Below are 71,223 nucleotides of genomic sequence, written 5' to 3' on the forward strand. Positions count from 1 at the left end.
TTGGTTTGCGGCTCACTCTCTTTTATTTTCATTTAAACTTTCGGTAGCATCATTGAGAGCCTTAAAATTCAAATTAAATTTGTACTTTCATTCCTTTATTTGTGTGTACAGTATTTCCCCTCCCTTAATTGCTAGGATTTTGCAACCTTGAAAGAGGGGTTTTTGTCTTGGGTTGTGGGGAATTTTTCTGCCAGGAAAATTTTGATGTTGCAACATGGAAAACACAAGGCTTTGAATGCTTGCCCTTTGTTAGAGAAAGAGCTCCTTTAAGGACTTGCATCTTTATTCTGTTTATTGATGTGGAAGCCTTTCTTCTGAAGGCTCCTCTCTTCTTTTTCCTTAAAGAAAGGGCAAGAACTCAAGTACTTGGGTTTTCCATGTTATAACATCTGTGTATTTAGTTAGGGCACAGAAGAAGGGCTCATAAAAGCCTGAGTGTTTCCTCATCATGGGTTTTCTTCTGAGGAAAGCTGTCATGCCAGAGGCAGTATGGCTGTATCTGAGAAGGAGCAGAAGCGTCAGAATGGCCAAGTGAAGAATCTGCCTTGCCTTGCGCACAACAAGGGCCCCTCGTACCTCTTCAGGGTGACTGGGGGTGTCAGAATACAGAATATGAGCTGAGTGATCCCAGTGCTCTGCACAGTGCCCAGAATACCAACTCCTCAGCTGAAGCCATTGGCTGATGGGGGTGCCCTCTCCCACCTTGATGGAAGGAAGACAGAGACTGTGGAGGTGGCTTTCTTCAGCCTGAGACTCTTCAGTCTGACTTGCCAATTCAAGTCAGATTCTCCCTTGAGCTTAGGTACAAAGCTGCAGGGCAGTGAAACCCAAAGGCTGAAGGACAGAAAATGGGTTAACCTGCCTGTCTCTGCGTCTTTGTCCCCTTAGATGCCATGGACAGTGGAGAAGCTCTCTTGAGGTGACCTGCACACCCAGCTGCCTAGCAATGTAACGATAGAGACGTAGGAGGAAATTTTGCCTAGGTATGGAAAGAGTGAGGAACTCACCTGCACAACCAGATCTGAGCTCCCTGAAGGCTGGGAAGGCTGTGTTTGAATCTGAATTGAATCCAGCCTAGGTTCCAGAAAAAGCAATGCCATGAGTTCATAGTATGTCTCTGCCCTTGGTTTAGATTTACATTCCTTTGTCTCTGGATGGGCACGCGGAGCACTGTTGGTTGCAGACACATTGCCACGTAATATACCTTGGAGCACCAAGAGCTTCTATTTTGGACCACAAATTTGTGTGAATTCCTGGGCTCCTGTGCCTGCTCAGAAGGGCTCTCTAGGCAGCTGCACTCTTGTATAACCATCAAGATTCACAGGAAAATGGTGTGTAGAGCTCTAAGGGGGCAGGAATTAATTAGCAAGGAGTTCATCGCAGCAGTTGGGGGTCACATCCACTGGAAAGTGGAAAAGGCCATCTCTTTGCTAAGCAACCTCTTTCCTGCAACACAGGAGACCTCCCTGCTGGGCGCTCACAACCTAATTGCTCTTAGTTTAGTCTCCTCCTGGTTTCATGATAACTGTAAATGGCTTTGCCCTGTTTGGATGTCTGTTCCTATAACAGACATAGCCCTTGGCTTCTCTCTCTCCTTCATCTTTACCCAAGTGCTTTCATTAATTCTCCTCCTTGCTGCTTCTTTGGTCAAGTTTGTAGGAACTCTACCAAGTTTTCTGTTGTAAGTCCCTGACCATGTGCTGTGCAGCCTACGAATCTGATTTCAGTTCTTAGAAGAATGAGGAAGGAGAAATCTACTGTGTTTTGCTCCAGCCTTGTTTCTACATTGCCAGTGAGGCAACTGCTGGTTTAAAGTGTACCATCTCACAGTTCTCTAGTCATGGTTATTTCTGTGTCTTCTGGCATCCTGTCCGAAGAATAAGGAAGTTTAAATGAAGGTGAATGCTGGCTAACATGCTAAACCTCTGCACCTCTTAGGGAAGCCAGTCACCTTCCCAGTTCTACCTTTCCGAGTTTTCTCCTTGCTACTTTCCAGTTTCTATAGGTAGGAGTCTCCTTGAAGCCTTTATGCCACCAGATTACACTACAAGCAAAGCCACTTACATTGGGCCCTTTTTCAGTGCTGTTGTGGTCCTGTTCTGCTTACAAAGGATCCAGATTGCATTCTCCTCTGTTTGCTGGGGAGTTGTCTTTATGAGGAGCACATTTAAAGTTAAAACAAGAGCCTCCTCTGGCCACCCACATGATGCTTAACTTTGCAGGAATAACCTGAGATTAACCTTAACCTTCCCTGCTCTGTGTCTTTTACTTGCACTTTCAAATTGCCATTTTAAATGCTGCCTGGACTTGCTCACCTTTCTACCAAAGCTGCAAGTGAATTCCCTTTAAATAGCAGCTGCTGACACAGCAGCTCTGCCTGTGATTCGTGTGATGCCGTGGCCAAGATCCAGGTGATGTGGGAGCAACTGAGCAGAGCCCTGTGCAGTCCCTTGGCTATCCCCATGGCTCCCACCAGGGCTTGCCCCCTCTCTAAGGGGATGCAGAGCTTTGGAGGGGCAGCAAGATGCAGCAAGGGGATGGGTTGACACTCCTCTTGTGTTTCATGGGAGGTTTGCAAATGTCCCCAGAGCAAGTGGAAGTCTCCAAGCAAATTACCATGCAGGGTACAGCACATCCATCTCCACCTTGCTACCCACAGCTTGTGCTCGGGCAGCTGCCCTGTCTCAGGGGGAGGAAGGGCAGGAAGGGCCAGCTCCTGGTAAGAAGCTATCCTACTCCACCACAAATTGGGTATGTGTATTGGAGAGGGGAAAGGAGTGTGTCTGTGTGTGTGTGTGTGGTGGTGGTTAGCTCTCAGCCCTGCCCTGACATTGCATTTAGCTGGTGCAGGAGTCAGATGAGGGCAGCCCAGCCTCTCCATACAGGTTGGGCAAGTAGGAAGGATTAATTTCCTCTTCCATCCTAGCTACACAGTCCTGGCCTTATTCCATGGTAGCAATTCTGCCCAGGGCATAGAAATTCACCAGCACATGCAGTCTCTTTGGGTTGCTTTTCTCTTCTGTTTTTCTTCTTTCTTTTGTAGAGTTCTTAAGAATAGCCTGGATACCTTTGAGCTGAGACACTTGTTTCCTAGATTGAGGGGAGAAGCAGGATAAAAGGCTATGAAGAGACACAGGTGACTTTTCAGCAAGCTTGGCAATCAAGCCTAAATCTCAGGGTCTCTGCAAGGGCCTAAAGCTCTTTTTACATTAACACTCATGGAAAGAGACATTCAAGACCAGTTAAGGCAGGCAAACAAATGAAGCTGAAGGGTTTAAAGGGCTCACCATCACCTTCCTTAGGTTGCCAGGTCTTCCAGCATAGCTGCCTTTCCTCCAGACATGCAGTGAGGGGGTGTGGGCTGGCTCATGGGGTGCGGTGTGATGTACAGCATGTCCGACTGTGGCCCCTGTGCTGATTCAGCAAAGTGGTCTTTACTGTGGCCCCATCTGGAAATCTGGGGTAAGCCTGAGTGCTTAGCCCTACAGGGAACATCTTGCTGGGACTATGTGCCTGTTCAAACTAGAAAAACCTGTATCAAGCCCTGCTGCTCTGTCAGCAGTACGCTCCTGCCACAGTCTCTGCCACTGGTGCTCTGGGCTTTCCCCATCACCTCTGTGCAGCAGATGCGTATGCTGTGCCTGTACAGCAGAGGCAAAACAGTTTTCCCACCTAGTCCAGTCTACTGGAGTGTGAAGCTGTTCCCAGTCACCATGAAGGTCCTACATTTGCCTCTGGGATGCAAAGATGCATTAGGACTATTAGTTCTGAGGAGCTGATGCACTTTGAGCTCACATCGTGTCTGTACTGGCATAGCATAAACTCCTCTTGTACCCTCCTCCTCCCAGCCAAATCCTGACCATGTACAGGAATTAACACTGAGATGTGTTCAGTATGTGGTGTTTACCCAGGGGGCTGGTGTAGTTTGCTCTACATGATGTAGCTGATGGGACCCCCTGCAAGACAGTGGTAGAGAACCAGTGAGTTATGGTTCTATTAGAGGAGGTTAATCTGGTGGGGAACAGCATCTGGATTGCTGTCACAACTGAGGTGTTTTAGGGGATTTGAGCATAGATTTATTCACAGAAACATGATCACTGTATAGGATATCCAAGGCACTTAGAGCTTTTCCACCTGTTTTAGTTAACTCCTTAGCTCCTCAGCACACCACTTGGGACTAACTGTTTAAGGGGAGTTCCCCAGGGCTGCACCATCTTGCTCTGAGAGCACATAATTGTGTAGAAATAACACCCAGGTGTTGAGAAGAGGAAAGTGCTTGTAGCTATTACTCTGGGTTGTCTTCCAGCTCTGCTTCACTGTGCGGTTTGTAGGTTGTCCCTGACATTTAAACTTGCTTTTAATAATCTTCCAATGTTGGATTTTTCTATGCTGGGAGAGGGAAATGTTTGAGGGCTGTGAAATACCTTGAGCCACATCTTGCCAGAGGAGCAACTCCCCAAACTCAGTGGTCAGCATTCGGTACTGGAAAAGGAAAATTAAATCTACATAGTCATCTTCCCCTGCATCCACTTCCAACTTAGGCACACGGGAATGAGTGGGGTCTGGAACTGGATTTTGTTTTTTTAACCAGAAACCGCTTCGTCTGTCCAACTTGATTTCATCAAATCCTACAGCCTGTGAGAGGACCCCAAGCCCAGCAGAGGCAGAAAGGCCATAGGACACATAGTGGTGACAGCAGCTACAGTTCCTCGTGGTAACTAAAAACCCCTTTCTCTTCTGTCCTAGTTCTGGACACTGCGGGCCAGGAGGAGTTCAGTGCAATGCGGGAGCAGTACATGAGGACCGGGGATGGTTTCCTCATAGTCTACTCAGTGACAGACAAGGCGAGCTTCGAGCACGTGGACCGGTTCCACCAGCTGATCCTCCGTGTCAAGGACAGGTGGGTGCCCTAGAATCGCTGCCTGACGTGCCAGGCTCCCGTCCTGCAGACCATGCTTGGGGGTGCTTGCACATCTCACCCCAGCTTCTGCCTTCCGGGTGTCCTGAGAGAAATCCTTATGTGGAGGGTTGTGGACCTAAATGTGAGGAATAAGAAGTGTTTTACTTCTTCTATAATAAGCATGTAGTCCTATCAGCGTGGAAAGGTTCAGTGGTGTTACAATGGTTTGAAAATGGGTGTGGAAGAGAGAAAGTTCTGCCAGAATGGTCTGGCAGAGCCACATGAGAAAGGCAGAACAGACACCTCTGAAGGTAACCAGCTCAGCTCTGAAGAGGGAGGAAGGATGCTCTGTGCGCAGTGCAGACACTTTGGGAACACCAGCAGGGAGTCAGCAAACATTCAGCCCTAATTGTTTTGTGTGGCCTGGCAGCATCCTCCTTTTCCCTGGCTTCATCTTGTGCCAAACGAACCTTAGAAGGTCTTGCATAATTTGGTGATGTGAACAAGTGTCTTGAAGGGGAAAAGCCTCATGCTTCTCATGCTGGAAGGAACTGTATTTCTTACAAGGGTTGTAGTGCAGTTAATGCATCGTGTTCTGCAGCAACCATTTTCACAGAATAAAACATCTCTGTGTAACTGGGGAGAAAGCCAGAGAGGTCACCTGCTCCCCTCCCAAGTGCATGGGAGAGGGTAGCACTGAGTTTAATCGTGGCAAGTAAATGTGTCCTGGCAGAGCGAGGGGAAGCTGCCGGTTTATCTCAAAGATAACTCCCTCTTCCCACCCCAGTCCAAGAGGTGATGGATCAATCCTCATTGGGTGGGGTGTGAATTAAGCCCTTATATGTCTGCAGCTTTGAAACACTTAGTTTTTCCGTTCATAATGGCTTTTAATTATGGAAGTCATCAAGAAAAGTCACCAGAGGGTTCGGGCCTCATTGCTGGCTTCCTTTCACAGCTCTGAATAACTTCCCCACAGGAAGGGTGGACTCGTATCATGTGAGGTTCACAGCTGACAGCTCTTCCAGTAAAGCGTCCAAAGCATAGCCCACGAGAGTGAAAAGTAGAGGAAAAAACACCCTTTGATTTCATCTAAATGAAGAAAAATGTCAGCCCCTCAGATCACAGCAGTCTTTTCTTCACCGCTGGGGCTTAGCTTGGGGCAAAGTAAATCCGTTTTGAAAGCTGAAGAAGATGGGACAGAATTTCCTGTACCGTGCCCCAGTCCAATGCCGGTTTTATCTAAATTAACGTTGTGAAAATGTGGTATTCATTGTTTTGCTCTGCTCTGCACTGAAACTTCTACCCTCCACAGGCCGTGCAAACGCTGCAGCCGTGTGTGAGAGGCAGGAAGTGAAACAGGCTGGTGAGGTTGTTTGTGTTTCCCTGCTCAGCGCCGCTGAAACGCAGAGCGTGAGGAGCTTATTAATGCTTCATCCAAAACCTGAGCTTGGTCAGAAAATTGCAGCAGTGGGAACAGCGTGAGTTAAAAAACTGTCCTGCCAAACCTGGGAGCAGAGAGACACCCTGGTTTTCAAGCTAGCAGGCAGTTTTGGCAACACAAAATCCAAAAGAATTGCAGGCTGCTGTGTTAGCAGAGCCGTTCAAAGCCTGCCTCCCATTTCTTTCCACAACTTTCATTATAGTAAAATTTCCGACTATAGCAGCTTTGTCCAACTAGCAATTGTACAGCTCACAATAGGGAACAAAGTCCCCGTAGAGTTTCATGCCTGATGTAAACAACAAAAATGAGATACTGTCCATACATAATCCCTTTCTAATCAATGTGCTGCAAGCCAAAAAGGAATCAAATAGTCCAGACAAGCAAGTGTTTTGCTCCAGAATGATCAGAGTAAAAATTTGTCAGTGCTCAGGTATTAACATTAAATCACAGTCACATTATCAGAATGAATAACTCTAAGACTCAGTTAAAATGCAGAATGCAATACTGTATTTTTCCAGCCAGAGCAATGGGGCAACATGCCAGAGGAAGATGGAGGCCTTATCATCTTGATGAAAAATGACCAAGAAATGCTGTTTGAAAATCCAGAGTTACTCAGGGAAGTGTTTTATGCAAAAATGAGTGTAGCCAACTGCTTCTTACCCCCAAAAAATCATCTCTATTGCAGCAGAGAACACCAGGATAATTTAAGAGGGTTTAAAGTTAAATATAAAACAATACTGCTGTAACTGTCAGTGATCAGAAGGGACCTCCTCCCTCCCAGCAGTGTCTAAAAGGCCCTGCAGCAGTTCATTGCTCTGTGTCATGAAGCTCGAGGAGAGAGAGGCACTGCCAGCACCTTCCATGGCACGACCTGCCTTTGTTCTGTTTATCACTGAAGCTATGGAGATTTCTGCAGGGGGGGAGCCTTGCACAGGACATGCTGTGGATAGATGGATCTCTTCTCAGGTGGTGGCTGCAGGCAGTCACTTACATGCCTGGTAAAGTTAGAGAAATACTGAGTATTATTAGAGAGGTAGATGGTTTTGGTATTTTTTTCTGGAAACAGGAGATGGTAGGTAATGGCTTTGGAAGCTTAGCAATTCTCCTTGGTTCCCTCCAGCCTCCTTTGGGCTACCACTGCCAGTCTTTCAGTTTGCCTTGGGGTCATTTTCTCCCCCATTTGATGCCCCTCTAAGCACCACCTTCCAGAGTCCATCTTTTCTTCCCCCACAGTGGATGACCAGGACTCCGGTTCTTCCATCATCTCTCAAAGTCTTGCAATGATGAGCAGCTGCCAAGATACGCAGTTACTGAGATGCCTTAAGTGTTAGAAAAGAGTCCCAGTCTCCTGTCCCAGATCTGTTTCTATGTCTCAGTTGACTTCCTGGCTAATTCTGTAGATCTTTGTTCACCTAGTTGGATCTTCAGGCTTAGCTATTATCAGGCATTGCAAAAACGATGACAGTAAGTTCCTGAAGTCCCTAGAAATAACAATGAATGTGTTCATGCATGCAACTTGTCAAGTAATTTTTTACAATATGAACATAGGTATAGCACAGTCTGGGGTTTTTTCTTTGTTCCTGTACATATATGTGATGTGTCTGTAGCTGAAAACATTAGATGTCAGCATTAGAAAGTGAAACATGCTCAGCATTTTTAATTGTAGCCTGATAATAATTGGGTGGTGGGTTTGATTTTTTCCAGAGAGTCCTTTCCAATGATTTTGGTGGCGAATAAGGTTGATCTAATGCATTTACGGAAAATTACAAGAGAACAGGGAAGAGAAATGGCAACAAAACATAACGTAAGTTTGTGGGATTATTTAATGGGTTATTGTAAGTCCTATTACAGACATTCAGCATCGAAATCTGTGCTCATTTGGAGCTGAATTAAAGCTTACAATTAAACATTTTCAATTGCATTTTTGACTACTACAGAGTAGCAGCTATGCAGTTTCCTTTCAGTAGGGCCAGTTCATCACTGGAACCAGAAGCTCTGCCGTGCACCAGGCTGTAGCAAAGCTGAGGCCATCACAAAGCCGCATGTACAAGGTGTCTGCAAGCAGTGAGGAATATGAAATGTTCAGAATGAGGGAAGAAAGTTCACTCTCCTGGAGTGAAAAGGCAGAGTCAGGCTTGACGAGGTATACCCAGGTGTCTGAAGGAAGTGAGCTTGTTAAAGATAATGAAGTTACAGGGTTGTTAAGGCTGTATAAATCTGGCCCACTATCTTAGCTCTGCATTATTCATGCTGTTAGTTTAGCCTGAGAAATTGGTCTTAGATGGGTGTAGATCACATGCTGCTCCACTAATCACCTCTAAATGCCAGCAGCCCTGAATACCCAGAGGGAGACGACAACTCCCTTAGGAGGAACAGAATGGAAAGGTTAAAGGCAAACAAGCCTGAGACCTCTTGGCAGCTTGCTGTGCCTAAACTGTGCAAGCTGTGTGTTGTTTCTGAGCGAGCCACGGTGGCAGTTTGGCAGGGCAGGTTCACTCCTTCCCATCCCCAAGGAAGTTGGTTTCTGTAGGAGCCAGGACACCTAAAGTGAAGCAGACCATGTTGCATCCATCTGTACATGCACACATCGGAAAAGACCAGGCACGAAAATACCTTATCAGAGGCAGTTTTATAAATCTGCCAGTGTGCTGGACAAGCACTCTAGGAGGCCCCATCTGGCTGTCAGACTTTGAAGGGGAAGATCATTTTACACTGGAGGGGAATTGTAGTCATGAAATATTCATGCAGTAGTCCTAATAAAATGTGGCAAGCAAGAATTTTTGGCAAGTGCTGGTCTTTCAACAACCTTCGGCTGTTTTCATGTCTGCGAGCACAGCTAAGGGGGAGAGAACATCTGACGACATGAAGTCTCTGATTATTGTTCCCCAAACCCAGAGCTCCGATAGCAGCTGGTTTGCCTGGTGCTTATTCCAGACCTTTTGTAAGCGCTCCCTGACCTTGCTGCAAGCGTGAAGGGTGTTGATAGTGGTGTCATGGCAACATTCTATTTACCTGCATTTCCCTGGTCTCTTAGGGACCCAATTTCTTCAGCCTTTAGGCCTTTCATTTTGAAACTGGTTTGCTACCAAGGTGTAGGCTGTCACTAATGTCTTTCATGATACTCTCCTCTCCTCCAGATTCCCTATATAGAAACTAGTGCCAAGGACCCACCTCTGAACGTTGACAAGGCCTTCCATGATCTCGTGAGAGTAATAAGGTAAGCTGCACACTCTTCACTTGGTTACTGCTCATGGGTTGGATCTGCAGGAGTCCTGGCTCAGAGAGCTTTTGGGGAGCAGCGGCTGGGCTTGCTTTCAGTGGGAGATTTCTGCAGTTTATTAAGTTTCTTGTCCTGTATCTGCATAGGTACGTTACTGGCAGTTACCCTTGCAGCACATCAGTGCCAGGCACATGAGGAACTAGCTGTGGCCATAATGAAAATATATTATTCAATGAACAGTGCAAAGCCCGCTCTAATGATGAGCTTTAAAAGGCCAGTGTTGAAAGCTCTGGACCAGTAATTTGGGTTTTCATAGTTTTCTCCTCTCAGGGTCTCATATTGCCAAAGGTTAAAAAGGGGTGGAAAAAAATTTACAAAATTCTAATGTTGTAGGTGACTTCTAACATTTTCTGCTCACTAAATGGAAAAAGTTAAGCCGCTTTGTATAAGAAACAGCATGACCTAATGGCTAAGCCACAGGTTTCCTCCTCAGACTGCAGAGGTTTGTTCCCAGTTTTGTCATGAGCTGCCTTTGCTCGTTTTGGCAAACGCCCGCTCTCCGGGCGAACCCCTGCTCCGGCTGCCAGCAGGGAGGGGCTGCCTTCCAAAATCCTGGCTCCCCTGCAGGAAAAGAGCTGCATGCACATCTCAGCGTCTCTCTCGACTGATAACCTCAATTCTCTTTGAGAAGATTTGTTTTTTTGGCACCAGTTGTCTGGCAGATTTTCTGGACCTTCATTTTTCATGTTTTGGGAGGGTGCTGAGCTGAAATCATGCTCCTCCCCGCTGTGCAGTCAAAGTGCCTCGCTCGGCAATTAAACCACAAGGCATTTATTCACAGCATATCTGTACTTGTGAATATCCTAGCACAGCCTCAAGTCAGCCTCCATCAAAAGCAGATGGTACTGCCCACTCTTCCCACATGTCTCTAAAGCAGGGGGCAGAAAGTCTTTGGAGAACTGAGTTGGAAATGTCCCAAGCTCTTTCCCAACTGTTCTGTAGCTCAGCATTAGCTGGCTAGATATTACTTTTGTGTTGCAGCAAGCTTTTACCACCATCTATTCTGCTCTGCGGGAAAGGAAAACAGAGCCAAAATAAGATGGGAAGGCTCTGTTTGCTTTCTCTCCCTAACACAACTCCAGACAGGCTGAAAGGAGAATTGTAATGAGGCATCACTAAATTCAAACCCTGAAAATGTACTCCATAACCTCAAAAATAGGTGGTATACCTCAGTTTCCTGAGTAGTCACCGTGAAAGTCATTGCCAACCAGATAAAACCCCCACACCCGTGACAACAAGGACACCAGAGATGTTCAGAAGAGCTGGAACTCACTCAGATTAAATCAGGAAGCAGGGAGATGTTGTGTGATCTGGCTGATCACTGGCCACACAGCAGCTTCTTGGTCTTTGGACATCACAGACTATCTGCGGTCATAGGATAGCATCATCCATCAAGTATTGCTTTTCTGGTTTTTAAGTCAGCTTTTTCAAATAAAATCTAAATTTCAGTACCCTGATAACTGTGTCGTTCCTGGAGTGCTTTGCAAATGAAAGGCCTCCTCAGAGTTCCCCTGAGTTCTCAGGGTGAGGATGCTCATTCAAGGCTGGCACTGTTTGTGCTCTTTGTACTTGGCTTGGTTTATTTAGCTTCATGCAAGAAACTTTTGTCTGGAAGTAATCCAAAAAGGAATGGGGTGATTGAGTCCACCCAATAGATCTTTCCAATTTCCTGATGCCTCTTTTATGCAGTGCATACACAGGGACTGTCACAGCAGAAATCTTGAGTGGGCACAGGATGTGGTTTTCTGGATCTCTGAAACAGATCCACAACAGTGTGGACAGCTTGTGGTCATTTAGTATTAATCCACATTCATTTTAAAGAATTTTTTAATTTCGTCTTTCTAGTTTTGAGCTTTAAAGTGTTAGGTTTCTCATGCCTCCAGCCTTCATAATCACTGGAAAAAAAAATCTTATTAGCCAAAGCTGACTTTTTCAGATGGTTGCAAGGATTTGGAAGCTGAGGCTGTAAGAAAAACACCAGCTAAAGCCATAATGATTTGTGCCCCAGCTACGTCTCATCCTGGTCTGGATAACTTGGTCTGAACACTGGATTTAATACCTGCCATATTACATCACAATCAGGCTGGGTTTGAACTATTCAGTCTCTCGAGTTTGAATTTACGGAAGCTGCTAGTGTTTGTATGTTTTATCTTGCAATAAAATCTGAGTCTACAGGCTGCCTATCAGGTGTTTGAGCCACAAACAGTTCTGTGGAATTTGCACTGCTGGGCTGGCTGAGTGGCTGCTGCAATCAGGCACAGTTGCGAACAGGCTGTAGTGCAGGAGGGCTCTCAGCTGCATGTTTCTGATGACTGTGATTCAGACAGCCAGGACATCTTTCTGGGGTCAGCTCATTCTCTGTGCTGAAGTGCTCTTCGCAACTTCCAGGGGAGACCAGAACCCCATCGGCAGCAAACTCATTTTTTTCTTTATTATTTTTAGCCCCTCTCCATAACCAAGTCCTCAGCAGTACATCTGGCCAAGGGCAATGACAGCTGAAAGAACATCTTTCCAAAAAATGTTCTTTCTCTGCATCTCTCTCATATCTCTTCTGCTAACTACTGAGCATGAACAGCAGTGTGATGGGTGACGTTGCATTGCTTAGAGCATCCCTGTTTCCCAGAGCAGAGGAGGAGGCAGCAGTTCACTCAGGGCAACTGGAGACATATTTCTTCCTTCCTTAAGGATGCGGGCAGTTGTCAGCTGTGTGGCATGAAAAGCCATGCAGTGGTGGAAGGGTATATGGAGATATATACATAAATATCCATATGTGCACCAAGGTGCTGTTCTGCAGGCTACCCTTATGTCCCACCTGCTCATTTTCCTCCCTGTCTCCCCAAACAGGCAACAGATCCCAGAGAAAAGCCAGAAGAAGAAGAAAAAGACCAAATGGCGAGGGGACAGAGCCACGGGCTCCCACAAACTCCAGTGTGCGATTTTGTGACGGGACACCCTGGGAGTGCCTTGGACGCCTCCCTCCTCCCCCCTTGACTCGCCGCCAGCCCAGGCGAGGAGCAGCAGTGTGGTGCCAGCGCGGCCCCATCACCCCCTCGGGGTCCCTGCAGTGGCTCAGACTTGGAGGAGGCGGCTCGAAGGGTCTGGACGTCCCCCCCGAGGGGGCTGCGCCTCAGGGCCAGCGTGGGAGCTGCACGAACGGGAGGCGGAAGGGATCGGCAGGGCCTCGACTCTCGAACATCCCCAGAGCCTTCCAGGGGCCTCCATGATGTTTATTAAAAAAAAAAAAAAAAAAAAAAAAAAAAAAAAAAAAAAAAAAAAAAAAAAAAAAAAAAAAAAGGAAGAAGAAAAAAAAAAGGAAAAAAAAAGTGTTGGTTTTATCTGCAAAACATTTCTCCTTGTGACCCATTTCTGAACAGCCATGAATAGCCCCCCTGTTTGGTACAGTCATCTGTGTATGTGTGGGGGAAGGGAAAGGGCTTTTCTTTCGCTAATTTTTTTTTTATCCTCTTCTTCTTTCTCGTTTTTTGCTCAGTGAGTGTTGGGTTGCAAAGAAACAATGGCCAGGGTTAGACTTTTTGCACTGAACTCTCTCTTGGGCGGCAGTGCCAAAACACGACTTCAATATGAAAGTGCATAGATTTGGAGGAAGAAAATTAATTCCAGCTGCTCTGGGTGCTCCAGACATTGTGTCAGACTCTGGAGGGCTGCCAGCTCACAGACCATAAACTCCAGCTTAGGAAAGGAGGTTTGGGCTCGGATTATATTTTTTTTTCTTACCCTTTGTCAAGAGGTTTTGTTTCTGTTTTGTAACTTGGGACATGTCAAACTTAAGGTGTTTTGTTAACCTGGAAGTATTTAAATTAAAGTAATTTACAAATGGAAGGGTATGTCATCTTTAAGGTGGGAGGGGGGAGGAAGGGAGAGAGGAAGTAAAACCTGAACTGAGTTTGTTATCTGGGTGTTGAATTTCTCCCTCATAAATGCATGTAAACTGGTGCAATCTAAATCTCTGTTTATTATTCCTTAACCTTTCCCTGCAAAGCCTCTCTTGGGTAGATGAATTGTTTTGCTTTTCCTAGGCTCATCTCACACACAGAGGAAAAAAAAAAAATCTGCTTATGGGCTTTGGCTCAACATTTCTTCTTTTCCCTCCTTCTCTGAGAGTTGGTGACTTGAAAGGAAGAGGTGTTTTGAAAATGATTCAAGTGGGATGTGTCTCTTCATAAGCTTACTGTATCTAAAATGTCTCCCTGAAAACAGCAAAGGCCAAGTATGCCTTATGAAAAGGCAAGGCAAAAAACCTGCAGCCATTCAAACTGCCATCTGTGGCACCAGAAATATGGCTGTGCACATCCTGGAGGGACCACGTGTTCTTTCACACCTTTCCTGGCACTAAGAATTGTGGTGGCAAATTTGTCTTTAATTTAATGGAATGTCATCTGCTGGATTGAAGCCATCAGCTGCATTCACATGGTCACCAAGCCTCTTTAAAAGTAGCAACTTGCTTTTCATCAGCTTGAATCCTATTCAAATACACTTTGTGGGCATGACTTAAAATATTGGCAGAGTATGAATGCCTGAGATTTATGTGTCTGAGCGCAGAAAATCTTGGTATTGGATACTGAAGATCCATTCAAGATGGTGGATCATCACAGACTTGTCTATTTGCTACTAGATTTCTTTTCTTGACCCTTTGCCAGGCCAGTTTTTAAAATGTGAGTTGGCATTTTTCAGGTGAATGAGGCTAATGGTCATTTTTCCTAATTTGTCCAGTCTTGATCACAGCCAGAAGACAGCAAATGCCTGCAGCTGGCTCAGCAAGCCGCTTACTGTAATGCTGGCTCCGCTGCCTCTGTCCCAATTTGTGTGATAACAGATGCTGAGGGTGGATTAAGGAGAGGGATATTTGAAATACGTGTCTCTCATGGACTCCTAGGTTGGATATGGACCATACACTTCAGCAAAGCTGCAGCATGCTGTGTCAGTCAAGATGTGGCTCCCAACCATTGCAGCATTTCTCCCAGTGCTGGCTGAACTGTGGCGGCCGAAACCACCTGGTTCAAATTCTGGTCCTTGAGACTTGCCATTATCTTCTGGAGGAAGATCTCTCTGTAGGCATCTAACTTGTGGAAACCTCTAGTAAATCAGGAGGAGTCTGATCTTGACAGCATTTTGCTATAATCTCTCTAACAACTTTCCTGTCAGAATCCCTGTCTAGCCTGACTGCTGGTTTAATAGTTTTAATTATACACAATTAATTCTATGGAATCCCACGCACAAGAAGATGGTGGCATTTTCAGGGAGCCCTTTTAATGCTGCCCTAGAGCCCTTCCACTTAAAAATAACTTGATTTCTGCTGAAACCCCTCATCCTTATTATTTTTATCTAAACCCTTGGGAGTACTTGCCTGAAAACAGCATGTGTGTCTCTTGAGTCACATCTGCTGCGTACTCAGCCCTGCGTGTGAGAAATTATCTGCTTTTTCTGAAGCTTCTTAATTGTTTCTTCATTTTCTTTAGCAACTAAAAGCTATTGCAGAATAACAGAGGAGAGGAGGAGGAGAAAGGAGCAGATTAACAGCTGAATATGGAATAGTGGCAAATAGGGAAGGCATGCCCATTTTCTTCTGTGTTCATCAGCTTGTTTATAGTGGGGAGTGTTTTCCAGCAGGGATTGCATCTCTGACAGTCCTAGGGAGCTGAAAATAGCAAGGTATACAAAGCCTACTGCCACCTAATGCACCCTTTCATGTTCAGGGCTGTTAGGAATCCAAGAGCACCTTATCTCCTGTGCACAGCACCTCGAGACCTGGGTGGTGAGACACTGGTGGCATTTATACTCCAGAGAGCACCAACTGTGCTGGCGGGTAACTTATATTTTTCTATGGAGCATCTAGTGGATAGCAACATTTTTGCTGTAGTTAGAGTCTGGAGAAGGATCCCGTGAGAGTGCACATGGGGCTCATTTCCAAGGACCTGATGGTCCAAGTGACCTAATGTCATCTTCAGCCCCTGGGTAAGTCTGCATTCCCTTGTCTCAGAGCAATCTGGTTCCTCTTCTGTCAAACAGGAAATGACAAGGTGGAGCCGGCCGTGGCCTTGCCTTGTTTTCAGGATACACTTTCAAACAAAATGAAAATCAGGCATTGGAATGGGCTGCCCAGGGAGGTGGTGGATTCTCTGTCCCTGAGGTATTTAAGAAGAGACTGGATGGGGCACTTAGTGCCATAGTCTAGTAACCGTGGTGGTAGTGGATCAAGGGTTGGACTTGATGATCTCAGAGGTTCTTTCCAACCAATCTGATTCTTTGATTCTATGAAAAGAGGGGTAAAACTTTGCAGATTTATTGGCATTTAATAACCAAATAACCTCCTTCTTCCATTTGAGACATTGAATAATATTTGTAGAAAAACAACAAAAAATATTAAGCTACGTAAGTTTTGGCTTTGCAAAGGTGTCATCACCTTCCCAGTCTGGGATCACATCACAGCTGTACCACTGCCTTCAAGTAAATCATGTTGCTGTTTCCTCCCTCAGGGCCTTCTGCCACTAGCTTGGTTTTTTTACCAGCTTTTGAGGTGCGTGACATTTATTGTATAAGCAAAGTCCATCTGCTTGTCTGGCTACCTTTGTCTTGTGTTTAAGGAAAAGAGGGGTGGAAAAGAAGAGAAGAAAATGTACCTGCTTAAAATAAATAAATTTTCCTCTGGCATGAGCAGAGTTTAATTATTCCTCTGCCTGCCAACTCTAAATGGCACAAAAGCCTGATAACAGCAAAAACAAACAACGCCCCACACACACACCTGAGCAGGCCTGCAGGTGGCAGCCACCTACAAACCTGCTTTTTTGGCTGTCTCAGCCCAGCCCAGTGCTGTCACTGGCAAAGCTGCTCAGTGATAGCCTGGGTACATCTGAGTAAACCATCTTCAGATGGTGGTGCTCAGTAGCAAAACACTGTAGATGGTGGACAAGAGAAGCAAGAGTTTAACAGGGGGGCTGAAATTGCTTGGCTTGGATCAGATGTTTCAGTTTAACAAGAGGCCATTGCCTTATGTTGCTCGGTTCCTTAATCTGTCATGATTAATTTTGGCTGGCTCTTTTAACCTACAGCTGTACTAGAGTTTGCAAATTAGGACAGGCTGAGGGCTTTAGACATACATGGTGTGTCTCGTCTCAAGAGGAAATGAGCATTATTAAGCACGGAGAGGACAGCACTGTAATGCTAGTTCAGACTTTCTTTCAGCTTGTTACCATCCTCAGGGCAAAACAGACTGCCCACAGCCTTATTCAGCTCCAGTGATTTCAAGGGATGGTCCTAAATGCTGCTGAAGCGCTTGGTAAGGAGGCTATCCCCCCAAAGCTCTGCTAAGAGTAGAATATAAAGCAGAATACAGAAGATTAGAGAGTTTTAAGAGACACAATTTGTGGTTTACTCCAGATGTCAGGATTCAGATACTTATTTCCTAAGGAGGGAGAGGGAGGGCTTGAGAGAAGTTTGGTGTTAGAGAAATAGCCAAGGCCCTGTGACCACCTGTGTTCTTTGGAATGGACAGAAGAGCTCTGTGCCTGAAAATCCACCTTCTGTGAGCTGGGGTTCAGTGGCCAGTCTATCTGCTGTAGGCTGGGCAGAAAGGAGGACTCTTAGTGCATGCACTGAGGACTGCATTAGGGCTACGCAGCAAACATGACAGTGAAAGGGGGGGAAGGATGCTGCAGCACAGAGAGTGTTGCCATTCTTAGTCACTGCTTAGTCATTGGAAGGTCTGCTGGGGACAGTGGTCACATAGGCTAAATTCTGTGTCTTGCATATGTGTATTTAATGCCATCTGAGAGTATCCAGGGCATTTGCCTGGGAGTTTCAGCTGTAACACAAGAATTATAGGAGATCAGTGCCCTTCTGAAGCAACAGCCATGAGCCAAGCCAGATTCACCTGAGCATCGGAATCAGCTCCAGACATGTGCCTTCAGGCAGCTCACAGGTGCTTTGAGAGCCCTTTCCTATTTCACAGCAGTGCTCAGAGAAAAGCCTGTGGGTATTTCAGGTGTTCTTTTCCTGCAAAGTCATGTCACTTGTGTTTTAGGGACTCAGTGATGCATCAAAAAGTCTGAAGTAGAAGTCACCAATTTCGCAAAATGTATTAATTGCATCTTGCAGCCTAAGCGATCTCCTGAGTATCACTTGCACAATTAGGCTGTAAATAATTCAATATTTGGCTATCAGGGATTCCATCAATATTATGCAGGCTTTTTGCTTCCTTTTCTCTTGCATGCAACAGGAATAAATATTTCATAGATGATCTCACGGGCAGTTTCTGGGATGACATGGGACTTGCTTGCAGCAGAATAGAGCAGGGAACCAGATGACTCTGTGTGTGCTGGATCCCACCATGGAGAGACACAAGGAGTTGCAGCGCAGAGGTAGGCTCTGGTTTGGGGGGGTTTTCCACCATTGCTGCAAATCACTGGTGCTTCCCTCCAGCTCCAAGAAGTCACACATAAGTGACCAGCAGGTCAGACAGCTAAAAACTTCCCAAGGCAGGAGAAATGTGCAGGTACTGTGTCACTGCTGTGCCAGAGGGAGGGGGCCAGGGAAGGAAGGCCCACACTCAATACATGAGACCTGCCAGGTCTGTCAGTGCAGGGGTTAGTGCTAATGACAGTGATGGGGATGTTCAGCAGTGCTGAATATGGAGTACAGACAGACAAAATTCCCTAATCCTGGCAGTTCTGGGACAGCTTTTCTATTTCTTTTGAATTGAGGGATCCCTTTGCCAAACCTGGGGACCGACAACAAGCCAAATACAGCAGTCTGACTTGCCCCAAGCATTAATTCTCCTCTGGTTTCCCACCTCCTCCTAAGTCTCTCTCCTGGAGACCAGGGCATGTACAACATTGTCTGAGAGCTCAGACTGGGCACGTGGTCAGGTCCAGGAGCCAAAGAGGAGGGACTCAGGAAAAATCCTGGATTTGGTCAATAAGAGCAGGAGCAAGAGGAGGAGGAAGGAGCTTTGTGAATTGGAACCCTATTCTATAAAGCCAAATCCTCTGCAAGTCTGGGCAAGAGACATCGTATGGCCCGTGATTAGGACAATCTCTGCTGAGAAGTCAGCCCAGGTGAACGAGTCACGAGCTGGTCCTTGGGCTGCCACACACAGAGGTGGTTATCATGTAGCTCCTGTGACAGCAGCTCCACTCAACTACAGTAGTCAAGCCTAACCAGCCCAGACCTAGACCAATATCAGATCAGGCATGCCTCTTTGAAACTCAGTAGCCCAAATCCCCTCAAAACATAACCCCTGGCACTGGGAACCCACTTAAAGGTGTAGGCACGTGCTTATGGGGCAGGGGGTTCTTTTCTGCAATCTCCACAATAAGAGCCAGGTTTCAAACAACAGTCCCTGGGATGTGAGCTGACAGAAAGCAGGAAATTTGGAGTTAACGCTGATGGTCTGGGCTTTGCTTGCACAATTGTTGAGGTCAAACAAAGCACAATGATGTAAACTGGAGGCACGGTGCTGCTCACCCTCCTTGGGAGCTTCCTGCCTTGCCTTGCCCTCATCCCAGTCTTCAAACCTTCACAAGAGCTTAAGCTGGTTTCTGGCATTGAGTTTCCCACATAGGTGTTCACAGAGTTTCATTCCCACGTGTGTTTTTGCTTGGCTTGGTGAAGTCTCTTTGTCTCCTCAGCACCCTTTGGCCAGCAGGGTCAGTGTGGTGATGGGGGTGTCTGGGCAGCCTTTGGCAGAAGGTGCCTCTTGGGTATGAGGAGGTGCAGCAGGAGATGGGGAAAGAAAAGCAGTCACACCACCAGCATAAAACACTTAAAGGCAGAGGGGGCACTCTGAGAGGTTTTTGTTGGTTTTACTTTAGCACGTGACAATAGTTCTGGGAAAATTCATGTTAACACCTGCTACCATAAGAATGGAGAAGTAGAACTAATGATTTTTCATTTTAGGATCTTAAAGCATTCATGAAACAATCCAACCACTTGCAGTTAGGACACTCAGAGATGGCAGATCTTGTTCCATAGGCTGCAGAAACAGAAGCAAAGACATTTGAAAGCAGAAAAGGAAAGAGCTGGAGCTGGTGAGATGCCCGAACACCAAACACTGCTGGGACTCGTGATCAATTTGCTTCAAGCTGTGAAACTATAATGAGCATAGACTTAGCTGAAGATAAATATTAAATACAAAAAGGTCTGAGGCCAGCTGTCTCGAGAGGTTCAGTCCCTGATAAAAACTGTAAATACCTACTAGATATAGGCTGCTTCCAGAAGTGGCATTTTCTCAGGATTTTCAATTGATATTTTCCCCTAAAAAAAATCTATCTCCTTCCTAATTTAGGATTCAGCTTATCACATCATAGAGATAAACTAAAAATGGAAAAGTTCACAAGTTCTGCTTTACTTAGAGGGAAAAAAATTACTTTTTGTAAAATGCCTTTGGATTTATTTTCATGACTGCCTTTGTTTTTCTTACAAAACAAAGCCTTGAATCTTCCTTGTCCCACAGAGTCTTCAAAACCAGTGACTGGATCAGTGATGGGCTGCCTGAGGAAAACAGACCTATGAGCACCAAGTGTAAGCCATGTGAACCCACAGCTGAAGTTGCTGTTTTAAGTTTCCAAGGGGCAGAGGCTAATGCTTATTTTTAAAATGACAGGTCCTTTGGCAATGTTGTCCTAAGGCAACAACAAAGAAATGGCACTATCTAATGCCAATGTGGCTGTTCCTCTCAGCATCCAGAGGACCTTCAGACCTGGCCCTGTGAACAATGGCACTGATGCCTGTGTGGAATAAACTACTGCTCCTTGAGACAAGAGTTAGCATCAGTTGACCAGTGCTACAGGGAGGAAACATTATCATTAGGGGGGTCTTAGCACCTGTTTGGGGCAATTAGGCTGTTTCCAAGAAATTAATTATCTGCGCTGACTAGCTGAGAGCAGGAACAATTTGTCTGTGTTTTCAGATGGTATCAGAATTAGCTGTTTAATATACAGATTAGACCCCAGGAGAGCATCTGTGATTAGAGATGGCCTTACCTGCCATGTGGAGTGGCCTTGTCCCACCAATCTCCTTCAGTCCCACCTGCCCTTTGCTGGCAGCAGGACTGCTGGGAAAGCACTGGGCTTTTAAATAAGGACATACTAAGCTTTTTGAGATCTCTCCTGTCCTTGTCTCTTGCCTGTTGGTGCAGAAAGTAACCAAAAGAACAACTAAACAGCAGAAAAGTCTTCTCTAACACCTTAGTCTTTGTGTCTCTTCTCAGTGAGGGCAGGCAGTAAAACTGCCCCAGAAACAATAGTTAAAAAAATGCCAAAGGGAGGAGAGTGTAAAAGGAAACTACAGTCTGGACTTTCACTAGTGGTGGATGGTTTTTATTACTGTTATTGGCCATTCAAACACCCAAAAAACCAGAAAAGAAGTGGAGACAGCAACCTCAAATCAAACAGAAGATTTCAAACAATTCACAAACTTCTTCTAAATATATTAATCTTCCAAAGACTCTTTAGCCTGTTAGATAGACTTAAATAATCATGACCTAGTACTTGCTGAGTAACTAAAATCTTTTGAGAGTTCACAATTATACTTCAAATCACTGTAAAACAAAGGGCAGAAAGAAATCCCATTTGGATGTGAATATTTAATAGGTCTGTTTGAAAAGCTGCTGCACTGACATTAATTTGGGCAGATAATCAAAAAAGTATTAAAACAAACAATTATGCAGAGATAAAATTAGAACAGGAAAAGGTTCAAAGTTAAGCCAAAAGAAAGTGGTTTATAAAGACCATTTGACCACAACTGGAATAAACCACCAAGGCTGTTAATTTATATTCAGGATTATAGATCAGCGGTGGTACCAGTAGTACCTATTTGTAAATACAGGATGGATGTTGGGTTTCTTCCTTAAAGACCCACCTTAGAGCCTGTGCATATTAACTGGAGCTTTTCTGTTATCCCAAACAGGCTTTGGATCAGGCTCCATCACCTTTTGATTAGAATCCCACAATTCCTTTATCTGGCAGCTTTCAGGAGAAGCAGAAGTGAAACATATTGCAAAATCCAAGCTCCAACAGGAGTCCTGCTCAATTATGTCTTAACATTAAACTGTAGCTAATGTGCTTTTACCAGATGTCCTGATGAAATACTATTACTAGCCGGTGCATTGCATTAATTAAAGTGAAATTTCATAATGAATTCTTTTTTCAAGGCAGCAGGGATGAATTGATGACCTACATAACCTCCCTTCCCTCTGAAATAGCTTTCCAAACTAATGAAATGAATCCCCCTGGTTGTGGCAGGGGAGCGGAGGGGGCCGTGCTTTGCAGCCCCACTACACACTGCGACATGAAAAAATCTGGGCACTCTCTGCAGAGATTATGGTTTGCCTTTCATTGTGTCTGGCAACAAGAGGGAACTTTCGGAGGCAGGCGGACTCTCCATTAAGGCACCTTGCATAACGGGAGGCTTTTGAAAGCTCCATTAAAATTCTTGGACAGTGCCCTGACAGAGAAGCCGGGGGATAAGCTGGCTGACCCTCTACCTTACAAACCGGCACAAATGCACAGACAGTTAAATGCACATTTGTTCGAGCATAAGAGGCTTAGGGTATGTCATTAAAATATAATCCACAATGGACAACAAACATACACACAGCTGGCAGGCTCAGACCCGTTTTTGCAAGTGTGTTAGAGAGAAGCAGGAGGATCAGCGTTACACAGCCCGGGTATGTGGGGAGCGGGTGGGAGGAGGGGAGGCCTCTGTTCCTGGGCATATGTTTTTAAAAGAGAAAATATGCCTGTGAATTCTGATTATGTCTGTGTTAGTACATTTTGATCCATGGTGGTTTGAGATTAAAAGCGATTTATGATGTTGCTAAGTCTCAGCAGTCTACATTTCACTAAGCCACTGCAGAGCAATCAGAACAGTGCCTGCACCAATGCTGGATTGTGCCAGCGAGTCCTAATTGCCTGAAAGATAATGGTGTCATTAAAGTCTCTTGCCCCCGTGAGCCTTGTGCTCCTCCACAGAAAAGATGCTTTTATTGTTGGTTTCAAAGGAGCCCTCAGTCACTGCTAAAGCACATTGTCCATTCAGAGGTACTGGGAGGCTTTATTCTGTAGCTGCTTTATTTCTCTGTTTCTCCCTTCATAAGCAGTGGGCAGGGGAGAGCAATGGAAAGAAATGCAGGAAAAATATCGACTTTTCATCAAGACAAAATATAAATCAGACATGATTCAGTTAGACACTAAAGAGGGAAGATGAAGGGAAGAAGTGGCTGAGACCTTCCATTGGTTTACAGGCTTCTAGAAACAGAAATGGAGAGTGCTTCTGTGTAAGGAGACACACTCCACAAAAAATGCCAAGTTCACCAATAATTTTCAAGTCAGTAATCATTTTGACAGAAAAGCTGTGACTAGCTTCTTTATTCACACAAAAGGCATGTGGCCCTGCAATTACACCTTAACTCATAGCCATCCTTCTTACTGGACAATTTCAATTAAGAAATGACCTCTGCATAAAACATTCCATTCTGCTACATGATTTATTCCTGTCTTCATCTGGCAACATCTTCCTGAAAAGCAGGTAAATTGATCACTTGTCTCTTTATGGGTGTGAGCTTTTTAAACAGAAGGGTGGTGGAGGGTGTATTATTATTTGCCTGCACTCTGAATGTTGCTAATCCTTGCACTTTGAGAATCGCTTTTCTGTTTGCTCTTGCACTTTGAGAATCGCTTTTCTGTTTGCTCTGCACAGTGCCCTGCTCAGTCAAGGAGCCTGTTTTCACTGGGGTTAGCAATACAACACCACATAAAAATGACAGTGACATGCAGAAGTAGCTTATTAACAAGTGTTTTCTATATTTGTGCCATACAAAACCGAACAGAGATGTATTTAATCTCTTACGCCCAGGAGAAGTAGTATCTGCTAAGAACAATAAGAGGCTCGGTTTGCAGAGGGGCTGTAGTCTCCCTGACCTGCTACCCTCATAAAACCTTTGCAGTTAAATGTGCACTCAGTTAAGCTTATGGCAGGCCATTCCAACATAATCCAGATTGCTCACCAAATGCCTGCATTACACAGAAAATGCTTGGCACTGCTGGTGCAGGGTACCCAGAGGCAGAGAGGAGCCTCCACAAATCAGCACTCAGATAATTTTCCTTTCATATTTCATTCTCTTAGTTTTTGCTTTTACTCTTCCAGCTGTAACCTTTCCATCTTCTATCCATATCATTCACAGTAGCAGGTGTGAGAGCCTTTCTTCATTGCATCACATTTCTGGGGTATTCTCTGTTGTAGCTTTTGCCACTGACTCTTCATTTGTTTAAGACTTACTGGCATTCATGTTTTTTGTTTTGCTGATGCCTTTTGAATGTAGAACTGCAGTCCTGCTGCTCAGGGCTGTGCCTGTAGGGTGGCACCAGAGCAGGGGCTTCTTCTGAATGAAGAAGGAGGGGGGTCTCAGTCAGTTGACAGGTGGAGGGGAGGCAGTAATTAGAAGAATTTAATACCACTTGTCTGAGATGTAAGTGGAGGAGAGAGATTGTTTAAACTGCAAACCCAAATTTGGAGGCCCCCCTGTTCATATCATGCAGCAGCCTGGAAGGGGCCAAAGGGGCTCTTTCATGACCACACCAGAAAGCCCAGGGCAGCACCAGGCCCTGCCAGGGACTCACTCTGATGCCCAACACCTGCAAAACGTGAACTCAAATCTTAATCTAGTGTATTCAAAATAGACACTGTTTTACTTGTTTTTATAAAGGAACAGAGCACGAATGGCAGTAAACCCGTGAGCCTTTTGGCCTAATCCCATTTCAGACACAAAAAAGAAACTCCTTCCTGACAGCCACAAGCTCTCTGGGAAGAGTCAGCTCTTCCTGTGTTTCCCTAGCTATATTTCCTCTGCCATGTGCTGTCATCCTCCTATCCTCCTTGAGTGTCACTTGAAGAAAAAAGTCTGTAGTGAATTATAATGACAATACATTGAAGATGGCTTAAAGCAGAGAATGGCGCTTTATAGCAGCCGGCTGTGACAAATCTGGGTTGGGAGAGAACATTATGTGTGTCCCAGAGATTATAACTTTTAAAATAAAAACCTCATTCTCATTCCCTGGGGCTTTTTAATGAATTGCCACATGCAACAATGCCTTAAATGAAGCATCAGTGATTATCCATCTGACGGCAGCTCACTCAGTGATTATAACATAAAAGAACATGCAGCACCCTGAAAACCCTAAACCTACTTGAAGAGCTCTGCTGATGCTAAGGATAGCTCTCACTTCAAAGGCAAAGAAGTAGATGTCACTAAAGGAGGAAAAACTTTTAGAAAGGTGGATCGTCTTACCATGGTTAACGTTGCTCAGTGGGATGATACACCCAACGCTGAGCCAGTTGCACCACACACAGACTGAGAGCAGCACATGCCAGTCAGATCCCAGGATGACTGAGACACCTGAATGAAGGAAAATCATGTTTTATATTTCTGGCAAGAGCTAGAAAAAGGCCAGAAGCAGCAGTCCTGCTGGTGTGACCCAGAGGAAAGTGGTTCTTGTTGAATCATGAGGATACAGTCCAGTGAGGGTTACAGGTCTTGCACCCAGGCTCAAGGATGTCCTGTCCCATCCAGATATCTGCTAAAACACATAAACACTATAGCTTTTCCCTCTTGGACAGACATTCTGGTCACAGCATTTAACTCAGCGTTTGCCTTAGGTGTGCAAGGGAAGAGTCCAAACTACCATGGCTCCCTCTGAAGTTGCTGGATGAGATGGGCTCCTCTCCCATGTAATAAAGGTTCTTCTGCAGATCATGCTGCAGGAAAGTCTGCCTCTCTCCACTGAGTGTACCATGGCCTCTGGAGACCATGGTCCAAAATTAGACACCTCATTTAAATGCCTCATCTTGGGTTGTTCAAATACACCTCACAGTACCTCCAGCTCCCCTGTCCACCTTAACCACTCTTCCAATGCCTGTGCACTCGCCCTACACCACCCAGGGCTCTCTCAATTCTGTAACGTCCTGTATACACAACCCTAACAACTCCTTTGGGTCCAAAAGTATGTTTTTAAGCATCCCAAACTAGATTGCTCTTAATAGACCCTGCACATGTAGAAGGCTAAGGCATCCCACTGCAACGGGCTTGCTGTGCATGGGACACAGTGTCCCTCTGCATTTTCCCAGGATTTCCGGATGCCCAGCAGCCCGGCTGGCAGATGCCCAGATGCCCGCTAACTCACTGCCCAACCACTTGGAGCTGGCAGGTCCACACGCTTCCCTGACGTCTGCCCCGCATTCATCTTCTATTGCTCCTGGGCTTGGCAGCTTCCAGGGTAAATCTGGGTCAACATCTTTCCATAGGATTTCTGTTCCCTTCCTGCTACGGCTGACAGAAGGGGATGTGCCAGGACAGTGCTGAAGGGCCATTGATTGATGAGGAAAGACAAGACAGAGAATGAGGGGTTTTGGTTTAACCACTTCGAAGCTGTGCACAAACACACAGACCCACAGACAGGCATTGCTAACAAATGTCAGTAAAAATCAGAGGCTTGCTGTCTCCAAACATTGCACACATCCATTTGAATCAGTGGGAAATCCAATGTTTGCTTTTTTACTGTCGTTAATAGCTACTCAGGTTTTCATAATTTTAATCCATTATTCCTAATATATGTAACAAAGTAAGTTTAAAACCATACTTGGACCTGCAACTCTGACTGTTGGGAAATCCACAGGAAAAACCAGCCTCAGCCCTATTTCACTAAATGTGCAGGAGGATCAGTATGAGTAAAAGCTCTTGTTAGTTCTCTCATGCTTTGTTCTTAGGAATTGGTTGATATTTTAGGGATAGAATAATTCCATGGAAGTTGCTTTCTGCAGTGTATGCTACTATCCTTTTTTTTTTCTTTCAGAAAATCCTTTTGAAATTAGACACAGCTCCTGGAATCAACCCAGACACTGCTTTTCAAGCCAGAAGCATTTGTATAAGCATCATCAATCATGCCACTGACTCTTATTGCTACTGTATATTCACTTTCTACCTGGTTTGAATTCCTAATTGGCCCTGCTGAGCAACCTAAAGCCCTGCAGAAAGTGGTGGAAGGGAGGTGGGGGAGAGCGTGACTCTCCAGCTGGGACTGGGAGGTTTTCTTGCAAATTACACTGCTAAAGTCTGTTTCCTGGAGAAAATAGACAAGAAGCAGTTGGTAACAGGGTGAGTAAGAGTCGGATGCTATGGGGTATGATGTACAAAAGTATGTACAACTGGCTCGATTATCGTCTGAGCAGTTGGCCTGGCAGCTGCCTACATCATGAGTTTCAGACTCGTGTACTGTAATGCAAGCACACGAGGAGTCCTTTGGACAGGAACAGAGCAGATAATTCAAGACACAAGGCTGTTTTTCTGATTTAAGGGCAGAAGAAGCTCTGAAAAATGCAGGTGATTTTCTATGCTGTCTAGAGCAGGATTTCTCTTTCTCTTCTTAGGAAACCACTGATGTTCTCCCCATCCTCTAGCTCTCATTTATAGCAATTTCTTTATCTCTTTCTTACATTTAAGTTCTCTCAAGCTGCCCAAAGCAATGCTAATTGTGTGGGAGCACCTTCATGGACTGGCGACCCAGGACAAGGTGATGGGTCTGGGCTGTGCCAGGGCAAGGGCTGCTCCACAGGCAGTGATGGTGGGTCAGATCCCTGCACAGCCTCAGGTGCAGCTAACACTGAAGGGGACTGGAGCTACCTCTCTACCTCAGGTGCAGAGTAAGCACGAATGGGAGTTCTATATGCATACAGTGCATTTATTTCATTGCTTTGCATCCCCTACTGTCCCCCACCCCACTCCCACTAAGCAGTCACACATGCTGCTGAAAGCCAGGGCAGCTGTACTCATCTATCAAAGCCTGTCAGCTTGAGAGCATAGGCTCTTCCCATTAATTAAGCAAATGTAACATGATTAGCTAAGGCTGTAAATGTTTCTAGGCCCACTTAGAAGGCTACAAAACACTAAGCATCGCAGCCTCTCATTTTTATGCACTTGTGCTATGTGGGATGCTCTTCTGGGGCTGTGACTTTTGTTCTTAAATTTTCTTGTGTGAGAGAAAAATAGGGACATGTATTAGAAAGCACTAGGAATGGATCATGCAGTTCTGAAATTGCTGTTTGAATTATAGGAATCTGAAGAAGAAATGAGTTTCTGCACTTTCGAAAACTTTTGCCTACACATTTTTTTAAATGGATGTTAGAAGAACTGCTGAAAGCTGAAATTTTGGTAAGAGCCTATAGACCTCATTTAAGTTTTTGACTTGCTTTGATGAAAAATATATATTACTTAGCAACGAAGGATCTCAACTAGAGTGCTTTAGGTTGTCAGCCTGAAAGCAAATGGAACAGTCAGTGGGAATAAGAAAATAGAATAAGAAAATTCTTGAATTAAATTTGAGTGTTATGAACTAGATCTACTTAAGGACTTAAACCTAAAGTGGGATGAAGGTGCCTAAATCTAATACTGTGATGCTGCAAAACCCCTATTCAGCCTTTGACAGACTTTCAGCATGTGTAAACTCCAAAGGTACTCCCTATTTAAAGCTTCCCAGATGTTGACAGTCATTTTGATCTCTGGGTCCCAGAAGTGTTCCCTTCTCATCCAGGCTGAGCTGCTTAGCATGTCACGTGCACCTACAGCTCTTTGGGATCCAGAAATTTAGCATTTCTTTCCCCAGTTCCCCACATAGGCTCAGCCTGGTAGGCATGCACTAAGAATACCTGAGACAAAAGGGCTGTGCCTATCCAGGCAGCTTAGGCCACTCCTGAGTTCCTAAAAGCACTTCCTAGAGCTTGCATCCACACATGGTTTGCAGCAAGTTAAGTCCAGTGCTTTATGTGTCACCCTCTGTGGGTTCTGTGCCAGCACTCCAGATCAAAGTCTTGGCACATCACACACTCTCATGTGGATGTAAAAAACATTCAGAACTCAAATCATGAGAGTCGTATCCTGGAGACAAATTAATAAAAATGAACCATTCCACCAAGCCCTGACATCCTCTCTGCAATCTTTAAGATTGACTCAAATTCCCAACTTTGTTTTCAGAAATCTCCATGACAGAGGAAGAAGATACCAGGTTCTTGCCTTGGCTGACATGATGGTAAACTCCTATTCTACAAGACAAAAAGCTCCAGGGAGCCTGAGGTAAGAAAGTTCTCCCTGTAATCCCTATCTCACTGCTCTCACAAACATCCTGGGGGACAGAGGGAGGAAAATTCTCCTTGAAAGCGCTTTAACACCCTCCCTGAAATGGGACAGCACTGCAAAGAGCTGCTGCTCTCACCAGGCAGAAGGGCCAACAGACAGCACGTGGGAGGATGTTCATCAGTCGTGCCTCACAGCCTGGTGCTTTCTGAGGAGCTGGTACTCTGACTGCCCCAGCCTCTTCCCAGGAAGCACTTCTTACTGCTGAGGTAGAAAAGGGAGAAGAGGGCCATTGCTACAATTATCCTCTCATCTAGATGAATGTATGATTAGATGTGAGGTTTGCCCTTATGGTGGGTCTCTGGCGCTTGAGACCAAGACTGGGCTCAAGTCCAATCCCTGTTGAGACCTGTTTGTACAGGTGGAGCCACAAACGTGCCTGTGCCCTTCTCTTATAACACGAAGCTGCAGTTGCAGGAAAGGTAGAAGCAATGCTTTATTTTGTAGAGTTTCCTAATACTGCAATCAGCAAGAAGCAGGATCTAAAGGAGATTCAAAGACCTCTCTCACCAAAAGGGTGTCTCACTGCACGCTTGCATGAGTTTTTGAGTACAGAAATTTCCCATCTCTCTCCTGGACCAAGAGCAGAAAAAGGACTATCAGATCTATATGCCCAAGGAGCACTTGCAGAACAGGATACAATGCTGGAGCTTCATGTTTTGGAGCTTCACCTGTTAGAATAATTGAGAGTAAACAGATCTATTGAAACACTGCAGCATCTCCTAGCAATTGCTGCAGATGTTTCAAATCCACCTAAGGGGCACAGGTTATCTTTTTTTATGCAGTTAGACCCAAGCCATCAAAGGTGATTCTAATGAATGTAAGATACCAAAACCCCTCCAGGACCCTATGACTTACTAGCTTTCAAACAAAAACAGGTTGTCAGTCTGATTTCTGAGAGCATGTGAGCACTGGAAGAGACATAGGGAGACTGAAGTAGCACTCTGACAAGCTCTTAGGTACCCAGGACTAGTGAAAACCATGGAGGCCTCATGAATGGGATATTGTGAAACTTAACTAGGTGTCACTCTCCTTCTCCAAGCAAGATCCTCTGGAGTGTTACAATGCCTTTTTAAATCAGTGGTGGCTAGATGGCTTAATGCTTTCAGAAAACTGGCCTCCACCTTTCTCAGAAAAGGGAATTTTCCCCTATGATTTATGCTATTGAGGTGTAGCCTCTAACAATAGAAGAAACCTAAATATTTTACTCAGAGGACCCAAAGAACCTTTTTCATACCTCAGTTTGAGGCTGGCATTCAGTTAATGCTTGATGTAATGTCTCCTTTAAAAACACTGTAATTAAATTTGCCAACACAGTCACCAAAGAACCATTTATAAATTGTCTATATAGTTGCAATTCAGCATGTGCTTGTGACTATTTCATTGGGTTAGTCCTAACATCACAAGCTAATAATACTGAAAAGAGGGAAATGGGTAATTCACAGAGGACACTGTAGTCTGTATATAGCTAACAGTGATTAAGTAGTCTCTGCTTTCAGAAGAAAGATAAGGGCAAAAAAGAATAGGTCCCTCGATAATATCAGGTAATTCTTATATGTGGTCCTTCATGACACGGGCATAAATCACAATAAAACCCATCTGCAGATCTGAGGGGTGAAATCATAAATCCTGCTTTACAAATGAAACCTGCACATCTGATAGTGTACATTGCTCCAGATTTATGGCAGCTGTGAGTGATGTACTAAGGTTCACAAACCCATTTGCACTCTCTGGCTGGGAAGGAGGGAGGTGAGATTTTACTGGGCCGGAGAATATATTGGAAGATGCACTCGGCAATGAGAGAGACCCTGAGTGTGTGTGGAGTGAGAAATGGATACTTTACACAGACTGTCATATCTTGACTTTATATTTGGGACTCCCTCCTCTGGCCCCAGTTTCTGTAAATCCATGGCACTGTGTTATGCCTTCCCTATTGCTCCCAGGTCTTATGGGGTAAATGCAGGTGACGGGGCCAAATGCTCAGTTTTTGCTGGTTACTGGAGCAAACTGGACTCTGGGCATTGGAAGATACATCTTCCCTGAGACAGGCTCCCTTTCCTCTCACCACAGAGCTGCCTGGCACTTGTAACCCCTATGCCCCACTCGAGGCCACTCATCACTGCATTCACAACGTGAAGCATCACCCAGGGGCTGCTCTCAGGACAGCAGGTTTGGCTTTTTGGCTCACCCAGCTCCCCGTGTCCCCGTAGCTCTCCCACGACTGCATTTGGCAGTGCACATACTTGTCTTTTCTGTTGTCAGCATGAGACAGATTATTTCCCCGGTGCTCTTCTGTGGTTTGACAATGCAAAAACACAGGGCAGAGGCTGACTCGGCACATTTTCTCATATGTGGTATATTGTTACTTGGACCTGCTCTCCTCTGCTCCGACTTCTCTGCAGGGGCTAACAAGGAGTAAAATATCTGCCCCTGTGCTTCCCTCACACGCTGCTAAAGCTCAGCCAGTTAAACCGAGGCATTATCCAAAACGCATGACTGATTATTTAATTTTCATTGTTGGGACTGGGACCTTGGAAACATCCTGGGTTTCTTAAAACATTTACATTTCACATTCATTAGGATGCTTTCCCGAGGGCACTCTCGGAGTTTGGCTTTGGACACCGGAGGAAGGTGGCTCTCCTCACACAGGCTTTTGCCACAAAAAAAGTCTGCTCTAACATTCGTTTTTAGCAATTTCACTGTGAACTTCCAGTGTACTTTGCAGCTGAGGTTAGTGCAATCCAGCAGTGCTGACTTCTCTCCCTGTTTTGCTATTACTGCCACTCCAAATTTGCATTTCTATATAATTGAGCCCAGCAGTGTTGCTTCTTTCAGAGCAGTTGGAGCTCCCAGGCGTGAGCTCTCTGTGTTTTCAAATGTCATCTATGTAAAGTTCAGTACCTCCTGAACAATCAAGTGCGTTGCAGTGTTTTCCTGTAAAATGCCTCAGGGAATGAATGTAACCAAAATGTCAGTGTGAGGAAGAAGTGTCTCCCAAAGAATGAACAGAACATGTAGAAATACAGACTTTGTTTCTCTAGGGGCACCTGCTAGGCATCAGATGATGCACATAAAGCTATTTGCTATCTGTCAGCTCCCCAGAAATCTTTCTTTTGAAGTTAATAAAGACCTCTTTTATTACAGATTTCTTTTTTTTTTTTTTCCAGTCATACATAAATATAGTATTCCAGCTTTTTAACATAGCCCCCTAAGACAAGTGTATCCATGCAGTCCCTCTGCCTGCCCATGGTAATCTGAATTTCTTGTCCATATAAATACATTTAGCAGACAAATGGAGGCTTCCAAGAGAAAAAGTTTCCATAAGCTCAGTGTAGAAATCTATGGCTGGAGAGATGATAAAATTATTAATGCCTCTATTGAGGGAAAATTAAGGACCATCCTAATGCTTGGTGGCAGCTGACTGCCAGCTAGTCCTGTGTAGCTTCAGATCAGCCACATCTCATGATTGCCTTTTGACAGGCCAAGAGGCAAAAAAGGTGATGGAGAGCAAGGAGGAAGCTGAGAGGTTGGCTTAGAAGCCATATCATGGAGTGAAGGACCCAAGCAGGGGGGAAAAGGAGTGAGAAAAACATGGGAAAGAAATTACAGAGATATGAGGAGCAATGTGTGCTCTTTGGGACGTCCCAGGGAACAGCAACAAGGAGATGGACTATGGCAGTGGGACTGTGCAGGGGCATGGGCCACAAATCCCCTGCTCCTCATGGAACACTTATTTCAGTGGTGGTGCACCCCTGTTTCCATTGCCTCATTAGCTTCTACCTGAGTTCAAAGCTCAAAAGTTACCAATGTCCCAGCTGCTTTTAGGCAAACTGTTCCTGTAGCCCTGTCCATGGCTCCTGGGAGGAATTCCTGAGTGCTACCAGTGCTCCTCAGACTCCTCTCCCCTGCTGTGGGCACCTGCTTGGCATCTGAAAACAGTTGTGAAAATGATAGTGGGGTTTTTTGCATTCAGAAGGTTTATAATATATTTGTCTCCTTTTCATACTCCCACATCTCACTTCAGTGTTTCTGTAATGTCCATAGCCTGCCCCTTTGTCCAAGCCAGCTGAAAGCTATTAGAATTGTCAAGCAATTCAAAACCAATTACTGGTACACATAAAGCTGCTTACCCACTGCCATCTTCATTAGTTTTGCTCGCATTTGCAGCTACTGGGGACAGAACAACAAACGGTCTAAATCAGTTGTCTTCCATATTTCCAGAGTTTAAAAGATAGGAGGGCTATAAAATGCTCCTTTGTGCCACCTAAATGATTATTTTATTTTTTTATTAGCAAACACTCCAAAGGCTCACTCAGGGCCAGCAGTTGTGGTCAGGCCTTGCTTTACCGCCTGAGCTCTTGCCCATTGGCCTCCTGCAAGACAAATCTTTGCCCTCAGCTTGCTTGCTGAAGCATCTCTGAAAGGTTCCAATCTTGGAAATAACTTTAATGCTTTCAAGACAATATTTCGTAGGCAAGTTTTGCCCATGGTTGGCCAGCTGAAACACAGGAGCAGCAGGGCTGGTACAAATGCTGTGGTGAAAGGGGCATCAAGTGCCGTGGGGTGGCTCTGTGATAAGTGTCACTAATATTTCTGGTAGGTGCTTGTCATGGTTCCTAGGAGGTAAAGAAGGCAGGAGAAGTGTCTTGTGGGTTAGAAAACATGAGGAGCAAGGATGGGGACTTCACAGGTAGCTGAAATGGCAGCTGGCGAGGTGCAGGGTAGGTCCTGGCTGGGTGCCTGGGAGCAGCACTGCTCTGATTCACAGCCAGGGACTGTTTGTTTAAGTTGCAGTTTGAAGTTGGCTGAGGGAAGCTACGGGCAAAGCTTTTTTGTTTAGATGCTGGCTCAAGGTCTGCCTGGATCAGGGCTGAGAAAAGAGCTGGCTAGGGAAGCTGGGAAGCCTTTAACCCCTCTGTCAGGTCACCACCTAGACAGGAATCACCTGTGCTCTTCAGCACTATAAAGCAGGGGCAACGTGGGCTCTGTGTGCTTAAGGGAGCTGCTAATTCCCATGTGTGTTCATCTGAACTGCTCTTGCTAGAAATCAAGAGGATAGGATGTGCTGTGCTTCAAGGGCCTGTTATTACTGAAACTTGAAGAGCAGTGTTCGTCTCTTTTGCCCACCACTGCTCTCCTAGTGCAGCAGGGACAATTCAGGTTGGCACCTCTCAGGACTTTTTCATGTGAACGTTAAGCCCTTGGTTTAAGACTTCCTCACCTACCAACCTCTCCCTCCATAAACACTCGATTTGCTAGTGGGAGCCACGACTGTCCCCCCACAGCCAGCAAAGGACAGTTGGAAGTGGGATATGTTACAGTTTCAGATTATAATTGATCTTTAAAGTGCACATTTAATGCTGCTAATTCACTTCAAAGAGAAGCAGTACCTTCCAACCACCCTCCTCCGTAACATCTGACAGCTTTCTTGCACTGTTATTTTCCCTGGAGATTCGTTCTACAGCTTTATAGATGTGCTGAGCATCTTAAACCTCCTGGATTTCCAGGGTCTCCCAATCTTCACCTATCAGCTGCCTGAAACACAGCCTTGACCTGCTGGCTTGTCTCCCGTACCCCATTTTGATGGATCTGTTTAGCTTGTCCCCAATGGCTTGGATACAGTGGTTCTTCCTAATATTGGGAACTGGCCAGTAAGGGAGCACCAGGTCTGACAGCTGTGGGCACTGTGGCCGTGACAATGTAAAACAAAGGCTTTTCTGTTTCAGAGGTTGCCAGGCTGTCAATCTTTAGGCAGAGAAAGGATCGCTCGCTGTTTCCTTCCCCTCCTGTTCCTTAAATGAATACAATACTCCATTTTAAACGTGCAAAACTTACCTTCCCCCACTACAATTGAGCATCTGGGAACTTAAAAACGGGCTCCCCTAGTAAATAAAAAGAAGCAGCTTGATTAGTTTTATGGCAGTAAAAGTGGGTTAATCGCTAAAACTGCTTCTTATGCTGTCATGGTTTAGATAAATGGGTTTAGCACAGCAAGCAGCCAAGGGCACGCATTAGTGGCTCCTTCTGCAGCAGAGGAGGGGAGCGTGCTCAGTGGATCACCCCTCGGAGGCACCAGCCTGCTGCCTGTGAAGCTCGTGGCAGACTTCCCGCTGACTTCAGTGGAGCTGAGATTGTGCTGTAAATAAATATATCTGCCTCCAAAGGGTACAAGAGACAGATCAAACACAAGCAAGCTTTTCTTGTATCTAGTAAGATCTTTTCCCTCTATTTCCTCCATGGATTTCTGCAGTGTTAAAGTTTCATTAAAGAGAAAGTGATTTAAAATTGCATTTACCTAGAGCCTTTGACCATATGCAGCCATATTGGCTCATAAAAAGCATGTGTATTCTCAGCTCCTATTGGAAACAAAGCTCTTTGGACTTCAGTTGTGGCAGCTATAGCACCTGGGTACAGCAGTATCCGCTCTGGTTCCACCTGTGCTAGCCCTAGATCAAAAGCATCAGCAACTGGTAGCCAGCACCCTGGCTGCTTGCACCCTGGAGCCACAGGTAGTTTCAGGATAATTTTGTTAGTCTGGATGCTGGGCTTGGACTATGTTAAATGATGAGTTGTCTGCATTTGTTCACACAGCAGTTGCAGCAGGAAAAAGGTATGACAGCCCTGAGGAATGTGAAGTCAAGGAGAAAAATGGGTATCACTTCCCAGGCAGGAGGGAAAACGCACAAAGGCTTGGTGTAATCACTGGAGTCTAGTGCTTGGCTAAAACTTTGGGGGGTAAACTTGGAAATATAGAACATTATGAGGTTTTTTTGATGTCCAACCTATTGTAGGCATTAGGTAAAGCTGTGGTACAGTTTGGTAACTTGGTAAATTATTGGTAACCAAATATTTGGAAGTATGATATTCCATTAACATATTGCTGCAAGCCCTATAAAAGCAGCTTTATGGGGTAGCAAGAAAATGCAAGATGGTTTTCCACTTCTTTAGTGAATAACTGTACTAACTCCTTCAGAACAAATACTTGGATGGATGAATAAAGGATTTGATTTCTGACACTCCATGTGCAACAGTGGCATTCACTCCTGCACAGCAGTGTCCATATTCATGTGCCTTACAAACACAGCAGAAACTCATTACATTTTGGTGCTTATTAGTTTTGGTACTGGCTTGTTATTTATCCATTGCTCTGGCAAACTCTCCCTTAAAAACAATTAAGACGCACAAAATTATTAAGTTGTGATTCTCATCTCTTGTCACTTCACCACCCAGACAGCCACAAACAGCCCCTTTCCTACAACATGCTGCTCACTTGAGACGCTTTCCAACTAACCCTGGAGATCTCACCTAGTCTGGACAGGTGGCTGTCAGACAGCCACAGTCTTCTCCATCTTCACAGAAAGCAATAAATGAAATCTCAACTTTATTGACTGTAGCAAACAAGCAATTTCAGGTGTGTGTGAAAGAGAAAAGCCATTTGTGTGCGTTTTCGCTTCAGCAAAAAGCTTTCACTCCAGCTGCAACCCTCAGCTCCGCTCCTGAGCCCTGCACAGCTCTTTCCCTTTTCACCTCCTCCCGCAGTACTGGTGCTGAGCAGGGAGATGCTGCATATATCTGCTGCCAGAGCAGCTCTCCCGGCTGGTGGGAACTGACAGATGGTTGCTCTGTAATATTTCCAAGAGAGGGAAAAACCAAAAGCCTCCCAACCCACTGCAAGTCTCTTGTTATGGCTGCATCAGTAAGGCAGGGAATAAACCAGGGGAAGCAAATGAAGTAAAGGGAGGGGTTAGGTTAAAATAGGTCTCAAATCAGAGTCCTTGAGGCAAATTTTGGTGTAATCTAAGTTTCCATTCTGTTGCCTGATTGCTCAGCTGTTGCTCATTTATGAGGTGAGCAGACCCAAGCAAAGGTGAAGCACAAAAGCTTTGGGAATTTTTCTAGGAATCCATGTTTCTCTTTCAGCCATGACATTCAGATTTATGATTTCTTTATTTGCCATTTGGTTGAAAGGAGGCAGCATGTCCTAGCAGTTGGCACAGGAAATGGGGGGATATTGTTTCTGTGCTTGAATTTCTCACTATTTAATTGCACAAATGCTGGTAACACTGTTAGACACCTTGGGTGTCACAGGGATTCTCGACCAGGTGGCCCTGGGACAGCATCACACTACCAACAGCTTTCAGAAATGTGAGTGAGAGGAACATAGCTGCAAGCACCAGGGCAAAGGGGACCTGTAACAAACCTGGTGCCTCCCTACCTCCCCAGGCTCACACACGAAGTGGAAGGCAGGGGCTTGAGGCGGGCTGTGGGAATTGTGATGTCCCCATGAAGTGGCATGGCAAAACCTTCACTAGAGGCTGGGCAATAAATATGTTGTCAGGGCCAGTAGCACCAATCTGCTCTCTCTGTAGCATTTGTGCTCCCTGATACACGTGTATTCCTGCTAAGGCTGCGTGTACTAGTCAGAAAAGGCCTCCACACAGGTTTCCTAGCAAACAACCAACCCTTTCCCTCCCACCTCAGTCATTCTGTAGAGAAACCTACTGGATAAGGGGGGAATGGCAGAGGAAAGAAAGAGCATGACTCTCCACCATTCCTACTCAAACCAGCTCTTCCTCCACATGCTCATCCTCGTCTTCTCCCCATCTCTCTCCCACACTGTTGATTTAAACCTCTGACATCTGCACTTTCCTGCTTTCCTGTAACATCCTCCATGCACAATGCCACAATACATCATGGATTCCTCTAGGAATACAACCTTTGCTGGAGCATGATTTTATAGAGAATGTAGGGTAGCCCAGCTGAGGAATGATGTGTGTAACACCCACATCCATGTCAAGCATCCTGAGAGCAGCTCTTGATGAGATCCATGTTGTCTTTAATTGCTGCACCAATTGCAAGCTCTTCTGAGAAACAGTGTCTGGCCCCAGTTCTTCACTGCCTCCTATTTTTGGGCAAGCAAATGAGAGCAGATCAGTGTATTGCAGGACACTCATTCCATCCTGTGAATGTAGTTGCAGCAGTTGCCACTCCACTCACGGCTGTGCAAACTGCACGACGTGCGACAGGACGGACAAAGTGTGTACACTGCAGTGGAGGGTCAGGTCTGGGGCTTTGAGATCCTCCAGCATACCTGCAATACTGCCTGCTGGCAACCTGGCGCTGATCTGGGCTATCAGGACAGGTCAGGGCCACGTGAGAATGTGACACTGGCCCTCGTGGGCAGGAGCATTTGGAGCTGACCCAGCTGCAGGTAAGTGGGAGTCTGGGGAGCATCTGTCAGAGCTGCAGGACTAAGAGTACTGCTGCTCTCAATTAGCATTAGTATCGTGGTGAAGCATCCTTACCCTGTCCACACCTCTGCTGCTTTGCCCATCTCCTCTGCTCGTGCCTTTCTGTGTATTCAAAACTCCCCCAGCACTTTCCATGGCCTCAGGTTAACCCCTGCACTGCCAGGATCCCTAGACTGCTAATGAAGGAAAAGCTTTAAAGACTCCATGTCCCTACTGAGTGCTTTGCCTTTCAGTATCTCTCAAGTAATTTGAAGTGGATATGGAGCTATTATAGCCCAGAAAAAAGGTTGTTAGTGGGAAAGGGGAGTTGAATGAAAAAATATCAAAACATCATGCCTTTGTAGCCCTGGGAGATACAGAGATGTCACAACTCTTTGGGAACAGTATTATGCCACTGACAAAAGCTATTTTAGCTTCTCTTTCTCATTTTTAATGATATTAAATAGCATTCTCTCTCTCCTCAGGGTACATTCTGGATAATTCATATCTCACTGTAAACCAAAAGCATTTCCACTAATCTCAGCAAAGACTGACTCAGTGGAAAGTAGGATTTTTGACCAAGTAATTAGGGCATGAAAAATACAGTGGTCATGAGGCTTCAAAATTTTCTTCCAACATTTTTTGCAAAGGTGAACACGCAGCAAGGGAACCCACTTTAATAATTAACTAATTAACTAAAACCAACTAAAACCAAGATCCCTCCCCTATGTAAAACCTATGCTAATACCTAAATTAAATAACCAAAGTAATTCTTAGGGTGGATACTTTGTTACACTGATACTTGTGCTGATAAAATCATGGCCTATTTCAACACCTTGTAGTGCTCCTCATCGGCAGAGGTTTGATGGTGTCTTCTGATAACTAACAACACAAAATAGCAGACTGCTCAGTTTTTAGGCATGTTACCATTTTAAAAAAGGCTTATGCAACAACACTGTCTTTCACCCACATCCTTCTTCTCCCAGTCCTATCACCATCAGCTGTACCACCCAAATATAAACCCATTGACAGGGGAGGGAAATAGAGACCTGAAGTGTATTGAATGCCCACATATTTCATTAAATGAGTAGAGAAGATAAATGCTATTAAGGACCTCACCTTGCTGCACAGAGTGAAGGGAAGGGTGGGATGGAGATGACCCTTCCCAAAGCAAGAAGAGCCCATGCTGGAACTCTGCCTGTGCGTAAACCCTTGGGAACAACACATCTGTGGTTTCATCACTTGAGCTTTGACATCTCTGTGCATGGCTTTCTTCCCATCTTGTTTAACTTATTAGTTGAGAAGGCATCCTCCTAATGTGGGCTATTATCTCTGTCATTTCCACAGGTCACTGATGGGACCATGGGCAAGTGAGTCCATTCATCTGGGTCTCTATTCCCCCACTTTCCTCCCCCTTCAGAGCAGCAGAAACAGCCCCTTCCTCCCTTTGCTACCCCAGAGCTATGAGAAGCAACCTGTGAACATTGTGAGCAACTCTCATTTAGCACCTCTTTTCACTCCAATCCCAAATATATTTCTGTGCGTACAGCAGAAATACTCCAAATACTCTTTCCACGGTAAGTCCCCTCCTACAAGATAAAGTACCTGAACTGGCTTGCACATCCCTGCACAGGCCATGTTGTCCAAGCAGGTACATGCATATGTTATGGGCCTTTGGGGACCTATCATTTACAGACCAAGTACATTTTATGTGATGCTTACACATGTCAGCACTTCACACTTCTTCCCCCACCCCCCCACATTAGTTAGCTTGGGTTGGTAATTCACCATTGCTTTGACATCTGGCAGTACAATCAAAGCAGAATCTCACTTACCCAGGCTGCAAGGCAAGCAAATCTGTGTTTCCTTATGGCTTTGTCACCTCATCACGTTTCGCAGCAGAAAGTTCATGCTGCCCCTGTGACAAGGCTCTTCTGCTACTGAGGGGGTGGTTTCACATCAGGATTACTCTGGCAGCAAAGCCAGTCTCAGAGGTTTGCCCAAGTTCAAACCCCCGCCTGCAGATGCTTCATCCCATTCAGGTGCGTTAACTTAGTTTTTTTCTGTGGTTATGCCCTCAAACTTTTTTTAAGTGAATTTGCTGCTGGGGAACTGTAATGTAGCGTGTCAGAGAGATTCAACTAGTCTTGCCAAACAAGCTCTAATACCATGCTATAAAATACTAAAGAACACAGAGAATCCTGGACTTTCAAAGTGATTACCCTTCCCTCCCCTCCCAAAAAAAGGAAATGTGATGTTTCATTTTGTATTTTTTGGATGGAAGAGAGGCAGATCCAGCTTCTACTAAATTAGGGTTTATTCCTATGCTTCCTACTCTATAATAAAATATATTTCTTTCCAGACCAGAATGTGCACACAGGAAGTTACTCTGCCAAGCACAGAATGAACGAGAGGGACAAGAGAGGATCTAAGAAGAACTAAGCTCAACTCTTCCCACTGTGCCCATTTATAACTGCATTAAGTGGCACAAGACACAGTTGTCCACTAGCACATCCATATCTGACCCTGCCTCGGGAGCTCTTCTGGTCAGTGCCCCCAGACAGATGTTGACAGAAATACAAGAAAGTCAGTGGGGGAAGGAGGAACAAGTGTAAAAGCAGTCCTGTATCTCAGGTGATCTGTTGGGATCTACCACACCTTTTGTTTCAAATGAAATAGTTATTTCAGTAATAGCTGCTCTATCACACTGTATGAAGAAAAAATAAAAGCCAACAAAAAACCCCAGAAAACTTGAAATTATGTCAGAAAAACAAAGCTAGATAAATTTAAAATTTCCTTCATTACCAGTCTCTCTTGGGATCTGGCTGATTTTATTTCCTTCCTCCTCCCCAGCCATTCTATGTCTTATTTCAGTAAATTGGGTGTTGAGCAGTGTGATATTCCCACTAAAGGGTAGGAGCAGGTTCTTACATGTGCTATATAGTTGTCAGTGATTTTCTTGCTTTTCATATTATCTCCTGCATGTGCTTTGGATTTCTTTCCCCCTCTTTGTTCCCAAACGCTGCAAGTACAAACCAGGTATCTGTAAACTTACAGCCTATTCCTTCATTTACAGAGCAGGCACTGACACATCCCTGAGATCTGTCTCCAGCATCCACTGAAAAATCAATTCCAGATATATTGTATCAATTTCAACACCATGTAGGAACTGGCAGAATTTAAATCTCTTAGATTTGTACATCTTGAATCAACTCTGCCTTTCTCTTGCATAGACACAAAGGCAGAATAATCTTACTAACTTTGAGGGAGTTTAATTCAAGTGTGCATCTGTTTAAAGAAATTGTTACTCTCAGTTCATATGTTTTCTGAGGAAGGGGGAAGATGTGACTGCTTGCTTTGGGAGGCCAAATTTTGATACTTCTAGTGACTATCAGCTAACTTTACCCTAGTTCCACATTATCCAAGGGAATCACAATGGAGTAAAGGCTCAAACTTGTTCCCAAGCACATCAGTAAAAAAATTTCTATTAGTTTAAATTAGAGAATGAGTGATCCTAAAATATGAGTCAGAACTGCACAACCCAGCTTTCATTGGGTCAGGCTTGAAGGCTCTTTCTTAAGCCACAGTCTAATACCTACTCACCCAAGTTTCTCCTGTGCAAAAATACTGGTTTACCAAAAGAGGCCCCAAACTCTGACTCTCTCCTTCCTTAACTGAGCTCCTGCTGCAGTACTGTAAATATTACCTAGGGATTTAGAGATTTGTTCTTCCACCCCTATAGCACCATCTTTTTTTCTCCATCCCTTCCCTAAGTCTTCTCCTCTGAAAGCCCCCACACTTTGCCCTGTGCCTTTATAGAAATGGCAAAAGCAATAAACTTTCATTTCCCTCTACAAACATTATGAAACTGCTTAATTATTAAAATGTCTGTGTTGTTTTCACTGGAGGGAAAAAGTCAAGCTCTGTGTGTTCTAACTGTTTGTTTTCTTCTCCGTTTCCTTGGCATGGGGTTCTTCTTTTATATATATAAGCTTAAGCAAACATTTCTCCAGACTCAGCATTCAAAAAGTTCCTGGTGAATTAAACCACTCTAGAATCACAAATCTGAATGTTTCAGTGGAGACATGATGAGGGGAGGTGATTTCATTTTATGGTAGGACATCTGCAGGACATCTATGAATCTCTGGAAGTGGAAGAATGCAGTTCTTTTTAAATCAGAAGAGTTGCAGTCAAAAACCTTCTTGAATCTATAGCTGAGCTACAGACAGTGTATTGCAGAAAGCATTTTCTAATCAAGACTTAGATGATGCTGTAATAAACTGTGGTTCATGAGATCTCTGTGCCTTGCACAGGGCATTCAGCACAGGGCAGCTCTGCAGAGAGGCTGTGCAGGCAGGGCTGCCTTCCCCACCTTGCCACAAGCTTCTCACAGCAGTGATGAGGATATCAGCTCCTGTCTGGAGAAGCAGCCTCCTGCCAAAGAGCTCAGGCTCTTCCCTCTTGCCCCAAACCACTCCTGCCCATGCTGGGAGGTGCCTGCAGGAGCTGCAGGCAAGAGAGAGCTCTCAGTTCCCTCTCTTAATGAAAGCTGCCAGCACTAAGGTTGATACTCCCTTTCTGGCTTTTCAAGGCCCCTCAATCTCTGCTCCAACAGATGGGCAGCACAAACATGGTGATTCTGGTGTATCTGGAGCCAGCATATGCAGGGGATTTGAGTGTACTTCCTGGCTCCAGTCCAAGTGTCAGCCAGCCTGGGAGAGGTTCCAGCCACAAACAAGTTCAGGACAAATGGCCAAAGTCTTTTTTCAGCCTGGAGAAAGTTGGCTTTGTGAAACATGCCCAGTGAAACCTGGACATATGGTGGCTTTAGCTGCAGAGAACTTCATGTGCATAATCCGCCTTCCCGCACTTCTGTCCATGACAGCTGGGAGGTCACTGTAATTATCCTGAATATGGATGCTGAGCAGCACTGAGCACTTGTCTGTTTGGGGGAAGAGAGAAAATCTGTTTGCAAACAGCTTGTAGCTTAATGTCTTCAAAGTGTGTCTGCCCCTTCTCGCTCATAAGGACCATGCACTCGGAGATCAGGCAGAGGATTAATGAAGTGGATACTCATCTACTGGAGGTTTTGCTAAAGCTGAGTCAGTAAACCCGATTAGTCGGCAGGATGTCCAGGCAAGATTAATTTGGGATTGGAAATAGGCTGGTAAAGAAATGCTGGGTGTGTTTCTCCTCCTCTGTCAGGCCTGTGAGTGGGTTTCATGCATGTGGGATGTGGTGTGATCATGTGGCTAGTCCATGAGGGAGGTTCTCAGCATTAAGTGGGATGAAATGCATGCATTACTCTCTAAGCTACAAGGAAAAACAGAAGGGAGGTCACTTTGTTCTCTCTTTGCACTGTTTACTTGCTGTTTTATCAGAACTTCAGTCCCTTCTCTATTATAGAATTATTTGTCTATACTCTAACTCTTGATGAGACTGGGGAATTTTAAATTAGATAGACACACTTAAGAGGTCATACAATTTCCCAAATTCATGCCTGAGAGCTAAGTCCAATTCAGTTACTGGTAACACCCAAAAGATACTAAAAGAACCCCAGAAGGATCCAGATTTAAGGCCAAGAAGACAGCGGAGTTGTCCTGATCCTACATCCTAGAGGCAGAGCACATCATCCTGTGTGCACTATTCAGGTTATAGCAATGCAAATTTTTCAGGATCAAGAAGTTTTGTGGATGGTGGCAATCAGAGTGGGAAGTGCACTTCCAAGTATGTCCCTCAAAACTACACTTTAGTGTCAGTCATTCCCTTGGGGGGCAGAAGGCTGAAGGACATAAGGGGGCTGACACTACAGGTCAGTAGGCACTGTGGTGTTTCATAAGCAACTCCCAGGGCGACAGTTTACAGAAGGACTTTCTGTACCCAGGACTTTTCCCAAATAATTATTAGACTTTCCAGGAAAGTTCAGTTATACAGAGTACATACAAAAGCATGACGTGGTGACCTCTGTGAGAGAACACAGCACTCCCTGCCTCAGAATTTGTCCTTAAAATGTCCAGTAGCTTCAGGCAAAGACAACTGGGGCTTCCTATCTGGGTTTAACTCTGCTCCTGCTCATACTTACTAAAGGTCCTTTAAAGTGTATAATGTTACCTGCTCTCAGCTTTGCAGGCTCACTGTGCAAGCAAGGGACTGTAACACAGAGCAGCAGGACGGTGTAAGGAGGAGGTGCTTTTGATTCTTGACCTGTTAACAACCCATACAGCTAATTTCAATATTTTGTATAGTTGTGTTTGGACAGAATGTGTTGATGTTTTGCTCTCTAAAACCCAGAAGGCATTTTTAGGATCTGCTAATGCTCTACTTCAATATTTTCAATACTTTCAATACCAGTGCTTGAATGAACTCTTTGATCACAGAATCATAGAATGGTTTGAGTTAGAAGGGACATTAAAGATCATCTATTCCCAACCCCTCTGTCTTCCACTAGATCAGGATGCTCAAAGCCGCATCCAACCTGGGCTAGATCACTTCCCAGGAAGGGGCATCAACAGCTTCTCTGGGCAATCTGTTCCTATGCCTCACTGCTCTCATAGGGAAGAATTTCTTCCTTATATCTAACCTAAACCTGCCTTCTTTTGGTTTCCAGTAATTACCCCAGAGTAAGAATAATGACTCCCAGAGTACTGTGCAAAATCAAAATTCCCTCCAAACCACCTGTCAAATACAGGTATTTTCCATAAAATCTGAAGGGGTATGGAACTGGATAGAACAGATTTACAGTGAACTGTTGTTCCTACTCGGGGAGGAGACTTTCTGGGTTAGCACAAAGCTTTAGAAAACAGAGGACTGAAACACAGCTCTCTGCCCTGATGTCTTCCTGCAACAGTCCCTGGAGGAAAGTATCATTTACGAATCACTGAGCCCGCAAGTTAAATGAGCTATGTTGTGTGATCTGTGCATTCAAGGAGGGGATCACTTCTTACATGATATGTGCGACGCCGCAGGCTGCTCTTAGAGAAGTAAATGACACTCTTGGACAAAAATGGTTTGATGTTTCTGCTTTCCAGGTCTTGCTATGGTGCAGATATTAAAGAATGGAAGAGGCATGGAATACAATGTTTATTGTGCACTGCAGTGAAGCTCTTCCCAGTCACACAGCCAAGTTTAAAGCTAAATTCAAATGAAAAGCAATTCATTTCAATAAATTAAAGTTTGCAAAAGATAACACTTTCCAGACAAAGCTGCTGAGGCAAACGATTTCCTCATCATCTTTGGAAGGAGAAAGTCACTTGGGAAGAGGTGAATGAAAATCAGTCAGGAGTGTCTGTCCCACAGCCTTTCACATAAGAGAACCTCCAAAAGCTGGAATGTTAGAAGGTCGTCTTGCAACTGCTCCCTGTTTCTGGAAGGTTGGTGCCTAGATCTGGCTGGCAGCTGATGGAAATGGGAATGTGTGGTACAGACCCAGCAGTGGATGCTGCAGGGAAGGAGCCACTTGTGCAGGGGACAGGTAAAGTGCCAACAAGTCGGTTGGAAGAGTGAGGTGGCACGTGTGCAATAAGGGTGAGAGAAGTGGGAGAACTTTTTTAAGCATCATAAGGCATTTCCCACTGAACAGAAGTTCTTCACTGAGCAGAGGAAATGGAGATGGAATTCACGATGAATTTTTAAACCATTCTCATCCAGAAAAATGCAACAATAATGAGGGAATCCTATTTCTTCTTGTGCTTGCCCCCACGATGATCTTACTTGGCCCATCTACTGTTTGGAGCCTTGTGCCTAACATTGCCTGGAAGGTGTTTAGTGCTCTGAACACATCTGGTTGTTGCATAAAGTCCCCAGCTACTTTAAACTAGTATTAAATCAAGACCAGCGTGAAGAAGAACTGAGGTCAGTCTGGTTTTCAAAGGAAAAATCTCTTGGACAAGTCTAAGCAGATCACCCTTCTGCTTAGAGTAGGAGAGTAAAACCCAGTTTAAAGCACTGAAGCACACATGCAGACCTAGTGACCTCCTGGGAAAGACTGTGAATTGAAGCTTGTCTATGTGTTGTTTATCCAGAAGTGATTATGTCATCACAAATGCACTTATTTTTCTATGCCGCTTTTCTAAAGATCTCCTTTAATTACCTTGGTTTGAGATAGCATTTGATAGCATCTAACAGCTGAACAACCCTGATCAGCACCTCTGATTACAAGAGACTAGTCAGGGTTGGAAAACAGAAGTTTTGCCTTATTTGCTTTAGAGCATTTATTCTTTTTATGCTTGATCCAAAACCCACTGGAGTCCAAATGAAAGTTTCCATTTCTTTAGGCTTTAGTTCAATACCTTTGCCAATAGCCATTTAGTCACAGCCTGACTGCTAGCATATGTAATGAAAACAAGTCTTGCAACTAGATGCTAAACAGTATTTGTGGACAGCAGGGGCTCAGCACAGACTTTAACGCTGGAGAAAGAGGCTCTCTAAGTCACTCCTAAGGTAATTTGGCAGGGTGAAGACTAGTGGCATGAGTGCACAAATGGTGTTGTCCATCTGGCATGATTTGCCCAGACAGATTGATTCTAAAATGACCCGAATGCAGCAAACTGTCCCCAACAAACCCTGATTCTGATATTCCTTGCCTGGACATACAGTAATTTGTGAATGCAGCTTGTTAGAGCTGAGGCATGCAGGCTCGGAAAAACATAAACCTGCAGCCAGGTTTTGTTACAGCCATTTAAATGGATTAATTCCTACACAGACAAAGTTGGTTGCTCTATTTATTTTTCCCCGTTTCCATGTGTATTAACTTACTCCCTGCAATCCCAGTGGAACAGAAATCAAACATCTCCTCATTAAAATTCAGAGCTATTAATTTTGGCATCCTCTGTGCAATAAGCAGCTTTATTTCAGATTGCACATAGCCTACATTTTGCACCATAGACAGCTTTACAGAATAAAGCAAGATATATAGCAGCCAAATAAAAGATGAAAGGACCAGTTTGAGCCCTCCAGGCACTGGGGTTTTTTGGGTGGAAGGTCAGCCAGGACTTTGTGGTCATTATTAACAGAGCAGGGGTTTTAGGTTCAGAGTTTTTATTAGAGTCTTTTCCCTACTGTTAATAACAGTAAACAAACAATTGAGGTCTTGATTTTTGTGTAAAATTACTAACTAGCCACCGGTGACATTCTTAGAAATGGCCCTTAATGTTTATCAAATATGGAGGTTAGAAAGAAAACAAGACTCAGGTGGCCTGGATCATGAGGGGAATCACTTAATTAACCTAGGGGAGGTTTAAGGGAGAGAGACAACCTGCAGGGGAATCAAATTTCTATTTTAGAAGAAAGGGGAGGAGGAAAGAGAGAGAAGAAATTGTATGTTGGGTTTTTGGTTTATTTTTTCCTGGTTTGCTGCTTGTTGTGCAAATGAAGCTTTTCTCACTGCTCCTGACTTATATTACCTTGGATAGGCTTGGACCATGAACAGGTTTGTTGATTTTTTTTTTTTTTTTACACTGTTTTTTTTTTCCCTGGGCTACAATTTGTCTGTGTGTGTGTGTTCCAATGTAAACTGTTAACTTCTGTTGTTCTCTTGCACAAAGCAAAAGCAAGCAACTGAATTGTTTGCAAGAGTACTCAGGAACAGTCTTCCTGATGGAATGCTGATATGTGTGTGCAGCAGATCACAGTATCAGAGAGATCTGTAAGCATAGCCAGCTCTTGCTGGTTACAGTGCAGTTTTGGAAGTTCTCTAAGCTTAAATCTGTAAACTTTCTATGAAGAAATCACATGACAGAAATAGATATATTTCTTAATAATATATGTTTTCGAGCTGAGGACATTGTGACTCATTCTCACCTGGTTGTCCCTCATCTGTGAAGCTGCTTTCTGAAAACCCCTTGGCTATCTGTTGTACTTGATATGGCTCCTCCTGACTTTGTTTTTAGCACTATATTATCTCTGGCAAGTACCCAATAAGTAGTCACCATAATATATGGTAAGTTTTCCTTTGTTTTTATGGATAACAGGGACTGATCCTCCAAACACAGCCTCCAGCTTTTTGATTGACTCTCCAGTTTGTTGGCTCCCATATGATTCTCCCAAATGTAACATGTGAGATCAGTCAGTGTTATCAACTCCAGATTAGCAGGGAGGTTATGTCTGATGAAGGCAAACCATTCTTGGCATTTAACAACTTCTGTTTCAGAACGTGGATTATCAGTTTAACAGTCTTCTGAAGCATTATCCCTGTGTTTTCCCTTGTGACTTGAGATATACAAATGTAACCTTTGGTGATAACAGGCCTTTGCAGGTGCGGTCCAACAATCACAGGTCCCTGCTTTGCATATTCTTTGTCAGAGTATTTTATGCTTGTTCATCTCCCTGTAGCATTTTGTTCTTACCATAATCCTCAGACTTTCTCAGTCCCTTGTTGGTGAGATGAAACTTGAAGAGGAGATTAATACAAACAACAGACTTCCTGAAACAAAGCTGGTTTCTGTAAACCAACATTCATTCCCCTTTGTAGGATGCTAGTTAGCCTGAAGTTTATCTCTGGATTTTCATGGTTGTTTCTCCTTGTGTAGAATTATTTGTAGGACAGAAAAAAAATGCAGAAGTGAGAAGTGTTATTGCTTTATACTGTGATCATGCTTTATCACTTTAAGCTATGCCAAACCTGTGGTCCTTCACTTTTCAGTACTGAGACCCAGAATATGACTGTAGTTTTAGACAGCTCTTGGAGGACAACATAAAAACTTGTTCTGGTGTGACTGTAGATGGCAACTACATCAGCTGTGTAGGTCTCCAATGCTTATTTTGAAAAGTACTCACAGCATCCTTCTCTAGAGCTTACCTTCACAGATTGGGATACTTATGCTTCAAACCAGCTATAGGACATTGTACACAGTGTAAACTTCATCAGGCATCACCAGCAACATATAACTGGAGTGGTAGTAGATGTACAAATGAACCTGGTTTTGTGGTATCCAGATTTCACTTTAGCAACTATCCTGAAAAAGCTATTGGCATGGAAAGCTAGTACTTAATTAAAGAGATGCTAGTACACCACGTAAACAAGCCTGTCTGTTCCAGTTCAAACTTCCTCCTTAAAAACAAATGAGTCTCTCTGGGTGATACTGCTCTCTTTGGACTTTTTAGCTGAGAGGGGATCTCTTCAAAACTTAATTCATATGCAAGAATGCATCACACACAGTTGATCCAGTCACTTAAAGCTGCAAGATGTTCAGTCTCAGATTTGTGAAGAACAGCTTCACAATGTTTCTTAAAGTACTGTAAAATCCTTAAGTGATTGATGCAATAGAAACACTGACTGTTCAGCGGCCGATCATGTTCTTCTTTTCCCTGAGAAAAGAGTGTGGGATCAGGCCCCTTTCCCTCCTACACACAGACATACCACAGTGCCAAAGCAGATACATTTCACCTGGTTTGGCAGAGCAGTTGGTTTATGGAGAACGGCTTTGGTTTATTGTAGCCACTCTCTGCTTCACACTCCATATAAGACTTGATCAGCTCCCACACAGAAGCTGTTATTTTATTTCTGTTTAACATGTTTTCCAAGGAAAAAAAATGCTGTGTGTTACAGCTATGCAGGATCCCATCTTCTCATTATGACCTTTTCCTAAAGTATTTTTAAGTATGATTTTTTTTGACTGAAAAAACCTACATGCAATACTGGGGGGTGGGGGAATCTGTAGCCCGGTAGATTTTATTTTTTAATTAGAAACTCCACAGGTTGGGCCTGGGAGTTTCCAGCTCCACAGGAAAGCACTGGGCAAACTGGCAATCAGCAGGGTAACATAAAGAAAACACTGGATTTGCAGTGGCAATAGAAAATGATCCCTGCATTAACAGAATGTATCTTTCATTACTATTATCAGCATAAGTCTTATTTTCCTTGACAGTAAAGGTGTGGATCTGAGCACTGGTAATAACATTGAATAAAGAAAGTCTTAAACAGATTGGATTCTTGTGAATTCAGTGCTCCAAATAGACCTCACTTTAACATTCATCTTGCATTTTCTCTTCATTTAATCCAATTATTTCTATTGATAACCCTTCCTTAGAACTGGGGTATCTTTTCAGCTGACTTGAGGTGCGGTGCAGTCTTTGGTCTGTTGCTTTTTCCTGGAGTATATACTGTTTTTTAGAGTAGCCTATGTTCAGTTTGTACCTTCCACAACTACTAATGAGATAGGAACATTTATCCTTATCTGCGCTGATAAGGATCTCCTTGGAAGGTCACAGCATTTCTGAAGTACCCCCACCATGGAGCAGTGACCGCCTAGGCCGACTCAGTGAAGCGGCCCCAATTTCTGCTTGCTGTCTGACTTTGCCTTTGCAGTAATGGTATCAGGAATTTTAAATATTCCCAAAGTTAGACAGTATGATTAAGTCTGTTTAAATATTATAGCATTTCCTCTAAGAATTGGCATCTTCTCCTTCCCAAGACGCATTGTTTCCAGTTCTGAAGGGAAATGGTGCTAATTAACTGTATTATGAAGACATGTGACATCTTAACTCACTAAAGGTACCTTCCTTGTAGGAGAACCAGCTAATTGCAGGACCAAAGCTCTTAAAAATTAAGGCTATATTAGTTATAGGTAATGAACAATAGTCCTGATAGAAAGCTTGGCTCATATGCACTGGCAAGAAATCTCAGGCTAGACAATGAACTTATGTTTGCAACTTTTTCATCAAATGGCATCTCTAATACAACTAGACCCTAAGGCAGTGTAAAATGCAATGTGGTTTAGGATTTCTCTGCACAGTGTAGATAGACCTGAAGCAGTTTTAAACAGCTGTAGAATACTTGCAGGACCAGGAGTTCAGCATTAATGGATTTGACCAGAATCTGTAAGTCCTTTTCTTCTTGAATCTCTGCTGCTGGTATCCAGATTTTTCCACTAGCATCCATGGTCACCTGGATATCACAGAATCATCAAGGTTGGAAGAGATCTTCAAGATCCTCTAGTCTAACAGTGAACCTAGCACCACTGCTGTTACCTCTAAACCATATCCCCAAAGTGGATATGTGTTTGCTAGTCTCATCAAAGGTTGCAAAGTACATTCAGATCAAGGATTTTTTGATGATTATACATAAAGGAGTTCTGCTTGAGGGAAAGATTTTCTCTTTTACTTCACAGGATGCTCAGTCTTTTATCATCAACTTCTGGTACATCCAGATAGAGCTGATGGAGCTTGTTCAATCAGTCCCCGGATCTAAAAATGCAATAGCAAAATGATAAAACCCTGCATATTTTCCCTTTTCCACATCTGCCACCACAAACAGCCTGCCTAAGTTTTAGGCAGATCTAGATCAGCAGATGAATACTTCAAAAACTCTGGAAATAGAAGTCAGTCCCACAGAGTTGTATAGCCAGCCAAATGCCTTGGAGCCTCTTTGCTGCCTTCTGAAACACAAGCTTTTCATCCCTGACCAGTTCTAAGCTGTGCTACATTAGGAAGAAAATATCTTCCCAGATCCTCTAAAGATTCTGCTTTACTTTGATCTATATACCTGCCAATACCAACAACAAAATTACTTATCTTTTCAGTCCTTCTAGAATACTGGGGTTTGAAGGTTTGATTTGAGGCCAGAAATATAATTCCCTATTCTATTCCCAGAGCTGTATTTCTAAATGTTCATCCTTTATTATGCTTGTCTAAATCACCCATCTTGAGAAGGCAGCACAAGGTATGTATATATCTTTAAAAACATATGCATACCCCAGGAATAGGATGATCTATTTGCAACAATTTATCTTTTTCGGCAGAAGAGGTTTAACAAGGAGATGTGAAACTTTTTATTCTACTGCTTCTTACACATGGCTTTTATTATCAGCATAAGACTGAAATTCCAGCTAAATCATGTCATGAAAACCCAACACACAAAGGAAAATGTGGTTTCTAACCTATGCTATCTGAGCCTATAGCAAAATCCTAGGGTACAGGCAAAATTTACAATTCTATCCCACATCAGCAGGAAGATGTGAATGTTATGTCTGGGATGAGAATGTAAGATGAGAAGTGGGAACGCGACACGCAAGGATATGTTATCCATATTGGCTGATATCTTCCTTTTTCAGCAACTGAAATCGCTGAGATGTCAACGGCTTTGAGCTTTTGCTCAATGCTGTGCACACGTCAATCCCACTGTCACTGTGCTATTAGCTGCAATTTGGAGATGTGCAACTTGTTCAGAGTGACGGGCTGGAAAGCCATTTTGCCATAAGCTTTTCTTTCCCTTCAGTGCAGTGAGATGACCATTTAAGTATGAACAGGTTTGAGCTTTCACACCTGTCAGGAAAATAATTGGTCACTTAATCCATCATTTTTCAATGCATTGTCTGCTGCCTTCTGCTGAGTTGGAAGTACTTCCAGAACAGGCCATTGTAAGTCACCTTAATAGAGGTATTTTCAAGGCATATGTTTTGCTCAAGAGCACTGCACTGCTCCTGCACATGCTCACTGCTCATTACTGAAGCACTAAGTCAGCAACACTGAAAACTGGGCCAGGGAGCTGCACCAAACAGCAGGCTGACATGTCATGCCCTTTCTCCACAAGATCTTCCCCGGATCTGCCAACACATCTTGCTCCAGGACCTTTTTGCGCTCCAACATTTCCTCTGTTATTCATCAGACTTCTCTGTCCTCACGCCTTGTAAAACCCCCTAATGTCTACACTGTCCAGTCCCCTGTTTATCATGATTGCTTCTGTAGGTAATTGGCAGATGATCCATGTCCTGCAGACTGTAAAACCTCTCTCTTCCTGCTATCAAGGTTACTCTATAGTCATGCACTCACACGGTGCGTTTTCCTAGTCCCAGACTCTTGCAGTGTTTCTTCCATCTGACACCTGGAACACGCAACGTTGCACAAACTTGGGCCAGAATTACAAGGCTCTTCATGGTACTCTCCAATAAATCTCATTTCTAGAGGCTGGATTATGGCAAAACTCGCCTAAAAGGGCAGATAAATCAGGTAAATTGACTCCATAGAGGAAGGAGATGTCGGGGGCAGAAATGTATATATCTTAGACTGGTGGACACTCACTGACTGACCACATTTACTTTGGAAATCACATAAGCAAAATAGACTGTGAAACCACAGAAATCATTAAGCAAAATCAACGACTCTGAGTTCTGTACTTAAATGTCAACCTTTTTCTTAATGTAGCAGCAAGACTTCATATATAGAAAGTAAGTTAGAGAGGCAGGTGATGGTAGGCACCTACGTGTCTTATGGTAAAACATCTGAGATAACTTTACCATGTTCCTGAATGAGTAATGTAGAGCATGTCCTATAGCACCACCTAGCAGGCTAATTTAAAATCCATATCCCTGGATTCCTGACTATAACCAGGTGCTTGTGCAACACAAACAGGGTGCACTTCAGTCTTCTTTCCCCTTCCTTGTTGTAACAGCTGCTTCTTGAAACCTGCCACTAATCACCACCTGGTGATTAGTAAAGTTGGGGTCTCTGCTTTTCATAGTCATATTTATTATAAACCTCTTAAGAGATACCACAGTAAAAATGCAATACTGTGCCAGATTCTTGACTCTGTGTGTAAGAAATCATTGTTTTCTAGACCTCTCCAGCTGGTACAGAAGGCAAAAGCACCAATCAGAAAGGCTTCACAAACCTACCCAACCCTGCCTCAATATTCACCAGTAGAATATGTAACTCTTAGTGACTCTCAGGCTTTTAAAACCCGTCATCACACTGTGTATTTCAGTTAGTGAGGAGTCTTGTCTCCCACTGTCCATCATCACCTGCATGCACGTCTTCTTTGTTCATCTGCATGAAGTATTAATATCAATGCTAATTTACAAATTGCAAGTTTGGGACAGATGATGAAGTTCCATGCTGAGGCTGCAGAGCCATGGCTCTGCTGATACAAAGTGGAAGGTGAAGCTCTCCTCTGGTTGCTTTTTTGTGTATGTTTTGGTGCGTTTTTTTTGGTCTATTTTTGCTCTGATTGCCTCTTATCTTGGTAAAGCCTTGGCACTGCTCAGACTTTTCAGTGCTCTCATTTGGCTTGATAACCTGATAGAAAATTACCCCTCTTTGTCTGTTACTATGTTTTCTGTTGATAGTGAGGCAGAAGTGGTGCACAAGAGGGTCTGATGGATGACAGACCTGGCAAAAAGTAAGTGGCTCAGAAGGTGGAGAATTTGGGATCTTTCCTCTGACTACTCCCTTTGGGTGGCAGCAAACTATTCCTCTGCCTTGCCATACTGCATAAAATCATTACCAAAGGGTAGAACTGCCCTCTCATGAAGGAGTGTATTTTCTTAGCAATTAGCAACTTGTTTATTGGAAATTAAAACCAAGGTTGTCATTCCAGCCTCTGTTCACAGCAGGGAGGGATCCTGGCTACGGTTAGCCAGGTCTGTTTAGCACTAGCATTTCTAAAATGCAGGAGATCATCTGGTAGAAAAAAAAGATAGGATAAATATCTTCATTAGGATACTTTCATGAAAATCCTAAAGGAAAAAAACCAGAATTTGAATAAGAACTCCTAAGTATTCAGTCTGCATCCTTTCCTGTGAAGTCAAATCTTGGGCTAAAATGTCTTGGAACGAAACTTTTACTGGTTAGAAATGCTTCACTCAGCAGCTGCTACAAAGAAAGATGTGCCGAAACTAAATCATAAGTAGAAAATAACCATGGCTGACTTTTATTTCTATTCTGCTGCACTACAAAGCATAATTTCCATTCGGATTGTGAAAAATGGTTACCTCGTGGCTGCCTGGTGTGAAGGGACATCTAAAACCAACATCAAGCACTAGTGCGTATTTCTCCTACAGATGAGGTGAAACCAACCTTTTAGCATCCCCTACCCAAATAATATCCTAACTTGGCCAAAAGCTTGTCCTTGTTCTGTAAGGACTCCACAACCCAAGGGCAAGGCTGGACTTAACAGAGCCCTGCCCTCGGAGGGCAGCGCTTCCCAAGGGTGCTGCCACCTCTTTGCTCCAGTAGACTCTTCCAGGGCTCTTAGTGCCCAGGTTGTGGAACAAATCCACACGGGATTATTGGGAAACTACACCGCCCACCTGCTTTGAGCAAACAGTAACCGCTAAGCAAATAAAAATCCCTGGACGTGCTATTTTTCCCCCCATTAGGAATGACAGAGAAAACAAATCCTGCATGACGGATGCCAGCTATGCCACTTGCCGCCCTGCCGGCAAGCACTCCTGCCCTGCAGTGGGGAGGGCTGTACCAATAATGCATATGTAATAATGTATTTTGCAGGAAGGACAGCGGGAGTGACAGCACAGAGCACAGGGACACAGAACTCATTTATGACTCGGGGAGAGCGGCTGCCCTTGGCGATGTCTCCTTGCTCCTCGCCTGGCGGGCCACAGGCAGCAGGTCGTGCCTCCCCGTGGGGAGATCTTCGTGCCCCATCGGGACTCCCGACCCGCCCGCTCGGTCCACGCCACGGCTCAATCTCTGTCCGTGCCACAACGCCGAGGCCCCTCTGAAGGGAGGCGCCTTCTCCGGGCCATGGCGGCGCCGCCCGCCCCTTTCCCGGCCCTTCCCGGCCCCTTCCGCCCGGCGGCTCCGCCTCGGCCCCGGGACGCTCGGTAGGTGCGACCGCGGCGTGGGGAGGGTGGATGTTTCTCCGCAGCGGGGCCTCGGGATTCTACAGCCTGTTTCAGCCGCCCCTCTCTTCCTGTATTTTTATTTTTCGTGACATCCCGAGCCCCAGAGGCGGGTCTGGCCCGTTTCCTGAGCGATAGATAGTGTTTTAAGCTGGGCTTTCCCCTCGCCTAACGTGTGATTATAAAACAATAAGTGCCACGATAACACACGCGCGTTATGGCAGAATATGCTTAGCTATCCCCGATTTAAGCTTTAGCTATTACAGTTCTCGGAGTTCACTGAGAATTTAAGTGCCCTTAACACCACAGAGCTAAATAATACTTCAGCATTTGGGGGGAGGGTGCCTTGTAAAAGTGGTGGTGGCTTCATGGGAACTAAACGATTAAATTTGCGGGATATGGACCGTATAAATTGCCTTGTAGCTTCCGGTTGCCTCCTCATACATAAATAGCACAAAGTTTATGAATAAAAATAAAGCTGCCATACGCAATTAAGGCTGCAATGGGATTTCTGCAGGAGCTGAGCAGCTGCACTGACCCTCGGGGAAGGTTTGAAAGCGCAAATGTTATAACATATCGAGGGCAATTTTCCTTTTATTTTCCTGAGTATTGACTGTTATGAGAAAACAAATACTCTCTGGCATTTCCTGCTTACTCTTGCATTAGGTGTGTAGCAGGGCTGTTAGGCATAATCCAGGCAAGCACACAGCCTGGGCTTCAAGGAGTCTACCCACAAAGGTTCAAAACCATGCCTGCACAAAGGATAATTTAATTTAAAAAATAATAATTAAAAAAAAACTGTTATAATTTCTATAAGTGAAGCAGGAAAATAGTGTTAATGCATTGAGGTGTATCCTGCCATTATGGCTGTTTAATTAGAAGTGTATAGATAAGCACAGGGTTTCCTGCCCTGCTTTCCTGTGGTTCAGCCGTGGGCTTCCCACCTGTCCAGATGTGCTTCCCAGCATCCCATTGACCAGGAGGAGTATTCAGTGACTCATGTGCTTGGCAAGCACCGTTTGGTCATGCAAGAAAGGAGAGTAGAGTTTTCACTGTGGTCTGTCCTTTCCCACACTGTATGGACTTAAGCAGAGGGGGAAACTGTCTCCTTGAAGTATTCCTAATCTTAAAAAGATGTTGACCAGCTTTAATGAGAGGGCACTCTAGCAGCAGAAACTTGGAAAGTGCTTGCCCCAGGTTCACATGCAGATCAAGTGATAGTCTCCCTACAATCATCCTCTTAGAAGTCCTGCCCTCCCCCACTGTAAGTGGCATGACCTTTTAAAAGAGATCTAGACTACCAGATTTGTCAAAGAGATCATAAAATTTCAAAGAGGTCATTTGGGTTCAGTATTACCATTTTCTGGTTTTTAGCTCTGTTATCAAAGAGACTTTCTCCTGAAACTGGGTTTCATCCAAGCTCTTGGCTCTTTAGCATGTTTTTCTTAAATAATATTGTCAAACAAATCACCACCTCCAGTCTTCAGCTGAATGTAAGAATACCACCAGTTATCACACTAAGAAATACATATTGAATTATTGTGTGCTTACATGCATCATTGTTTTTATTAAGCACTCAGTTTGTGTTCAGTGCAGCATAAACATTAAATAAGATTATTTTTCCCCTGGTGAGTTTACAGTCTGAAAGAGCTTCATCGGAAGGAGTAGTAATAACCCATCATTAAAACACTGCCTTTAAATTAATCCCTTTTTGTTTCCCTGTGGTTAATACTCATTTGCTGTTGATCATGACTGGTGTATCCTGGCATCTCATACAGTGCTGTTTGATGATGTTACAGACCCCAGTTGTCCACTCTACCCCTCTGTGAGAAGTTCTTGTTCAGTGTGAATGGAAGAAGAGAGCATATGTCTCTGTTTCAGCTGCTGCCATACAAAGCCCAGCAGCAGCATAGCTGAAACCCACCTTTGATGGTACTCCACACTAAGACTTTGGTTGTGCTAAGCACAATTTCCTTCTGCCACCTAGGCTTCCTGTAAGGACAGCTGGAAATACTCATGTCTTTAACAGCTGCAGCAAGATTTTAGGAAGCCTGTGTGTTAAAGGCCTGAGAGAAGAAACTTCGCAAATGCAAACAGGAGCATCCAGTTTTCACTGTTTTCTGTTGGATTTAGGCACCCAATTCACTTCTGTGTCTTTATAGTAAATCATTTTAGGGTGGAATTCTGTAGCCAATAGAATTTAAAAAAAAAAAAAAAAAATAAAATTGGAGCTTTCCTGAGCAGAGCACATCATATGGCTTGGACCATAAAAAGAACTGATGCTCCCCAAGGGAAGCAGGACTCTTGAACTGAAGGAGTTGGCAGGTTTGAAAGTTTTTAAGTTTATTTGCTTATTTAAAGCGTCACAACGTGTCTGCCCTGAAACAATTTCTGTTCCAGTTTCTGCTCTGGACTGCACATACTATTTGTCAGAGAGATTATTTCAGAGACAATTTTTTTAAAGTAGCTACTGAAAGCTTGTTCCTTTCTGAAAATAGCTTTTTGATGAGTAAGCTAGAACCACTGCCTGGAAGTTGAAATCTGAAAAAAAAAACCACAAAAAAACAAATAAACAAACAAAAAAAAAACTAGAAAAAACACATAGTGGTTTGGTTTGGGTTTATTGTTGGGGTTTGGGTTTGTTTGTTTGTTTGTTTTTTAACAGTGAGTTTGACTATCAATTAGAACGAATTCCTAAAGGAAAATTCTGTCTCCTGAAACTTATCATATCAAAATATGATCCTGTTTTGGAAGTTGTAGTTAAACTCAAGTTACTGCATTTAGCATTCAGGTTACTGCTTAAAATTTTTTGAACTCTACTGTAGAGGATGTTAGTGTAGATGAATTTAATTATTGGCTCTTTCTGACCTCAATATATATAGAATGTGTTGTGCTAGCAAAGACTGGACAAGTATGTTGGGTAAATACAGAGTGTGTATTGATTGCTGGGGAAGAGGAAGTGTGGTGGCTTTAGTATTGTTATTGTGGTAAATTGATTTACTGGAGGAGAGGGAGAAGTTAATTCTTCATATCAATCATCCTGTTTTCCAAGGCCCAAAAATTAATGCGAACCACTTTCTCTGTTAAGGTGTTTTGTTAATGTAAAGGAATGTTTATTTGGCTATTGTGCTCTGCTTTTTTTTTTTTTAAGTGCTAGGGAGATGAGAGAGCTATTTATGCACACTTTAATTCCTGATTTTGTGTTATAAGCAGGTTAGGATTTGGCTATGGCAGTGCGGTTCCTGCGGAAGACATCTGTGTGGTTAAAGAAGCACAAGACCACTGTGCTGGCCGTTTCTTGCGTGGGACTGTTTGGCGCAAACTTTTCCTATCATGTGTTTCCCGAGCAGACGTTCAAGCTCTTGCATGAGTGCTGGTCAGAGGGGCAGCCAGCCGAGCTTTCAGAGAGGCTCTGTGATGTGTTTCAGGATGTCCTTCGAGATACTGAAGTGAAGTCCCCTGACTCCTACAGAGCCTTTGCAGCTTCTGGCTTCCACCCTGTGAGCGCTGGAATTCCCTGGCTGCCTGCAGGCTCTTTGGTGGGCATCCCGCCGAACTTTGATAGCACAGCTGAGGATAAAAGAGGAATAGTCAACCATGTTGTTGTGATCAATGGCAAGAAAGTAGACTGGGAGAGCAGCGAAGGTGTTGCTTTGAGGGAAGCTCTCACATTTTCGCTCCAAGCTCAGAAGTTTGCCATCGCCAGAGAAGTTGCGTATTTGCAGAATGGCAGCCCTTTAAAAATTGCGGTTGTGGCTCCGGTTTGCTTAGCTGGTACATTTCTCTGTGGGAGAGGGATAAAGCTCTTTCTGGGTGTCTCTCATGGCCCTGTGATACTTCGCGGCCTCTGTAACATCATAACTGCAGCTGGTGGCTTGCTCTTCTATTACCTCTCTTACGACGCTCTGACCTATCGTGTGGACTGCAAGGCTGACAGAAGGGCAGCCATGGTTTCCAAAGACTACGCCAGAGGTGGGGTGGAATTTTATGATAAAATCTTGTCCCGCAACAGGATTCTTCGTGGTCTGATGGGCACACAAGGGATGAAAATGTATGCCCCGAGTGGTAACCTTTCCCCAAGACACTGGTTCAGAATAAAGTATACCCCATACACTTACCGGAGAAAGTTGATTGTTAATGTTTTAAGAGAGCTCCAGGCATAGGATAGGAGTGCTTGAATTTTAAACTTGTGAATTATGTATTTTGGAGCACTGCTGTGCTGCCTCTTTTTTTTTTTTTTTCCCTTCTGTATCTTCATTAGGATTTCGGGGTTTATTTTTGCATATAGTTCGGAAGGAGTTATTGCACATTCCCTGAATAAAGAATTCTCTCTTAAAATATTAAAGAGTTGCTTCAGAAGTGCTCTGTTCTGTGTGCATCTCAAATCACAAGACTGCTGAGGAGGGGAACTTCTCAGACACTGATATTGAAGTTCTGCTGTGCTGCTCTGCCTTCCTGCCAGTTCAGTCTGGAAAGTGGAGAGGAGCAAGTCCAATGGAGAGTTTTGGGAGCGTAATCATTTCAACTGGGTTGTTTGTATGTGTGTTTGCTCTTCCTCCTATGGAACAACACAAAGATGTTTAAAAAAACTGGGCAGCCTATATTATGCAGCTGCATAAATACCAAGACACAGTGTTTCTGTTCTGTGTAAGTTCTTGTGTCCTGTAAATTCTTATGCTGCAATCATCATTTTTCAGTAGGACACATTAGTTATGCTGCAGCTTATAGCAGTACAGACAGATTATTAACAGCACCTGCGTCATTTGCTTAAATCTAACTCTGCTCTCTCCAGGACATGGTGACTGCAGTGTGCATATCTTGAACGTTTCCCAGGAGTGGTGGTATGTAACAGGACTGTCATGGGTTGGTTGTTTTCTCACAAGTAAGATAAGCATGTTCATGAGTGGGTTTTCTGCTTGTTTTGGTATAGTTTTTGTTTAAGAAATATGTGTATGTCACCTCTTGTGTCAAAGATGGCACGGTACAAGACATAGGTCTGGCATTTGGTGCAGAAACTGGTGAGGTCTGTGATGGAGATTTGCCAAAGGAAGTCATTCCCCTGTTTCAGACTAGCTTAAGAAGATTTTGTCTGGCAGAACCAAGGTTTGCCCAGGATTACTAATCTTCTGGAAAGGTCTTTAGTGCATGGGCAGTAAACTTTCCATTATGGCCTCACCTTGAAGCTTTTATGTGATTTTCAAGATGACAGTTCTCAAACTTTGTGGTTCTCTCTTTTCTGTATTTGTATTGCAGCTGTTCCAGTAGCCCTCCCTGGTGACATCAGAGCAGTTCTCCTCTTCTCACCTCTGTTGTCATTCCTACCAGAAACTTCTACTATTTTGTGTCTTCTCGGTCACAGATGTGCTGAGTGTCCTCTCTGCCCTGTCTTTGTCCTTTCTTCATCTGCTGCAATAAGAACTGTCACACCTATGTTTGCTCAAAGCATTACTGAGTTCTGTTTTCCTTTGGAGTCATGCGGTGACATAAAGTTGATATTCTGGCTGCTGGAGCGCAGGTGTTGCTTTACATTACGTATGAGATATTTGAGTTTCTGATGAAGTAACCTGTGTTATGTTTCTGGACTATCACTTGCCACTTGCACTTGTCTTTGAAGTGTCAAGTCATGAGATGCCTCTTAGGTGCTTTTCTGGCTGTAGGGCATAAGTTTTTTGTTCTTGTGACCTTTGTGAAAGAATTTGACAAAATTTCCTGGTCTGTGGAATAAAAAGAGACTTTACCTTTCAGCAGGGGCCTTTAAAACCTTAGGGCTAAATTGTATTTGACTTGTCTTCCAGGTAAATCCAATATGAGAGGTGATAGAATTTTATTGGTAGAGTGACGTCGTGACTCAAGACTGGAATATAACTGCTGGTTTACAAAGCCTGTGAGTTCACTTCATGCTCCTTCGGACAGGTCTGAACACTATGCAATGTTCTCAGAGAGAACCTGACCCACTTGGTTTATGTGGTTTAAGGTGCTGCTACTACATAAAGAGTTCAGAGAGGAAGCCGAGGCCTTCTTGGAGATTTACAAGAAGTAGCAGTTTAAACAAAATTAAATTAACGAAGTCTAGTTGTGTCTTACTGCTCCTTGCTGTTGCTTTTCATCAGGATGCCTGCAGCTACTGCTGTTATTTAACATTCTCATGTTGTAAAGCCCCAGTGATGCTAATGGGTTTTGCAGTTGTGCACTTTGCTTGAGTCATAGAGCTGGATTCTCCGAGAAGCTCCACATATCTATAAATGCTGTGTCCCATTTACCCTTCTTTGAACTTGCTGTGGCATATTGGTGTCAGTGAGGAAGGGCTGGCTAGTATTAAGACTTAATGCCCTTTCTTTCCAAAGAGAGATTCTTGCCGAGGGCTTACACACCTCCATCTCTGTATAGTCAAGCTCCTGTTCTGTCACCATCTGTGTAATCTGGAAGCATAGTGCCATACTGTCAATATAAGGGAAATGAGAGTTGAAATCACAAATGCTAAGTAAGATTTCCCTGAACTTAGGGAAGGTGCCAGTTGACCTGGAAAAGATTTTTATCATGTGTGTTTGTTGCTGGGTAATTGTTGCTTGCGAGACCACCTGCTGTTTGGCAAGTAAGGAAAGCACAACTCAAACACATGGCCATGACAGTACTTTTGCAAAGCCCTTATTATATTGCAAATGTTTTTCTGTAAGGGAAATCAAGTATGAGTTCCACATGCTGGTGATAGAAATGGTCTGGTTTTGAGAGTACACTAGCAGAACACACCCCAGAATGAAAGGTGGAAATGTTTCGTGCTAAGAATGCTCTGACATGGAAAAGCAAGTTCATTCAGTGGCCAGAAGAGTCCAAGAGAATCAGTTTGTAAGTAGTGTCAGTGAACTGCCTTATAGTCTCCCCCAGCTCTGAAGCTGAAACTCTGAGGACTTTGGAAAACTTGTTGTAGTAGTAACTGGCTTGTCTTGAGCTGCTCAGATGAGGCAGACTTCATACGAATTTTTGTCTAGAAAAGCAACAGAGAATGTTAAGCAAAGGGTATTGTAGGAAATGTGGATATAAGAAGTCTAAGCCAAGAAACTGCAAAAGCAAAGGTATGAATGAAATAATGAGCTCTCATAAAAATGGATATTGTCTATAAAAATGGACCTCACTGTCTGGTAAACTGATTAAAAGATGAAGAAGTATGAGTAGCAAATGACCAAAATGAGTTACTAGTTCAAATCTGTACAAAATCTAGCTTAAAGAGAGATTTGCTTTACTGGTTTATTTATGATATTATCCTGAATATTTTAGGTAACTGAAAAGAAAATGATCCTTGTAACTTCTTTTTTTTATATAAATCCTATGCTTGCTGCTACATAAAGCTTTAAGGGGTAATGCTGCAAGAGATGACAGCCACATAGGTGCTTTGCTCAGAATTCCCACTGGAGTGCAAGAAATGCATTCCAGGGTCTGGCTCACATGTTTCTTTCTCTATCCTAAAAATTGTGGTTTCTTACCATGTAGACACCTTCTGCTTGTTTAACGATCAAAACCATAAAATTGTCGTGAAAGAGCAAGACTTGAGAGCTAAGACAGTTTTCTTGAAGACAAGCAAGCTGTGGAAGTCATCTGGTTTACAGCAATTTCTGAATCAGCTACTTTGGGTATCTGGCTTCTCTTGCCTTTCAAAGGAAGCAGGAGTTTCAGAGGTGGCTTCCAAGAGGAAGCCAGGTGGCACGTGAGCCAGGAATGTCACCCGAGGTATTGCCCAGAGGGGTTCAGTTGAAGTGTAGTGGTCGTTTATAAACCAGCCCTTTTTATTACAGCAGAGCACTGCTTTCACCCCTTTTCACATTCAAGTGGTCTCCAGAAGGTGACAGGTAAGGTGGTGAGAGTGCTGACTGAGGAGCTGTGGAGCCTCTTGCCCAGCAGGGTAAGCTGCTGGTGTTGGGAGAGGTGATGCTGGGAAAGGGGCCTGCTGCTGTCGATTTGCCCTTGGCCATAGCAGTTGTGGAACAACCACAGTGACAAAAGTGTGGCTTGGCTGGGAGTGAATTAAAATGCATGAATCAGATCATCATGACTGAATCACAGGTGGCTTTCACAAAAGGGACAAGTGCAGGGAATCCATCCTGGAGTGAGTACTGCTGTACGCAGCCATGTGGGCATCAAGACAACTGTAGGCATCTCCACCACGTGGAAATGCAATTCCTGGCAAGCTGCAGACACTGAGACAAGTATGTGGGACATATCCTGCAACTGTTACTGCTTGTATTCACTAAAAGCTTCGTGTAGCAGCTGTGATTACATTAATACTAAAATTATTAACTTGCAGACAACCTGCTATCCATGCATCCAGTTCCTCTTTGATTTAATTCATATCAGCTGGAAGTGTATATTATTGAAAGGCAGAATGCACCACTAAGCAGAGGAATGTGATGTAGGAAGACATAATTAAGATCTCTGAATAAGGAGAACACCTTCAGGAAGAGAGAAATTTGGTTGTTACCAAAACCAGACTTAAGAACAGAAGAACAATGTAACTGTTCTCTAGGAATTGGTATGTTATTAAATCTGAACGAGCTAAAAAATGGCTTATTAATGGTTTGCTGGGCATCTTTTTCACTGAGAATATATTGTTTTTTTAAGCTGAAGTGAGTATATTCAAGCTGCTCCAACTGCCAGATCCATAAAGTAGAGAAAATCACTGAAATTTGGCTAGAAACCAGTCTGTCTTTCCCATCTGGAAAAGTACAAGCCAAACTCTTAAGCTTCATAACCAGAAATGATCACTGAAATGTCTCTGCAGTTGGGGTTTTTTTACTCTCCTCAGTCAGACCAAGTTTGCCAAAATCTATCCTGGTCTTGAATCTTGAGAGAATGAGTGCTCTTAAAACCTCAGTTTGTGTCCAAAAATGCTCTTTAGAAGACACAGCCAGCACAGGTGTATGGTTTTTTTGCCCCCCACTCTAGTCTTTCTGTACTTAGTGCATGAAGCATTTGTGGTGCTCTGTGCTTGTGCTGTACTTACAGCACAATGTGACCTCTGCCTAATAGTGTAGCAACAACTGCATATGGCAGTGATAAAGTATATCTGGTCTAAATTTGGAAAAAATAATTGTCCTCCAAATCATGCTTCCTAGAGAACTTTCTTTTAATTTATTTTTTTCCCATAGCTGAACTTCTATCATCTGGAAAGTTGGTTCTTTTTCCAGTCCTGATCTGGTTACTCAGGATCAGTAGCTCTTTTGGTCTGCAGGAGCATTACTGTGTTAATGTACTGAAGGTGTTAACAGCTTCTGTCAGTGTAAGTGAGTAACAGGTGAAGCTCTGTCCTCCTTCCTATGTGGCAAATCTACTTCTGTTGTAGATGTCTTGCAAAACAACAGAGCTCTTTAGGATGACTAATAGTATTTAGAAAACATAAGACAATGTGAGGCCCATCCAAGGTTCACAGTTCTAGCAGTTCTTGCAGAGGGACCGTGAAGATGCGCAGTGTCTGAACGACTTTTATCCAGTAACACTTAGAGGTTTAGTGCAGACCTGCTGACCTCTGGTAGCTTTGTTTCTATCATTTGCTGAATTCCCAGAGGGAATGTTGTTGTTTCTTCGTTCTCTGTTCCTTTTCATTTCCCTTTGCTCTGCTGCTCTAATTGCCTCTTCTGCCTGCTGACTCATCTTGCAAGCTGCTTCAGCTCGCTCAAACAAGATTTGTGAACTTTAAGTGCTCACTTGCTGCTTGCACTTTCATTTGCACTACCTACTTGCTCCTACAGTACTTACTAGCTAAAGACCACAGCAGCTTGAACTTCTCCTTGGTTTTTGCTACGTGTAGTCTACTTGTTTTTGCAGTGAAAAATGCTTTTGACTAAATGAAAAATAGGCATCGTGGTTAAAAACCTTCTTGTTTCACCACAAGAAAAGAATTTAATGTTGCTTTTGAATTTTCCAATTAGCATTACTTTTTGAAAGAGGTATTTTTTATTTGCTATCTAAGGCATGCAGTTTGCTTTTGATCTTAATTTGCCTCTGCCACTTTTAAGATGCTGTTCTTACCTTTAAGCCCTTAGAAACTTTGTTACCTGTTCCTGAAAATTGGATGGAATTTCATGTACTTCTGGCTAGGTGATGTATCGGGAGTTGAGAAATAGTAACTAATGTAGTGCTATCAGCTGCTTGTACTGATGTTGACTTAGCTCAGGCACATCAATATGCTGGCTTTGAGAACTGTGGTTTCTTAAGTTGCTTATATTGCAGTTCCACTCAGGAGTTTATAGACAGGTTTTAGTCACCTGCCACTGAGCAGAAGCAGAAGGATCTGTTGGGTATTGTCGCATGAGAAGAACGCTTACTCGCTTTTGACAAAATATTTTGAATGACTCTTGTGAGGGTGAAGGGTTTGGAATGAGGAAGAAAAGTGTAGGCAAAACCAACCAAAATGATCCCAAATTTTCTGGGTCTTGATGTTGTTACAGAGCTGTATACTGCACAAGAATTGCAATAGACTTCTGTAACCATTTGCCTCTGATTTCTGGGTTAACTATTTAACAGTGCTAAGCTTTGCACTCCTGGCATTAGCACAGACACTTACCTGCTCTCACATGGTGTCTTTGTGATCGTGTCAGCCACAGTAAAACTCCATCTGCTCAGTGCATCCTCAAGTAGCCACCTTTCCCATCAATTCCCAGTTCCACATTCCAGGTGCTCCAGGTAACACATGCAGGTAGCACCTCAGACAAAAGCTTCTGCTTCAGTCCCCTTACCCATACCAATTTCTCTTCAGTGCTCCTTTGCCCTGGAGGCAGCTACTGCAGTGCCACTGCAGATTTCAGGGTAGTAGCCCCTGATTTTAAGGAGTTGAGAACTGAACTCTCCAACTTTGACTGAGCAACATGTGGCTGTTCAATACCATGCTGGCTCTATCAGGCATGCTGATCCAAGAAGTCCATGCTACTGCTTATTTCCAGACAAAAAAAAAAGAAATGGAATTTTGCAGAGCTCTGTTACAACAAATGTAACCATCAATGTCGTGAATCAGCTAAGACTGAAGCCATAATTTGTGATATAAAAATTAGAAGTGGAATTTTCAGAAATGAAAACTAGTAAATTAAACCACTGTAGCTATTAAGAGATTTAACATATGTGGAAATAAAGATAAAACTATAATTTGTGTTACTATTTTAAAGCTATATTGATTCTTAAATGAATTACTATACAATGAAACACTGGATCTGTTTCTCAGAGGAGACTGAAAATTAAGATGAAGCCATGTTGTAAATAATGACGCTGGTTTTGAAAAAAACTTTTTTTTGTTTTTTTTTCTCTATTTTCTAACTAGACTGGAGGCATCTATATAAATATTTCAGAAAACAGCAGAGGAAGCATTACTCTGTAGAAAGTTTTCCTTGTAAGATCTTTCCTCATATGGGATGAGTTTCACTGCCTTGGTGACTGTGTTTTAAAAGCATGTTATATAATTCTCTGTAGATACCCATAGACAGATGTATTTATGGTTTTTGGAAACTTCATGTAATTTAGGCATAAAACTTGAAGTGTGTTTTATAGTTCCTCATTAATAATAGTTGAGAATTATGTTCATCTAAGGCAGCACACATAAATTCTTAATGTTCAGACATTCATTACATGCCTGATGGTTAGAAGTTGCCATAGGAAAATAAAAGCCAGTGATCCCAAAGGTTATTTTTTTATATATTCTTTTAAGCAATTTGGAAAATTGTGTTCATCCCCTAACAGTTATTTCCCTTCGGCTTCTGCATTCTTCCCCTTAATCTAAAGATATCGTTGTGAATATTGAGAAAGTCAAATCAGGAACAAAGACAAACTTTTTATTGATGAAGTTTTCATTAAGCATGTCAGCACTTTGTAAAAAGAAATGCTGAATCCATAATTTTATGGAGGTTATAAATCCAGGCAGTTTTTTCTACCACAATTTAGAAGTCTTAATAGTGTTTGCTTGTATCATATTTGAAGAGAGCTATGGCATAGTTGCAGGTGGCTAGATGGAAGCTTCTTATGTGTATGTTGACTTTATACCCATGAAGCAGGTGAAAAGGCAGAAGTTTTTTCCTACTTTCCTGTCCAGAACATAATTTGTGTTGCGAATTGTACTCACACTTTAGCAATTGCAAACTGAACTGTAAAAACATTTCTTTCCATTTTTTTCTAACTTTCCAGCAGCAGAACTGGATATGCAGAGCCATGAAAATGCAACAGTTTCAGTCTAAGAATAGAATAACCATGAGAGTACTTGGGATTTTCTGCATATTATGGATTTTCTTTCAGTATTAAAGAAAAAGTCTGTGCTGAAACCTCACAATAGATGGATCAGAAAATGTCCATTTTATTCTAGAGAGTCACGTGGTGACCAGATTTTTTTGTCTGCTTATGCAGTGAGCAGAAAGAAACAACCCAAATGTGGTGCCATGTTCTGAACAAGCAGTTCAGCTGGCACACACACTTACAGTTTCCTTGATCCAGATAACAAAATTGCTTGCATTTTGTGAGAAGTGCTATGTGGAAATAACAAAGGTAACTTTTCCTATAGTGCAGATTTCCCACATTATGCCATGGCTGTCTCTGAAGTTTCTTTCATTCTGAGTCTTGAAACAGATTTGATGCAGCTCTGCAAAATACTCTGTGTGTGTGCGTGTGTGTGTGTGTGTGTGTGTTGCAGGATCAGGCGTGTCCAAACTTTTTCTCCTTTCACTGAATGTTTTCTTTCACCTTGGACTTTCAAATCTGATATCTGGCGTGAAATAATTGTTCCTTAGCTGGCATTTTGTGAGTGTTGGGTGCATGTTGGCTTCAGCTGAAACTGTGAGTATGAAAGCCTCTGGAAAAACCCCAGATCTACAGCATTCTGGTTTTGTTTCATGGTGTTGCTCTGGTTTTAATCTTACAGATTTTCTACTGAGTTTTGCTTTGAATGGTATAAATAGAGCCAATATTGATGGCCAAATCCAATAGAGGTGCTTGCCTAAAACCAGCAGGAGGCATGACTGGTGGTGTGATACAAATTAGCAGTTACAAAACACGCATCACCCGAGCCTCTGGTTACTTGGCAGGCAAAATTCAGCAAGGGTCTGGAGGTGACCCAGTCATGCTGCTCGGTGCAGACCGGTGATGAATCCCGCTCAGCCTTGTCATCATCACTGCTGGATCTGCAGAGGGATCCAGACTGTGAGCTCTGAGCCACCCGGTCAAACCCAGCACCACTGGGATCTGGGATGTCCTTTTAACACACAGCTGGAGGAGGTGACATTGTGCCCACTGTGCTGTGTAAGGTCCTCGCGTGCATGTTGAGGATATAGACCTGTGCTAAATCGTCTCTTTGGGCTTATGATTTGTAGATTTAAACTATAATCTCCTCGAGATTACATGAAGGAGGGTGTTGCAGGCACGAATGGATGAAGGGGATCCCTGTGCTTGTAAACTGTGTCATGGTGAAGGAGGAAATGTTGGAATTGTGGCTCTGGCAGAGGAAGAGGCAAAGGGAGTATTCTGGTAGGTTAAACAGGATGGAGACTGGGCTCCTTATCTCATGCAATCCAAGGAACATCATATACTCAGTATAGCTAATGTGGAAAGTGTTTAATGCCTTGGGAAACAAAACACTGAAACAGAGTAATCCCACAAGGTGAATGACCCAACCACAAAGCACTAATGGGGTTGTCTTTGGACAGATTCTTTTCAGCAGTGTGGAACAGTGTCCCCTCTGTCTCCTTCCCAAGTCTTATTTTGCCTTTAGTTTTCTTTTAATGTTGGCTTCCTAGAAAAGAAAATAAAAAAAAAACAAAACCAACCAAACAAAAAACAAACAAACTCCCCCCCCAAACAAAAACAAAAAACCAACAAAACCAACTTCATTGATACTAAAGTAGATTAAGGAGAGCATAAAGGCTTCTAAATTTTTTCATTATGATCCAAAAAAACCTTTCTATAGGCTGTGGCACAAAAATATCACCTTATGTCTTTTACAGTTTTTCATCTTTACAATAGTATTTGTAATTTCCTTTAAGTTAGTCTCTATCCAGGCTATCAAAGAGCATGCAATATAAATTTCTTAGTGCACAAATAGGTTCCATGAAAAGCAATGTGTAAAATACAGATTATGCAGCTGTAGCTGTTCTATTTGCTGTCATTTAATGCATCCATCACCCCGTCATAAACTCATCATGTGCTTTGTACCTCAGCTATTAAAAGTTCCCCCACTCCCTGTACTTGGTGGATGGGTTCACAGGCTGTCAGCTACAAAACAGTGATTCCCTAATTTAAAAATTAGTCTGCTCTGTTCAATGTCTCTATAAATAATTTAAGTAAAATCACAAATCCAGAAGTTTTTCCCTGCCCCCTTTCTGACGATAATAAATAACACTGTGGAGCAAAGAGCGCAGTGATCTGCCAGGCAGAGAACATCCAAGGTAAGCTTCTGTATGTCAGATGTGAACTCTGTGTACCTCTTGGCAGGCAGTCACTCACACGAGCACTGGCAGCAAATCACCGAGCATATGTGCTTGAGTAACTCCTGCCCAGTGGGGATAACGCTTGACATTCTCTCTGAAAGATAACTTTTTTCAGGAATTCAGCAAAACACAAAGACTTTGAGGATATGACTGCTTTTCCTGGAATTAGCAGGCTGAGTTGTGTTGCAGGCTGAGATTCTTTGCTTCAGCTAACGTTACATCTGCCATGCATAATACTGCATTTAAGTGCCAAGGCCACACTGTAGGGAAAACTAGTGTTTAGCTGGAGGCCTTGATTAATAAGAGCCAAACCGAGGGGAGGGGAGACTGGCCCAAGGCTGGCTGTCATCTATTAATAAGACCAGAATGAAATCTCCACAGTGCGGCCACTATGAATTATTTAGTGACCACAGATGGACAGATGCCATTTGAGTCAACAGGGTTTGGCTAGAACCTGCCATCAGAGCTCTGGCTTTGTCTAAAGCCTGGTGGAAGGCATGCACAGCAGGTCTCTTGCCAGCTGAGCCCCTTTCTTTTGCCTGGTGAGCTTTGGCCCTTTAGCAGCATCCTTTGCAGGTCCCTTGGAAAGAACTGAGTGTTCCTCCCCTAAGAAGCGCAATCTTTCTTTGTGCCGAGTTTGCCGCTCAACAAATAGCATCGGACAGCTGACTGTAGTTCCAAGGTTCCTGCCATGTTCTGTCCCTACCTGAGGGGAGAAGCACCTGAAAAGTGCTCTTAATTTGTGCCAAGTGGCATCCGTTCCTAGAGAGTCTTCCTTGAGCTAAGTATAGCTCTTTCCAGCATCCCCTCCATCCTACACAGCTCACACCAGGAGCTGATGGAGACCGGTGGACAAGGAGCCAGCTACAACAGCTCTAAACTGTTGGAGGAATAGCACTGGAATCCTTCTAATGTAGGAGGAGTGTATGATGGGGCAGACTGAGATGAAAAATGTGGTTCAAACCAAGAATAAAATTTGTATTTGGTCAATAATGGAATAAAATGATCAGCACAGCATTGCTGTTGCTCTGTGGTGTCTGTTGGCCAAGCAAATGGTACTGTAGGTTGGAGGTGTATATTATTTTCAGGCAGCTCTCAAGTTGTGTTTACTCTGCATCATTTTGAAAAAAATGGAGTTTTAACCACTTGCCATAGAAATT

General features: G+C 43.7%; 2 protein-coding genes across 3 annotated transcripts in view; both read left to right on the forward strand.

Annotated features, from left to right (window-relative positions):
• The window catches only part of MRAS (muscle RAS oncogene homolog), a 39,004-nt gene extending 25,543 nt beyond the window's left edge, over positions 1-13,461 (forward strand). Inside the window, 4 exon segments of the mRNA XM_027879730.1 lie at positions 4,747-4,900; positions 8,046-8,145; positions 9,479-9,558; positions 12,466-13,461. Coding sequence (XP_027735531.1) covers positions 4,747-4,900; positions 8,046-8,145; positions 9,479-9,558; positions 12,466-12,565 — 434 coding nt within the window. The 3' untranslated portion in view covers positions 12,566-13,461.
• A 15,226-nt stretch (positions 13,462-28,687) lies between these two features.
• Positions 28,688-59,964, forward strand: TMEM177 (transmembrane protein 177). 2 transcript variants are annotated; one of them, XM_027879732.1, is made up of 2 exons: positions 28,688-28,712; positions 58,833-59,964. In XM_027879732.1, the coding sequence occupies exon 2, from the start codon at positions 58,847-58,849 to the stop codon at positions 59,780-59,782; it is 936 nt and encodes a 311-aa protein (XP_027735533.1). In that variant the 5' UTR covers positions 28,688-28,712; positions 58,833-58,846; the 3' UTR covers positions 59,783-59,964. The 2 variants fall into 2 exon arrangements, with proteins under 2 accessions (XP_027735533.1, XP_027735532.1); XM_027879731.1 differs by lacking the exon at positions 28,688-28,712 and adding an exon at positions 55,544-55,601.
• The last annotated feature ends 11,259 nt before the right edge of the window (positions 59,965-71,223 follow it).

Source organism: Empidonax traillii, unplaced genomic scaffold (assembly GCF_003031625.1).
Source record: "Empidonax traillii isolate 1590-97213 ecotype Southwest subspecies unplaced genomic scaffold, ASM303162v1 scaffold57:size2250009, whole genome shotgun sequence".
In the NCBI taxonomy this organism is placed as follows: domain Eukaryota; kingdom Metazoa; phylum Chordata; class Aves; order Passeriformes; family Tyrannidae; genus Empidonax; species Empidonax traillii.

What these genes read in the sequence shown, in the direction of transcription:
- TMEM177 (XM_027879732.1), top strand. Translation starts at nt 58,847, where the DNA reads ATGGCAGTGCGGTTCCTGCGGAAGACATCTGTGTGGTTAAAGAAGCAC.